Source organism: Dermacentor variabilis, chromosome 5 (assembly GCF_050947875.1).
Source record: "Dermacentor variabilis isolate Ectoservices chromosome 5, ASM5094787v1, whole genome shotgun sequence".
Classification (NCBI taxonomy): domain Eukaryota; kingdom Metazoa; phylum Arthropoda; class Arachnida; order Ixodida; family Ixodidae; genus Dermacentor; species Dermacentor variabilis.
The window spans coordinates 172,381,841-172,453,929 of record NC_134572.1 but is presented as its reverse complement, the minus strand read 5'-3'; positions in this window follow the sequence as shown (position 1 = coordinate 172,453,929).

Sequence of the window (72,089 nt, the reverse complement as noted above, 5' to 3'; positions counted from 1 at the left end):
AGTACTGGTGCACCAAGGTGCGGGGGATCCTGTGTCCTTAGTGCAGCGTGCGTTATTGCGCTCTGCATCCTGCCGGCAGTGTACTATCACTGCAGAGGAAGATGACGAAAAGCATAGGGTGTGTGCGTTGCTGCGATCGTGAAATATTTTTTTTTTCCTTAAAGGGTCGCACGTTATATATGCTACCACATGACAGACCAGAAGCCCGATATGACGACGCCTCACACATTCTGGCTCATACTGAACAAGGTAGTATCATAGCTAAGGCTAGGCAGCATTCAAAACAGCCAGTCTGTCCATTAACTACATGGCTGTAGTGAACGCTAAAATGCAGGGATAACACCCTTTTGGAAGGGTGTTGTCCATGCTACACCCATATTGAAAGGGTGGTGCTTGTGTTACACCCATATAGGAAGGGTGTTGTTTGTTTTACACCCATAGGCAAGGTGACGTCATATTAACACCTTTCCCTTTGCGGGGTGTTAGTTTACACCCCTCTGCTTGGGGTGTAGCAATACACCCAAGAGGGTGTCACACGTGGGACAAGTCATTTACACCCTTAAGGGTGTTAATTTTTTTAGGTTGTACTACGATATGTTCGATCCCCACGAGACGACATGCCTTTTTTGAGTCATGATTTTCTTTCGTTGAGTAGCATACAAAAATCGCGCGTACGGCGCAGTCTGTAGAATTTTAACATCGGCAAGGGCAAATAGCTAGACAGCCAGACAAGACACGTCGTTGTGCTTAACGCGGTAGGGTCGAGTTGCATTTTCTAGTAGTTTCTTTAGCGTGAATTTCTTGATGCATCTTGAAAAGTTATCTTACGTTGCTTACTTACTAAATTTGACATGATAAACTTGCAGGTTATTGTAATGAATGTTCTACGATGGCATTAACTACGTGACTTGAACAAACAGAGTCGTTTATTTGTTTTCGAATATTTGATGCACGTTAATTTGCATCTCTTCTCTGGAAGATTTTGTTTCCTGCACAGAATGTAGTAAGCCTTGAATATATTGCGGAATTTCTATCCTTAGTGCATCTCTATTACCATTTGCTTTGAACGGTAATTAACACCATTGTTAGTAAATTATTGGCTTGCTATAGAAGCATATTGACAATGCGACCTCCTGCACCAACATGTAAAGCGGACAACAATGCGAAAAGCAGGCAGGCAGCGTGTTCTTGTATAGACGAAACTGTAGCAGACGACACGTTAAAGAAAAGTAAATCAAAATGGTGCAGTGAAGTCAGCCAGTTGCATTCCTTCCTGTGAATATTTGTATCCTTAAAATATAAACGGTGCTCGCACGTCCACAGGTAATCAAGGCTGCAGAAACATCCATGCCCTAAACGTTTCTAAAAAGCACTTTCCAAAAAGTTTGTGATCACATATATTAGTGTGTCAACCCACATAACGATATCCTCTTCAATTTCTACCTTTATAAGTAATGAAGTACCTTGCTACTTGCACAAACATAAATCCTTGCAATTTTACCTCAAATTTATTCATTTTAACTTTACACAATATTTAGTTGATTGAATAAAGGATCAGATACAGCTTTTTTGCTATGACGCATCTAACACAAGTTTTACCTACATACAGGCACAAAAGAATGTCTATGCACAACGAAGTAGTCCAATTTATTCGCCTGTCATTTCGGCTATAGCTACTAACACAAGGTGAGGATTGGAATTGCCAGCCATGGCAGTCACATTTTGATAGGAATGATAGGTAAAAAGAAGCTCTTGTGCTTGGATTTAATTCATAATCGTTTATTGAACCCTTAAACTTTAGAAGACAATTGCATAAGGGGGGCATGCATATGGAAATGTTACAAAGAATACTAACAGAAATCAAAAGAAAAGGCCACAATTGTAAAACAAGCGTCTTTCCTGATGCTTCAAATGTGTAAACGTTCATTGCATCAATACATACTGTTCAAGAGCACTGCAACACTAAGCATGATCAGGCATAGTGTGTACTCTATCAGGTAACTGGATCTACAGATGCATGAATGTCAAGACATGACTGCTCATACTACATTATGCACACAGCACAAATAAAAGCTTTTTCAAGAGGTGTCCCTTCTGGCAGGTATGAGTGGGCCACAAGCAGCAGAAACTTTATCAGAGGGCATCGTGTGATAGCGCTTATGAAAGAAAGGAGAGAGTGAAGAGGCTTTTAATGCACTACCTCATGTACCTATAATAGGAGGAACGGTGAGCAAAGAAATTAGTGGCAGAACACGTAAGTTAAATGGTACAATTTTGAAAGACAGAAAATTGTTTATGAGAGTTGGAGGTACATTTGACCAACCCACATCAACAACACAAGCATAATAGCAGTACTACAATTCATTGGAACGCTATATTATACAGAAGTCAAGAATGATGCAACAAACTCTCGACAACATTGCTGGTTTTCTTAGCTCGTCCTGCCTCTCATTTTCAGCTAAATCAGCTTCGTCGACGTCGGATAGAAGACCAGAATCAAGAACTACCCCAGATTGCAGGTTGTGCTTCACATAGCTGGAAATGTATACCTGCTAGTCAACATCTCCAAATCTGAGCTAGTGTAAGACCAAGACGACAGAGCCAGCACATGGGTGAAACAATTATGCCATGCCTGGACCACATATTCTACACCTGGTGAAAATAGTAATCTCAAAATTAAGGGAATGGACAAGCGGACGCTATGAAAAACCGCAGATGCTGTTTTTGTGTCAAAGGTATTGTATGGTACGAATTACCAGCAACGCACGAAAAAGACAACTCATCAAATACAGGCGTCGGGTACTGACCGGTCTTTCCAACCTCTACGACCTCTACGAGAAAGAGCAAACGAACAAGCACCTAGACAGAGTAGAGTTGCAGTCTGCAGCCCGACTTCTTTGCCTGGAATGCCAGGAACCTGGTTACAAGATACTATGCGAGCTAGCAATTGAGATGCAAAGACGACTACTATTCCCTTCAGAAACACAACCTCAGGAGCACCTGAACTTGAAGCACAACAGGACCATACCGTGCATTATGGGGGGAAACAATTGGGCCACGGGATTATATGCAATTGCGAAACACACACAAGTGGTTGCTAATCATGAAGACAGAGACAAACATCAGGCACATAAAGTCTGCTGATGCGGCAATAAGAGTGTAAGAGTAGTATGACACTGCATAAAATATATGTTCTACAAACAGAAAAGCTGAACTGAAAGCAATCAAAGAAACACGTGCAGTACAATTTTGTAGACTACAACATCCTCCATTCCTGCATGTATTCACCATAAACTGTCAGGGCTAACACATCACACAAGATTGTCACGAAACTAAGAGATTAACAGACGCTTACAAGAACATGACGAAGAAATTAAATTACGCGCTACATAGCCATGCAGCTATTCCAGGGAACTAGTAGGCTCACAAGCCCCACATAAGAACTGAAAGCTTGACGAGCTGCCATGTATTCACTGTTAACTAAAGCTCAAAAAATAGATACCAGACAAGATCGAAGCACTCTGTGCTTACCATGTTTTTGTCTATTGTCTTTCTGTTGGGCTGTCATTAATGAATTCATGAGGTTGCACAGGTGAGGAACGGTACCCACTCAAATGTATATGCACGCATGCACATACACACAAATACACAAACACAAATGTAGCAAGGGCGCATACCATTAAGCTGTATCAGCAGCATGACACTGGACATGAATGAGGGTTAACTTCCAATTGGGGCTTTTTGTCAAAATGAGGCAATTGGGACAGTTTACCAGGAAGAAGAAAGAAAGCAAGAAGGCCAGGTAAAAATTGGTGCTTGATGCAACCAAACAAATAAAGAAGTTACGTAAAGAAAATACAAATAAATATTTCAAGTGCAGGAAAAAACTAATAATTAAAATCACTAATTGTGCATGCCAGCACCTTTCAAAAAAGGCGGTTCTTTTTGCAATAGACTGGTTGACTACTTGTTTATGCAAGCACGTTCTTTCAGTTCCATGCCGCTAGAAAAAAAGCTTGCTCCTTGGATTGTAGTCGCATGTGGAGTTGGTGATCACAATGCTTTCTTTCTCTGGACTTCATTATTTATTTGTTTTTTCATTCTTTCCTGTGTTTTAAATGTTTGGTGTTATCAAGCACTGGTTCTTATGAGGCTTTCTTGCTGTATTTTTTCTGCTAACCTTTATACATCACTGCGCTTTCACAACAAAGCTTTTAATTAGATGTTAGCGTACCTTGTTCTTACTGGATCTCACTGTAACCTTGTCCAAGTAGAAGGTATTGTAAGGTATTCAGACACATAGTGAGAGACATTAAAGGGACTTGTTGCAGTCTAAAAAAATGAAGAATAGCTTGGCTGAAAATGTCACAATGGAACCCATAGGACGAACAAGAAAACCGAGACGATTTAGAAACACAAAGCTTCATGTGCATGACGAGTAAATGGGGGCCGACAAGCAATAAACCAAGCATACAAAAAAGGAATAGCAAGAACTAATCTGTGTATCCTGACAGGAAATGTATTCATCTCTAACGGAGGGCATGCTGACACTATTCGGGTGGAGCATCGAACACAGCTCTGACCGTTTTTTCTTGCCTCTAGGCCCATTCATACGTCTTCGCACCTGCCATCGACTAGGTGCCTGCGGCGTGTTGTCCGGTTGATTTATGCTATCAACGTGGAAATTCCTTGACGGCAGGCAGCATTCTTCGCATCTTTTGGGCGCAAAAATGAACAGATACTGGAGATGGCGCCTGTAAACTGGGTGTGGCGTGACATCGCGGATTGGGCCCCTACAAGCCTACAAAAGGACGCGGCAAAGGATTTCACCCTGCAGTCCGGTGGAGCATCGTACGCAGCTCTGACAGTTTTTTCTCTACGTAAGATTAATTTAGGATATACCGGAGGTTAACTCTATGCTCCACTGGACTGCACATTTCGTGGCCATTTTGGGGTTAGTGTGTGTTAACGATGTCGAGAAACCAATGCACGTCATGTACCAAACTCCTTGAAAAGGATGCGCAATGCATTTTATGTAAACAATGTAAAAGTTCGTATCATGCCGGGAAGTGCTCGAGAATTGCTAAAAAACATTGAGATCATCGCTAGCTGGGAGTGTAAAATTTGTGTGGCAGTAAAACAAGACAACCAGTCTTGGGAATCTGAAAGCAGCAATGAAAATGAACGTTAGCTTACAGTTGAAAAAAATTCAGATGGGTAAAAGTTGCTAAACGAGCAGAGTGCCATCACGAACCAAATGCTTGCCACAGTTTTAGGACGCCTCGAAGGCCTTGCAAAGAAACTAGATCGCTAATGTGCAGCAACAGAGGCAATAGAAAAGTCAGAAGGCACGGTCGCACCGACAGGATGATATGTTCACACTTGTGTTTCTTGACACTGCAGGTTAGTTACGTTTCCAAACTACCACTTTGTTTTAAATTTCGTAATCGCCTCATTGTCTTCATTGACCAAGACTACTGTGGGGCAATGCGAAATATAAGAAGTAAATTAACGGAATATGCACTCTAAGGACTTCGGTACAAAAGACTAATCGTGGGAGAAACGTGCTACGGCTACGACCTGCGTATCGATGCTCTCTACAAAACAACACCGCAAAGCAGAACTTCGCAGCCTCGATGTCTTGACTGTGGTCGTGTTTTACAGAACTGCAATAGCGAAATATCAAGTGAGATGCTTCCACTTCATCAAAACATGTCATCTCGGTTGTACTCGCTAATATTCTCAGTTTATTTCGTAAAAGGGGCGAATTGTTCTATCAACTTAGTGAGGTTGATACTGACATAATAGCGATAACTGAACCTTGGTGCATAAATAATAGTAGAGGGATTGTGCTATTGCCGTAAAAAGTTCGCTATGTATCGTAACGACCCTACTGACAGAATTCGGGGTGGTGAATTGCTTGCTATTAGTGAAAACGTTGAGTGTTTTAATAAAGCCACAAGACTGCCCCAATTTCATAAAGATGGCATTGGCAACTTCGCGGAAGAAAACAATTGAAAATATTATCTTTCCGCATTCTTGGCAGTGCTGCAGATCGCTGTGAATAGTTTGTAAATCAATTTTCATTCATAGCTTTTTTCGTGGCAATCTACCTGTAATCGCTGAAACTGAATCTGTGTCGTATTGTTTGACCAATAATTTCAACATAATTATCTGAGGCGTCTGCTACCAGCCACGTTCAAATACTTCATTTTGTGATCATGACTGCGTAAATAGATTAACAATAAGATTTCCCGGAGTAAAGGTAATTTTTGTGGGTGACTTTAAGTTTCCTAATATAAACGGTTCCAGCACGTTTCGCTTTTGTAAACGATCATTCAATGACATAAAGAGTGAGAGAGAATAAGCGTTTAATAACCAAATCAGGGAGAAAGAGTACCTTCTGGCTTTTGCTCTGTCCTGGCCTGGTTCGCCAGATCGCACGAGTCGTCCATGTCTGGGACCGCGGCGTGAATCATTCAGTGAGGCTAATTATTTTATCGCTGTTTGTTCTCACTTCACTCCAATGAAACGATTGCTCTTCCAACGCGTTTAACAGGCACTACGCCATCATTACTCGATCTTGTGCTGACATCATCAGCTGATATTATATCCCTTATAACGCACTCACCTGGCCTAAGCGACCCCGATATATTACACTCTACAATCGCTATGTGACTACCGCTGACAAATATACGATTTAAACAGATAAAAGATTATAAAAAAGGCAAACTTCTTGGCAATAAACACCTAACGTGCATCCTTTCTTGAGATGTATTCACTAGCTACGATTCTGTCGAAACAAATTGGCGCCTCTTCAAAGAAAACATTTCCTGTTTCATAAATCGTTATATTCGAGAGCGACGTATATACTGTAATAGCAAAGCATCATGATATTTCATATACTTAACAGACTAAGGAACGAAAAGAAGCACCTGTTTCGTATCGCTAAGCGGCTACTAGAGCCTGCAGACTGGTTCTCGCACAAAACCGCCGTCGTTACGTAATTCTCTACCTCAGGATCTGCGAAGTTTTCCTACTTGCCACGTAGCCCTTCCCAAGAGCTTGAAAACTAATAGTAAGACATTCTGAAGTTCTATTAGGCGGGATAACGCAACAAAGCTAACTCTTCTGTCACCAACTGAAAACGCAATCCCCGACCACGTATGCGCTAAAGTGCTAAATATACCGCTCATTCACGCCTTTTCGTCCTCGCATGTTACTCCGCCTCCCAAAATACGACATAACAATACTCCAAGATAAATTCCATAGTATTTATAGCAACGGTATTAAAACAGTCATGACTAAATTCGAATTAAAATCTTCATGTTGTACAGATAGAATTACCATCAAGTTTTTACAAGGTACTAGTGAGTATTGCTCTATAATTTCGGGATTAATTTTTCGCAGTCGCTTCACAACGGTACCCTGCCTCTAGATTGGAGAACGGCTAAGATTCTTCCGATTTATAAATTTTGGGATCCACATAACTCTTCTAATTATTGACCCATTAGTTTGACTCCAGTTCCCTGTAACATAATCGCGCATGTAGCTGCCTCTCAGGTTATCCAGTATATTGAATCTAACAATTTCTTTATACCTAGCCAACATGACTTTTATAAAGCATTCTCCTGTGATAACTTGCTCCGTTTCTTCACTAAGGACTTGCATTCCAACTTAGAAGCAAGATTTCTTACGGACTGTATTTTTCTCGATTTCGCTAAAGCGGTTGACAAAGTACGCTACGCATTACAGCTAACTGAACTCAGAGCACGAAACATTGATACTAATGTACTTAATTGACTAAAGACTTTCCTAACAGATCGCATGGAATCCTTAAATGCTAATGAAATTATTTCAACTCTAACAGCCCTAAAATCTGGGGATTCACAGGGGTCAGCACTTGGGCCACTCTTATTATCGACCTACGCTAATGACCTACCTCATAACATCTCAGATAAACATTGTCTCTTTTCAGATGATTGCGTGGAAATGTCCTTTCTTCAGGACTATTTAAAAAGATTCCTTAACTAGACTAAATACGGCGCACGCAACGCAACGTCAAGAAATGTAGATCACTGCGAAAATCCTGTACTAATAAAGCTTGTTCGGCCTATTTACTTGATAACATTCTTGTAGAGAGCGTAAAATACTACAAATATATCAGCGTCGCAGTTGTCGCAATCAAGGACAAGTCAAAGTTTCGTTCGGCCTTATAAGACATCATTACTCCCGAATACAATTAACTAGTCAAATTTGTCGTTTATTGCTGCTTTGTTTATTTACTTGTGCATGTTTTTTAACCACTCCTCTCTGTAATACTTCGGTCTTAAGGGTACAATAAAATAAAAAAACATAAAAAATATAATCTATAACTTAGCTTCGAAGAATCAATTCAATTTTATAAACAACAAATCTAATGGCACACATGGATATGTTAGCAGAGACTTCTCGCTCGCCCATTTTACATTTATACGGTTGTTAAACACCACGTACGTTCGTACACAGTTGGAATAATAATAATCAATATGGGTACCACATCATAATAATGGTCATCATCATCAGCCTATTTTTTATGTCCACTGCAGGGCGAAGGCCTCTCCCTGCAATGTACAGGGAGTGCCCTTCGTCCTGCGTCATGCCATCTCAATTAAATGCCTTGAAAACATCCAGAATCGCTCCGCACTATTTATATTTATAATTACGATCGCACAGCAAGCGTAACACAAATAAAGGTTACACTGAACACCCTCCCTCTCTTAATCTGCAGGAAGCAATCAGGCTCATGTTCATTTCATAAGATTTATTACGAGAACGCAGCGCTTTCGTGGGCATTGATTAATCCACCGCCAACCATCTCCTCACGTAGGGATAACACACATAAGTTATATTTGCCTCACTATGACACATTAACACATTCACAATCATTTTTTCCTAAAACAAGCTATCAATAGAACGACCTGCCAACATCTATTTGCAAAAGTATTCCTGCTCAATCAAAAGCTGATTCAGTCAACTACATCAAATCAAGAAACTTGTGATTAATAGCTCGTATAAACATGATGTTTGCGAATTAGGTATGCATGGACTCATCTATGATTCGTAACTTTTGCATGGATATGTGTATCGTGAGATTTCTCTAATAAACTAACATTATTTTGTTCTACTATTATTCAATGTGTTTTGTGAAAGTGTTCATTATGATATGTAATTAAAGAGCTTATATATATTTTCTTTTTTACTTTTAATGTTCCTGTTCTATAAAACCTTATTTTGGACTTCCTTTATGCAGGCTCTCCCCTCTATAATGGATACTTACTCTAAGGTTACTGCAAATAAAAATTTAATTCAATTGCCATTGCTGGCATCTCACGGAATCTAACGCTTCTCGACAATTTGCTGAGGCTCTTCAACAACTTTTAGCATCGAACAAATGATGCCGCTGGACACAGCAATATCCATTCACGGCCACCACTTTTAATTGTTTGTTGAAAATTGCCATACGTAGGGGTTCTGCATTTGACTTACCTTAGTCGTATCTTTGAAGTTACCTTGAAGAAGCATGTGAGCATGGTCAATAACAGTTAGGCTTGCAAGTATATTTTCTGCAAAGAGGCCACAAGAGTGAAGATTGAGAGAGGCAGCACAAAAAGTACGATTTGAAAATATTGTTTTGTCTTTCAATAAGACGCCATGGTTTTTTCACCGAAAGTACACAAAGTTTAGCAGGGACTTCTACAGCCTGTAAAGTTAGACTGCGTATGTAAATCGCAAGTACGTAATAGTGGGTTCATTAGTTTCACCATAAAAGCATACTTGGAAAGGCTACGAATTCTCAAAGAGGAAACATGGATGGAGGCTCCGCACTCAAGTTCGCACAACAGGTGGCGATGACATCATAAATTTTGACAGCATTACTATGGATCTAACGAATCGCTTTTCTGTACGGGAAGACTGAATTGCGCACTCAAAAGAACAAGGCATGGGCCCTATAACGCAAAACTATTCCAAAGTATGTTTATTCTATCAGCTGACGTCAAATTTGCGTAACCGCCGACACAAGCATCGGGCGGTCCCCCGCAAGGCTGTATGAACAGACCAATCAAACGCCCTCCTCGTTCATAGGAGGTCACTTTGTTTGCTTCAAAAACAAACACCATTGCCTACGCTGAAGGGCTTGTCCTATTTAATTGGCTGACAAATAGTGAGGAGCACGCTCAAGTGGAATGGGATTTGATGCGGCGGAGCCACTTCACTGAATATCGATAACCGGACGAAGAGGGTAGTGCCGGCGTCTGTGATTGACCCGCTTTCCTTAATTTAACTCGCGGTAGCTGGTCGAAAATCACGGCGGCCTGAAACGGAAGGTTAAGAATGCTGCAAAAATGGATCCTCAGCAAAGAAAAGACGGCAGAACGAGGTCGTAAACATGCCGAAATCCTGTCGCCTTGTCCTTGTCGCCTTGTCCTTGTCTTGTCGTCCTTGTCCTTGTCGCCTTGTCCTGGCGCCTTGTCCTGTCGCCTTTTCTTGTGTCCGTTGTTTTGCGCTAAACGAAGTATTTATAGATCCGCACCAGCTAGCTACCCAAAATGTTTTATCATACGCAGATAAACCCATGCTTTCCGGTAGGTGCGAGAAGCCAGTGCCTGGGCGATCGGCGGCAGTCATCTTTTCTTCCTTTCGGAACAGAGCAGCCTGCAGCTACTCAGAAGAAAACTCAATTTTGTTCGGCATACTAATGCATCTTTAGCGCGTACACGTCACTTTGACGCGGTGTGACGTCGTGTGACAGGAAAGTGAAGTGGGTGCAGCCCGAAAGCCTTTGATCAACAGACCAGGACTAACGGTAAAAAGGCGTCGAATCAGAAATAACTATTTTGCCATTGTTCGGTCAAATCACGCATAACCAGTTTGCACACGTCATATCATGTGGGGAGCTAGCGCGGTTTTTGTGAAGTCCCGTGACAGCCAGGCCAAGTGGGGTGGTCCAAAAAAGTTTGGAACACCCAATCCAATCCAAACGATTGCTCCAAACAGAGCAATGGTTTAGGGCTGATTGCATAATTGAAATAGAATATTTCGGAATAGTTTTACGTTATAGCGCCCATAGCGTCGTGATTTTCGCGAACTTTTCATGAGCTAGAATAGATCAAATACAAGAAAAAACATCGAAACATTGACCTACGAAGTCGCGCCTGGTGGTTTTAACAATAAGAGTAATGCCCTTGCACAAGCTGAAATTCTCAACGTAGTGCGTCACTCGACGTGGTGGCTTGTCAACTAAGGTGCTACGCTGCTAAGCACGAAGTTACGGGATGAAATCCGGGCCGCGGCGGCTCCATTTGGTCCGGACCGCGTGAGTCATGCATTGGGTGCATGTTGAATACACACAGGTGGTCAAAATAATTAAGGCCGTCTCACTCAAAGTAACAAGAAGAAAGCCGTTTTGCATTGCACTGTTGGCTCAGAGCGCAGCGAGTCAACAGCGGTGGCATACTTTTCTCATTCTCTCTAATCACATCTTGCACGTATCTGCAACGAACCAAACGCGTTGGATTTAGACAAGCAGAGACACCAGCTAAGATTTTGTGAAAGTTGAGCACAAAAATTATTCACACATATGAAAGAATGCCATGTCCTAAAAGTAGTTCACGGGAAAACACAACCAAGCTAAACCCATCCCCACAATAATCAGAAACAGCATCAAAGTGGCGTCGATACCCAGAAATATGGACCCAACTCTACATGCAGGCAGAAGGGAAGCCAGAGTTGCATACATTGAGAAAACGCACGGCGACAAACCAAACTCCCGCTTCGTGGATGCGGCAAGATACCCAGGTAGGTAGAAAGGAACGGTAGCTGCTGCCACTGACTATTTGGGCAGAGAACTCATTAGCGCCTCCACTCGCAACAACACTATCGTGGAAGCAGAAGAAATCGCAGTAGCCCTTGCTATCAAAGCGACGGAACCACACCAACAACAAATAACCATCCTATCAGACTCTCAAGCGGCTTGCAGAAGCTACCTCAGGGGACGAGTATCCACCGCAGCCTATTGGATTATACGAGATATAAAACCCCGAGCCAGATTTCACCATCATGAGGGAATCAAGGGAAACGAAGAGGCTGACAGAGTAGCTCGTGCGCATGCTACACACCACGGGTGCTCACAGGACGCCTCTGAAGACCTGATCCCGATTGACCAGAACTGCTCTGCAATTTTAAACTACCACAGAGGAAATAGAATGAAACTACCACCCCCAGATAAGAACCTCAGTAAGGAAGAACAGGTTATATGGAGAAAGCTGCAAACGTATACATATAACAACCTGCACATTCTCCATAAAATTCACCCGGAAAGATATGCGGACACATGCCCATGGTGCGGAGCCACGCCAACCTTAGACCACACCTAATGGGCATGCACGGCATATGCACAAAAGACAAACACAGAAATTACGGATCATACACGATGGGAGGCGGCGCTGTCCAGCTCACAGGAAGAGGTCCAAAGGGCCATCATCCGACAAGCAAGACGGCGTGCGGAAGCCAGTGGGGCCCTTGTCTATGGGCTCCAACCATTGAGCGTTTTATTCTTCAATAAAGTTGTTCTATCTATGTATCACGGGAATACATTTGGAAAAATCTACTGCAGCAGCGAACTTCGAAGCACAGTCAGATGCCGGCCCTTATCGGCGAAGAATCTTCATGCCTATCTCTAAAAGGCTTCATTATGCAAAAAGGTGAGTCATGCAGACAGGACACAAGAGAAGTGGAAAACACGAACGCAGATAATAAACTGAAGGGAGCACTGAGGCGAAAAGAAAAAAGACACAAAAGTAATCTGCGCAAGCTATGGAATGGTATCACCATGTGTCAGTCGAGTACACGTACCCGCCTACGGGAGAGATAGCTGTAAAAGCATTTAATCTCTTCCTTATGTAAAGTAATCGAAGGCTGACTCACGCACGCACTTCCACTATTATAGATACGCCATGCCTCTACCATAAGACGCGTATCTTCATTCTTGTGCCTGTACAATATCGCGCATTCATCTAACTCTGGGGTGCAGTTACAATCTTAGCAATGTAGGGAAAGATTAGAAGGCGATCCACCCGTTAACGACCTTTTATGTTCCATTAGCCTCTGATTGATAAATCGCGCCGTTTGTCCTACGTAGAACTGGCCACAGCGAAAGGGAACTTCACGAACCACACCCACTCGACAGTCAGTAAAAATGTTGTTCTTATTGCGCTTCACAGGACAAATATCTGTTCTTTTTTTGCCTTTTACCTGCTCCTTTTTCCTATGCAGGGCAGCTCATATCTTACCTAGCTTATTGGAAGCAGTGAAAGCAACATTAACATCATATCTACTTGCAACTTTTTTAAGCCTGTGCGATACGAAATGAATGTACGGAATAGCCACTATTATTTTTTGCTATTACTGCTTTCTGTAATCACGTCCGTCCCCCTCGAAATCGACTCGTTTAGGCGTTAAGCCACAGTGGCTACTGCTACGCTAAGATAACCTCCTTCTAATAGGCGCCGGACCTGTGCATTATAACTGGCGCTCATTTTGTGCATGCAGGATCTGGTGAGAGAAGACTTAAGGCACGACATGGCAATTCTGTTTTTTACTACTTTGGAATGCCTGGATTGAAAATTTTACGCCTGCGAAGATCTTGAGGAGTACTGCTAACAAACGCGATTTTGTTCGAAGACCAAGGAAATGTCTTGAAACTGATCTAAGCGTCGCTGAGGAAATTCCTTGGTAAACATTATTCCTCCTCCATAAAGTTGAAATTGCTCAGTTACTGAGGTGGCAGCGGAATCTAATTCTTCCCTCTTGCGGAAAATCAGGTAATCATTAACCTAATGAATCTTGATAACGCAACCACCTAAGGCTTTCTCTAAGCAGCGGTCAACCTTCCTCAGGTAAATATCGCTAAGAATAGGGGCAACTTTTGAGCCAATACAAATTCATGATTTCTGGAGAAACACGCCCTCTCTCCACCCAATGACCGTCGATATTAAGTACATTGACATAATTTCTAGAAAACCTCCCGTGGAAGCACCGCACCTGTCAAAAAAAAGTCGACTCTTGCACTTGTTCTTTAATGCACTGATTTACAGAATTTAGAAACAAAGTAATACAGGTCTTCGTTATCTATACGAAAAGCTGTACAATCACCAGGAATTTTCTCTCTCAAATACTGAACTATATATATATATATATATATATATATATATATATATATATATAGTGGCTGAGAATTACACAAGCGAAAGGGGTCTGAAAAGCTAGTGAAGCTAAGCAGTTATGTAGGTAACTAGCGACACAGACCTGCCACATGCCTTTGTCTAACACTATAGCACGAAAAGGAATTTCTTGCTTATGGGGCTTCGCCGAGAAAAAATAGTTCTAAGGTGAGGGGAGTACTCACGTAGAAACAGGTTATCCTAGCGTAGCAGCGGCCACTGTGGCTGAACGCTCAAATAAGTCAATTTTGAGGGGTACGGACGTTATTACAGAAAACAGCAATAGCAAAAAAAGAGTAGTGCCTATCCGGTAGATTGATTTACTATCGCACAGGCTTTAAAAAGTTGCAAGTAGATATGATGTTAATGTTGCTTTCACTGCTCCCAATAAGATAGGTAACATATGCGCTTCCGTGCAGAGGAAAAAGGAGCAGGGAAAAGGCAAGAAAAGAACAGATATTAGTCCTGTGAAGCACAATAAGCACAACAGTTTTACTGACTGTCGTATGGGTGTGGTTTATAAGGTGCCCTTTAGCTGTGGCCAGTTCTACGTAGGACAAACGGGGCGATGTATCAATGAGAGGCTAATTGAACATAAAATATCGTTAACCGGTGGATCGCCTTCTAATCTTTCCTTACATTGCCAATATTGTAACTGCACGCCAGAGTTAGATGAATGCGCCATATTGTACAGACACAAGAATAAAGATACGCGTCTTATGGTAGAGGCATGGCATATCTATAATGGTGGAAGTGCGTGCGTGAGTCATCCTTCAATTACATTACATAAGGAAGAGATTAAGTGTTTTAACAGCTATCTCTCACGTAGACTGATAAGTGTACCCGACTGACACGTGGTGATATCATTGCAGAGCTTGCGCAGATGACGTTTTTGTCTTCTTTCTTCTTTTCGCCTGAGTGCTCCCTTCAGTTGATAGTCGGCGTTCGTATTGTCCACTTCTCTTGTGTCCTGTGTGCACGCCTCACCTTTTTGCATAATGAATCCTTACCAACTAGCTCAGCTTTCTGTCTCTAAAAGGCTTGCCTGGCATTAGACCATATTGTGCGGACGTAAGTACCCACCTCTGATAGGTGTCATGGCTGAGTGTGGTGTAGGGTTCTTGGTTTCTCGAGGATATCATGCATCTTGTACAGCACTCCTTCTGGAAACTCTAAATCTGACGGAACAAAGACCACGAGATTGTAGGTGAGGCTGCCGGTGGAAATCTCATGGCTGGTGTTAGCTTGAAACTCAATGCAAATCGTGTGTTTTACGGCATGCTTGTACGTATGATGCTTAAGTAAGCTGCTTATTCTACTTCGACAGCCAGTTACCATAGAGGCTACGTCCTCAAATGGTACAGGTCCATGATAATGTAGTGGATCAGCCGTTTTCTCTGCAAAAAAAGAGAAATGTCAGGAATGTGAGAAAATACAGTATCCTGAACGTCAGCAGAAGTCGCACACAAAAAGAAGTGAACCTGTTTTAACTAAGTCATCTACAGCTAGTAGCCATTAGTAAGCATGGGCACTCTGATGAGGGCCTACCCTCGCCTCACATTTGGTGTGGTGAGCGTGAGGTGAGAATTGCCATCGGGAAGACTGATGAGGAAGAAGTAAGGGAGGGTCGACGTCGTCAGGTCAAGGCGAGTAAGGGAGGACGCGATGATGATGCGAGGTTAAATAAAGAAAGAGCGGTTCATATTCTTGAAGTACAAAAAACTCACCGACGTTTACGAGACTCCCTGTTGCGAAGTTTCAACACAGCTCCTTCCTTGTTTTAATTCGCTCTATATAGGCTCGCGCGGGCAATCTGTCTCGTGCGACAAGTTGCAAACAGGATGAATTGTGGCGGAACTACCACCGTAATGGAGAAATTGTGAGAGGCAGCGCGTAGGTGACGCGTAATCGCAATTCACTGCAGCCACCGCACACAGACCTCGGCTCATACAGCGCTTCGTTTCCGCACAGTCTGTGCTCGGTAATTTGGCGCCACCTCGTCGACGCAGAGGCCGTCTTGCATGGCACTACATTTTCTTCTCACGCCCCTTTTCGCCTTGCCGTCCTCATCCGCTTTCCGCCTTATGGTTCCGCTGCCCCCTCTTCCTGCGCTTTTCTCCTCGTACTGTCTTCGATATTGCCGTCTTTATCTCCGGCCGTGCTCCGCGTTCGCTTTTTTAGCTCTCGCTGCGCCCGTTCGCTCGGTTATGCCGACGCCGACGGTCGCCGCAGGAACGGACACCGAAAGCTGCACTCTAAAAGGCAACTCAGAGTGTATGCGTCCTGGAATTCAAGTCTAAATTGTTGACGCAAGCTGGAAGAACGTTTGTTTGCACATCTCCGTAAAAGCCCACTTTTAACTGACTATAGTTATAACTAGTTGTTGGTGTTAGCTGCAGCTAAAGGCATTACGAGTTGTAGGCAATGAAAGTGGCAATAACAGAGTGGGAAGCCTTAACACCCACTTGAAGAATGACGGCGACATTTTGGCATCACTTCGGCATTATTTTTTTTTCACTGACCATCACGGGTCAGCGCACTCCTTTATGCTTAGTGAACACCCTCGAAGGCGTGTTTTTTGCCGCAATTGAACACTCAAAAAAGGAAGACACATAAAGACAACACAGGCAGCACTTCCAACTGATTTATTTTGGGCTGTGACCCAAGAATATATGTATATGTATATATATATATATATATATATATATATATATATATATATATATATATGTATATATATATATATATATATATATATATATATATATATATATATATATATACGAACTAAATCTTATCAAAGATGGCGTGGCACATTTGCCTGCGCACTGCAAGGCCTGTATGTGCAAACCACGGTTTTCTGAGATTAGGATTGTTGGCAGAAGTAGATTTCAAACAGCACGTGAGCTGATGGAAGGCTACTATATAAAAAAGAAAGGAAGAAATTGCATTAGTGATACATCTATCGTGGTCTATAAATCAGAAACTACAATGTTTGACCGCTGGGTAACGTAAATCTGTGAACAGCCAGCACATCATCATCATCATCATCAGCCTGGTTACGCCCACTGCAGGGCAAAAGCCTCTCCCATATTTCTCCAACAACGCCGGTCATGTACTAATTGTGGCCATGCCGTTCCTGCAAACTTCTTAATCTGATCCGCCCACCTAACTTTCTGCCGCCCCCTGCTACGCTTCCCTTCCCTTGGGATCCAGTCCGTAACCCTTAATGACCATCGGTTATCTTCCCTCCTCATTACATGTCCTGCCCATGCCCATTTCTTTTTCTTGATTTCAACTAAGATGTCATTAACTCGCGTTTGTTCCCTCACCGAATCTGCTCTTTTCTTATCCCTTAACGTTACACCTATCATTCTTCTTTCCATAGCTCGTTGTGTCGTCCTCAATTTGAGTAGAACCCTTTTCGTAAGCCTCCAGGTTTCTGCCCCATAGGTGAGTACTGGTAAGACACAGCTATTATATACTTTTCTCTTGAAGGATAACGGCAACCTGCTGTTGATGATTTGGGAATGCCTGCCAAACGCACTCCAGCCCATTCTTATTCTTCTGACTATTTCCGTCTCATGATCCGGATCCGCCGTCACTACCTGCCCTAAGTAGATGTATTCCCTTACGACTTCCAGTGCCTCGCTGCCTATTGTAAATTGCTGTTCTCTCCCGAGACTGTTAAGCATTACTTTAGTTTTCTGCATATTAATATTCTGCAATTAATTATTAAGCACATGCGTGTATGTATATATATATTCTTGGGTCACAGCCCAAGATAAATCAGTTGGAAGTGCCGCCTGTGTTGTCTTTATCTGTCTTCCTTTTGTAAGTGTTCAATTGCGGCAAAAACATGTCTTTTAGCAAGCACCAACTAGGCCAACAAGCAGTTCTGTGTGAACACCCTAGAATTTATCTTTTGTTGCTTTAATGAAATAGACAAAAATTAATTATGACAATAATGGCGCACTTGTAGCGCTTACTGGCTTATTCATCATCGGGATCATTATCATCAGCTATTTTCTGTTCACTGCAATAGGCGAAGGCCTCTCCCTGCGATTTCCAATTACCCCTGTTCTGTGCCAACCAATGCCCGTTAGTGTCTGGGAATTTCTTAGTTTCATCCCTCTACACCTAGACTTCTGCGGTCCTCCACTACGCTTCCATTCTCTTGGCACCCATTATGTAACTCTATTGGCCCACCGGTTATCCAGCCTACGAATGACACGACCTGCACAACTCCATTTTTTCCCTCAGTGTCAATTAGAATATCGTCTATCCCCGTTTACTGTCTTATACACACCGCTCTCTTCTTGCTTCTTAACATTACGCCTAACATTCTTCGTTCCATCGCTCTTCGGCGGTCCTTAATTTGCTCTCGTGCTTCCTTGTCGGTCTCCAAGTCTCTACGCCATATATTAGCGCCGGTTGGATGCACTGATTGTACACCTTTCTTTTTAATGATAAAGGCAAGTTTTAGTCAGGATCTGACAATGGGGTCTGCTGTGAGCGCTCCAACCCATTTTTATTCCTGTGTAAATTTCCTTCTCATGATCAGGGTACACTGTGAGTTATTGATCTAGGTAAACGTACTCCTTCACATACTCTAGAGGCTGACTGGCGATGCTCAACTCTTGTTTCCTTGCGAGACTATCGATAATTATTTTTGTTGTTTTTGCATATCAATATTGAACTCCACTATTTCTCAATAATATGGTACTTCATCACTTGTTGCAACTCGTCCCCAGTATTGCCGAGCAGGACAATGTCATCTGCAAATCGACGGTTGATGAGATATTCGCCGTTGATTCTTGCGCCTTCGCCTTCCCAGATTACTAGCTTGAATACTTCTTCCAAGCATGCAATGAACAGGATTAGAGAGATTGTGTCTCATTGGCTGACCCCTTCCTTCATAGGTGTCTTTCTACTTCTCTTGTGGAAGACTGAGGCAGCTGTAAAATCTCTGTAGATATTTTCCAAGACATTTACGCAAGCTTTATGTGCTGCTTGATTACGCAATTACTCTGTGACTGCTGGTATCTCGACTAATCAAATGAATTTTCGTAATCTATGAAAGCTATATAGGAAGGCGGATTCTACTCTGCGTATTTCTCGATTACCTCATTCATGACCAGGATGCCCCCTATTGTAGAGTATCTCTTCCTTGAACCATCCTGCTGTCTTGGTTTACTGAATTACAGTATTGCCCTCATTCTATTGGAAATTGTCTTGGTGAATACTTTATAAAATACCGGAAGTAAGCTAATAGGTATATAATTGTTTATTTCTTTAGCGTCACCGTTCTTGGGGATGAGCATAATGTTGGCATTCTTCCAGTTCTCTGGTATCCTTGAAGTCGTGATACAGATCGTATAAAGGGCTGCCAGCCATGCAAGCATTATGTCTCCTCAATACTTGATTAAATCTAGTTGAATGCAAAAGGATAGAGAGAAATCGAGTGTTTTAGCATCTCTTGCAGCTTTTCCCCGCTTCATGTCTTTCAAAGTCCTTCTAACTTCATCCCTAGTTATAGTAGGATCCTCTGTAACCTGTTCATTACTACTTTGAATGCAGGTATCCTGGCTGGTCTAGGTACTGTACAGACCAGTATAAAGTTCTTCCGCTGCTTTTACTATATCTTCGAAATTGCTGACATTTACCCTGCTCACCTTTCAGTGCATACATCTTCGCTTGTCCTAGGCAATGTTTCCTTCTCACTGATTTCATGTTGCCTCCATTTTTGCTACTCCTTTAGTGTTTCTCAACGCTGCAATTTCGAATATCCCTTATTTTCTTCTTGATGATCAGTTTTGAGAGTTCCGCGATTTTTATCTGATCGCGTTACTTGGACACTTTCATTTTTTTTCGTTACTTTATTAGGTCTTTTGTTGCTTGGAAGACCTTACCTGCTGGTTGCCTTGGTGCCTTACCTGCTACTTGAATTGCTGCTTCTGAAGCCATCCTAGGTATGGTTTCATTCATTACACCTATCTCTTCTTCGTCTCACTGTTCTAGGGCTGCATATTAGTTTGCAATTACCAGCCTGAGTTGGTCTGGTTTGCCTGTGTCTAGGTTGCCATGTGTGCCATGTGTCTAGGTTGGCCTGTTTCTTCTTGACGAATTATACGCTTCTCTTCTAATTGAGGTGAATCCTAGACCTCACTAACATATGATCACTGCATTTTGCCCCACCCAACACTTCTACACCCGCTACAAAGCTGAAATTTTCAGAAAGTATGAAATCAACTTCATTTCTTGTTTCACCATTGGGCCTTTCCCAGATCCACTTTCTGTTTCTACGCTTCCTGAAGAAGATGGTCATTATTCGAAGCTTATTCCTTTAGGTGAATTCTACCAACATCTCTCTTCTAGTAATCCTAGAATAGACGCCGTAGTTGCCAATTTCTCGTACACCAGCTTGCTTTTCCCCCACTTTTGCAGTGAAAGAGCCTTCAAGCATACTGAATTTGCAATTTTCTCATCGGTGATTCAACATGTCCATAAAGCTGATCTTTTCCGTCATCTTCATGAGTAGAGGTCGGCGGTAGGTTTCTAGTACTTTTATTGTATACTTCATATTCAACTTTATTGCGACTACGACTGCCGCTACCCTCTCATTATTGCTGTAGAATTCGTAAATGTTGCCCATTATGTCCTTAGCGATTAGGAATCCTACTCCGTGCTGCTTCTTATCTGGGTATCGACTACAGCAGAGGTCGTGGCCATTAGGCACCACTGTAAAAGCCTCACCAGCTCTTCTATTCTCACCATGGCCAGTGGTATCCCTAAGAATGCCTGATATTTCCTCAAAACGTCCCACTTAGCTTGGTTCACTCGAGAGAGTTCGCCCGTTAAACGTCGCGAGGGTCACTTTCCAGTGGTGGCCTGTCTGGGTAAAAAAATTCTTAGCACCTTCTGCTGCGTTGCAGGCCTGACCACTGCCTTTGGCAGGTACTCTGCAGCTGCTAAGGACTGAGGGCTATTGGTTGATCGAATGGGTCATTTGGGATGAGTGGCCGACTACTGTACCAGGGAAGCCAATTCATGTTCTGGTGGGGAAGTGTCCTTTATTGAAGGTTATTGGGTCTTCCTAATTTAGTTGCACCTGGATTATCAATCAATCAATCAATTAACTTTATTTCCCTTGGAATAGGAGGAGTACGGGACTAACAGCTTGAGCAGCTTGACGAGGTCCCGACATCCTTACAGTTGGCAAAGCAGCAGGATGACGGTCTGTCAAGCACAGAGTTCAAATAAATCAACAAATATTGCATACCATCTAGCAACAAAAAATTTTGTAACAAAGCGCAAGAACAATACAATCCATTTGCATAGGCTTGAAACTGCAGAACATGAAAAGCAGCGATCGACAAGTAGAGGGACAAAAATATACGAAAGGATGTACTATTCCTGAAAATGAATGGACTGGGCGCCACGTTTAATCAGACAATTTTGATTACACGAAGGACCAAAATCTTAATGGTTTATAAGGTTTAGAAGGGAAGATAGCTTGCAGGACAAGTGTTGTTCATCTTAAGAAGTTCTAGGGGTGGGTACAGTCCACGTTTCTTTGTGCCTGGTTGAATGAACATTCGTGTTTGTTCAACCGAAGCACAGGCCAACTGCCTCTCGGCATTTTTGCCCGTGTCAGGCACCACTCAAAGCCTCGAAATGCAGTGTACCTGAGGGGGTGAATTCAAGCTTACCCACATTGAGTTCTTTCAAAAAAAAATTCGTGGACTCGAAGATGCGACTAGGAAACCGAACACTCAAAATAGCTCAGTCAGATAACCATGCAGGCTCTGAGGCCACGTTACGGCGGAGAGGTCCAGGCCAGAGGATGCAACAGGTCTTAAAACATGCTTAAACTATACAGGATAAAAGCGTCTCCGATCAGTCAGTATAATTCGCACATTTCGCAGAGGGAAGTAACTGACGCCTCTTTCACCGCCGTACTACCAATACAGTAGTTGCGAATACATGCACGAGATCTACGGGGACACAAAATAATATAAGTGAAAGCGAATGTCAATGCTGAAGAAAGAAATCCATGCACAGTACGACCTTTCCCGACGTGGTGAAAATCTGTATGTGAACTTTGCAATCGCTGTCGTTAGCTTATTTTTCCCTGTTATTCGAGTGAAAATTTCAGAGCCTTCTCATCATTTTCCCTTCTTCCTCTCGCGGGAAGATTTTGCATCCTCTAAGCAAGCACGTTTCGGAAGCGTGCCTCGGAAATTGCTCCAGATATATTCTGATACCTTGATTATACCACTCAGTTCACAGTGCCAACATCCACACATGCATCAAGTGCCCCGAATACGTCTGCAAGATAGGTATATGCAAACTCCCAGGTATGTAGGCTTACAACGGGGGAATCTCCTCCCCCCTTTTATTTTACAACTGCGTCATCTCGGCATGTGTATCGCATGGATGAATACCTAGAAAGATGTCAAGGATTTCTCCGCTTCGTAATATTTTTTTCGGATCTCAATAGAAAGTCAGCATAAGGTATGCAAGTAGTGTTAGTCAAGGACCCTCTCGTAAGTTTGACATGCTTTAATACTCCCGTGATCTAAGTGCGATATACTGCAAGTTTTGCTTGTCGCGACAGGTAGAATATTGTCAAAGTCGGTAATGTGGGAAGAACAGGACGCTGATGGTGGCCTCTGAGACGACGAAGAAGGGTTCGCTATTCTACGCTGGTTGGCTCAGCCATTAAAAGTCATCTGTGAATAGACGCACGCTTCTTCCTTCCCCTAACATCATTGATGGAAGTGCGGGGTAATCACTTGCGCAAGACGGAGCTCCGCAATGGACGTAACCTGGCCGCCATGTCATCCGAAGGAGAGACTTCAACCTTGGCCCCGTCCTCGCCACCGACGGTCATCCTGGCCCAGCCTCGCGACCCTCGCATGTTTTCCGGGATTAACAGCGTTGACGTCTATGGCTGGTTGCAGAATTACGAACGGGTCAGCGCACACAACAGGTGGAATAACACGCTTATGCTGGCTAATATAATGTTATACCTCAAGAAAATCGCACAGGTATGGTTGGAAAGACACAAAGAAAAAATGACGAGTTGGAACCAGTGCAAACAGAAGCTTACAGACTCGTTAGGCAAGCCCGTCGGCCGCCAACGTCCTGCGAAGAAGGACCTTGGGACTCGTGCACAGACGTCAACTGAATCTTACGTGGCATATATCCAGGACGTCCTCGCTCTTTGCCGCAAAGTAGATAACAATATGGCAGAGGCAGACAAGGTGAGCCACTTTTAAAAGGCATCGCGGCAACGCGTTTAACCTTCTTTTCTACAAGAACATAACAACGCTCAATGAGATCGTTAACGAATGTCGCGGCTTTATAGAAGCGAAGAGTCGCCGCATAGTTCAACAGTTTACTCGTCTACGTGGCATATATCCAGGACGTCCTCGCTCTTTGCCGCAAAGTAGATAACAATATGGCAGAGGCAGACAAGGTGAGCCACGTTTTAAAAGGCGTCGCGGCAACGCGTTTAACCTGCTTGTCTACAAGAACATAACAACGGTCAATGAGATCGTTAACGAATGTCGCCGCTTTATAGAAGCGAAGAGTCGCCGCATAGTTCAACAGTTTACTCGTCTACCCAATACGGCAGCCTCATCGACGTGCGAAGACATTTGCCCAGCGCGTGAGCCCACCTCCTGTGAGAACGCCGTACGTATCGCTCAGCGAGAAATCGAGGCAGCGATACTATACAGTTATATCCAAATGGCTAACCTTTCGTGCCAAACGCAACTATAGAGCTTCTCTCATTCTTCCGTGCCACACAACTAAAGATATTCTCGCATTAAATCGTGCTACACGCAACTATAAAGTTTCTCTCATTCTTTCGTGCAAAGCACAACTATAGAGTTTCTCTCATTCTTTCGCACCACGCATAACTATAATTTTTCTCTTATTCTTTCGAACATGGACAACTATAGAGTTTCTCTCATTCATTCGTGCCACGCACAACTATAGAGTTTATCTCATTCTTTCGTGCCACGCGCAACAATAGAGTTCCTCTCATGCTTTCGTGCCTCGCACAACTATAGAGTTTCTCTCATACTTTCGTTCCACGCACAACTATAGAGCTTCTCTCATTCTTTTGTACGACGCAAAACTATGGAGTTTTTCCCATTCTATCGTGCCATGTTTAACTATAGCGTTTCTCTCATGCTTTCGTGCAACGTAAAACTATAGAGTTTCTCTCATTCTTTCGTGTCACGCATAACGATCGATTTTCTCTCATTCATTCGTGCCACGCACAACTATAATGTTTATCTCATGCTTTCGCTCCATGCACAACTATAGAGTTTCATTCCTTCGTGTCACGCACAACGATGGAGTTTCCCCGATTCTATTGTTCCACGCACAACTATAGAGTTTCATTCTATTGTGCTACATGCAACCATAGAGTATCTCTCATACTTACGTGCCACGCACAATTATAGAGTTTTTCCCATTAAATCTTGCTATACGCAACCTTAGAGTTTATCTCCTTCTTTCGTTTCACGCACAACTATAGAATTTCTCTCATTCTTTCGTGCCAAGCCCAACTATAGCGTTTCTCTCATGCTTTCGTTCCACACACAACTACAGAGTTTCTCTCATTCTTTCGTGTCACGCACCACGATGGATTTTCCCCCATTCATTCGTGCCACGCACAACTATAGAGTTTATCTCATGTTTTCGTTCCACGCACAACTATAGAGTTTCTCTCATTCTTTCGTGCTACCCACAACTATAGAGTTTCTCTATATCTATCGTGCGACACACAAATATAGTTTATCGCATTCTTTCCGGCCACACACAACTATAGAGTTTCTCTCATGCTTTCGTGCCATGCACAACTATAGAGTTTCTCTCAATCTTTCGTGTCATGCACAACGATGGATTTTCCCCACATTCTATCGTTCCACGCACAACTATAGAGTTTCTCTCATTCTATTGTGCTACATGCAACCATAAAGGTTCTCACATTCTTTCGTGCCACGCACAAATATACAGTTTCCCTCATTAAATTGTGGTATACGCAAATATAGAGTTTCTCTCGTTCTTTTGTGCCACAGACAACTATAGAGTTTCTCTCATTTATTTGTACGACCCACAACTATGCAGTTTACCCCATTCTATCGTCCCACACACAAGAACAGAGTTTCTCTCATTCTATCGTGCTAGACGCAACCATAGAGTTTCTCTCATGCTTTCGTGCCGCGCACAACTGTAAGGTATCTCTCATTCTTTCGCGCCAGGCACAACTATAGTGTTCCTCTCATGCTTTCGTGCCACGCACAGCTCTAGAGCTTCGCTCATCCATTTCCACCACGTACAATTATAGAGTTTCTCTCATGCTTTCGTTCCACGCACAACTATAGAGTTTCTCTCATTCTTTAGTACTACGCACAACTATGGACTTTACCCCATTTTATTGTGCCACGCACAAGTATAGAGTTTCTCTCATTCTTTCGTGCCACATGCAACTATAGAGTTTCTCTCATTTTTCTGTGCCACGCACAACTACAGAGTTTCTGTTATTCTTTCGTGATATGCACAACTGTACAGTTTCTCTCATTCTTTCGTGCCACGCAGAACTATGGAGTTTCTCTCAAACTTTCGTGTCACGCGCAACTACAAAGTTTCTCTCAGGGTTTCGTGCCTCGCAAAACTATAGAGTTTGTCTCATGCTTTCGTTCCACGCACAACTATAGAGCTTCTCTCATGCTTTCGTACCTCGCACAACTATAGAGTTTCTCTCATACTTTCGTTCCACGCAAAACTATACAGTTTCTCTCATTATTTTGTACGACGCACAACTATGGAGTTTTCACCATTCTATCGTGCCACGCACAAGAATAGAGTTTCTCTATTTCTATCGTGCGACACGCAAATATAGAGTTTCTCTAATTCTTTCCTGCCACGCGCCACTATAGTGTTTCTCTCATGCTTTCGTGTCACGCACAACAATAGAGTTTCTCTCAACCTTTCGTCTCACGCAAAACGATGGATTTTCCCCCATTCTATCGTTCCATGCACAACTATGTAATTTTCCGTATTTTATTGTGCCACGCACAAGTAGAGAGTTTCTCTCTTTCTATCGTGGTACACGTAACTATGGAGTTTCTCTCACTCTTTCGTGCCAAACGCAACTATAGAGTTTCTCTCATTCTTCCGTGGCACGCACAACTATAGATATTACCGCTTTAAATCGTGCTACACGCAACTGTAAAGTTTCTCTCATACTTTCGTTCCACACACTAATATAGAGCTTCTCACATTCTTTAGTACGACGCACAACTATGGAGTTTACCCCATTTTATTGTGCCACACACAAGTATAGAGTTTCTCTCTTTGTATCGTGGTACACGTAACTATGGAGTTTCTCTCACGCTTTCGTGCCAAACACAACTATAGAATGTCTCTCATTCTTCCGTGCCACGCACAACTATAGATATTCTCACATTAAATCGTGCTACACGCAACTATAAAGTTTCTCTCATTCTTTCGTGCCAATCACAACTATAGAGTTTCTCTCATTCTTTCGCACCACACACAACTATAGAGTTTCTCTTATTCTTTCGTGATATGCACAACTATAGAGTTTCTCTTATTCCTTCGTGCCCATCACAACTATAGAGTTTCTCTCATTCTTTCGTGCCACGCGCAACAATGGAGTTTCTCTCATGCTTTCGTGCCTCGCACAACTATAGAGTTTCTCCCATACTTTCGTTCCACGCACAACTATAGAGTTTCTCTTATTCTTTCTTGATCTGCACAACTTTAGAGTTTCTTTCATTCATTCGTGCCACGCACAACTATAGAGTTTCTCTCATTCTATCATGCCACGCGCAAGAATAGAGTTTCTCTCATGCTTTCGTGCCTCGCACAACTATACAGGTTCTCTCATTCTATTGTGCTACATGCAACCATAGAGGTTCTCTCATTCTTTCGTGCCAAGCACAATAATAGAGTTTCTCTCGTTAAATTGTGCTATACGCACAAAGAAAGTTTCTCTCGTTCTTTCGTTCCACGCGCAACTACAGAGTTTCTCTCATCTTTTTTTGTGCCACGCACAATAGTGTTTCTCTCATGCTTTCGTGCCACGCACAACTATAGAGTTTCCCTCATCCATTCGTGTCACGCACAACTATAGAGTTTGTCTCATGCTTTCGTTCCGCGCAATATTATAGAGTTTCTCTCATTCTTTCATGCCACGCAAAACTATAGAGCTTCTCTCATGCTTTCGTGTCCCGCACAACTAGAGTTTCTCTCATGCTTTCGTTCCACGCACAACTATAGAATTTCTCTCATTCTTTTGTACAACCCACAACCATGTAGTTTACCCCATTCTATCGTGCCACGCACAAGTATAGAGTTTCTCTCATTCTATCGTTTCCCACGCAACTATAGAGTTTCTCTCATGCTTTCGTGCCACGCACAACTGTAGGGTATCTCTGATTCGTTCGTGCCAGGCACAACTTTAGAGTTTCTCTCATGCTCTCGTGCCATGCACAACTATAGAGCTTCGCTCATTCCTTCGTGCCACGTACATTATGTAGTTTCTCTCATGCTTTCGTTCCACGCACAACTATAGAGTTTCTCTTATACTTTCGTTCCACGCACCACTATAGAGTTTATCTCATTCTTTCGTGCCAGGCACAACTATAGAGTTTCTCTCAATCTTTCCTGTCTCGCACAACGATGGATTTTCCCCCATTCTATCGTTCCACGCACAACTATATAGTTTCTCTCATTCTATTGTGCTACATGCAACCATAGAGTTTCTCTCATTCTTTCGTGCCACACACAATAATAGAGTTTCTCTCATTAAATTGTGCTATACGCACATAGAAAGTTTCCCTCGTTCTTTCGTGCCACGCGCAACTATAGAGTTTCTCTCATTTCTTTTTGTGCCACGCACAACAATAGTGTTTCTCTCATGCTTTCGTGCCACGCACAACTATAGAGTTTCCCTCATCCATTTGTGCCACGCACAACTATAGAGTTTCTCTCACGCTCTCGTGCCACGCACAGCTATAGACCTTCACTCATTCATTCGTACCACGTACAAATATAAAATTTCTCTCATGCTTTCGTTCCACACACAACTATAGTGTTTCTCTCATACTTTTGTACGATGCACAACTATGGAGTTTACCCCATTTTATTGTGCCACGCACAAGTATAGAGTTTCTCTCATTCTATCGTGGTACACGTAACTATGGAGTTTCTCTCACTCTTTCGTGCCAAACGCAACTATAGAGTTTCTCTCATTCTTCCGTGGCACGCACAACTATAGATATTCCCGCTTTAAATCGTGCTACACGCAACTATAAAGTTTCTCTCATTCCTTCGTGCCAAGCACAACTATAGAGCTTCTCTCATTCTTTCGCGCCACGCACAACTATAGAGTTCCTCTTATTCTTTCGTGATATGCACAACTATAGAGTTTCTCTCATTCATTCGTGCCACGCAGAACTACAGAGTTTCTCTCATTCTTTCGTGCCACGCGCAACAATAGAGTTTCTCTCATACTTTCGTGCCTCGCACAACTATAGAGTTTCTCTAATACTTTCGTTCCACGCATAACTATAGAGGTTCTCTGATTCTTTCGTGCCACGCGCAACAATGGAGTTTCTCTCATGCTTTCGTGCCTCGCACAACTATAGAGTTTCTCCCATACTTTCGTTCCACGCACAACTATAGAGTTTCTCTTATTCTTTCTTGATCTGCACAACTTTAGAGTTTCTTTCATTCATTCGTGCCACGCACAACTATAGAGTTTCTCTCATTCTTTCGTGCCACGCGCAAGAATAGAGTTTCTCTCATGCTTTCGTGCCTCGCACAACTATACAGGTTCTCTCATTCTATTGTGCTACATGCAACCATAGAGGTTCTCTCATTCTTTCGTGCCAAGCACAATAATAGAGTTTCTCTCGTTAAATTGTGCTATACGCACAAGAAAGTTTCTCTCGTTCTTTCGTGCCACGCACAACTACAGAGTTTCTCTCATCTTTTTTTGTGCCACGCACAATAGTGTTTCTCTCATGCTTTCGTGCCACGCACAACTATAGAGTTTCCCTCATCCATTCGTGTCACGCACAACTATAGAGTTTGTCTCATGCTTTCGTTCCGCGCAATATTATAGAGTTTCTCTCATTCTTTCATGCCACGCAAAACTATAGAGCTTCTCTCATGCTTTCGTGTCCCGCACAACTACAGTTTCTCTCATGCTTTCGTTCCACGCACAACTATAGAATTTCTCTCATTCTTTTGTACAACCCACAACCATGTAGTTTACCCCATTCTATCGTGCCACGCACAAGTATAGAGTTTCTCTCATTCTATCGTTTCCCACGCAACTATAGAGTTTCTCTCATGCTTTCGTGCCACGCACAACTGTAGGGTATCTCTGATTCGTTCGTGCCAGGCACAACTTTAGAGTTTCTCTCATGCTCTCGTGCCATGCACAACTATAGAGCTTCGCTCATTCCTTCGTGCCACGTACATTATGTAGTTTCTCTCATGCTTTCGTTCCACGCACAACTATAGAGTTTCTCTTATACTTTCGTTCCACGCACAACTATAGAGTTTATCTCATTCTTTCGTGCCAGGCACAACTATAGAGTTTCTCTCAATCTTTCCTGTCTCGCACAACGACGGATTTTCCCCCATTCTATCGTTCCACGCACAACTATATAGTTTCTCTCATTCTATTGTGCTACATGCAACCATAGAGTTTCTCTCATTCTTTCGTGCCACACACAATAATAGAGTTTCTCTCATTAAATTGTGCTATACGCACATAGAAAGTTTCCCTCGTTCTTTCGTGCCACGCGCAACTATAGAGTTTCTCTCATTTCTTTTTGTGCCATGCACAACAATAGTGTTTCTCTCATGCTTTCGTGCCACGCACAACTATAGAGTTTCCCTCATCCATTTGTGCCACGCACAACTATAGAGTTTCTCTCACGCTCTCGTGCCACGCACAGCTATAGAGCTTCACTCATTCATTCGTACCACGTACAAATATAAAATTTCTCTCATGCTTTCGTTCCACACACAACTATAGTGTTTCTCTCATTCTTTTGTACGATGCACAACTATGGAGTTTACCCCATTTTATTGTGCCACGCACAAGTATAGAGTTTCTCTCATTCTATCGTGGTACACGTAACTATGGAGTTTCTCTCACTCTTTCGTGCCAAACGCAACTATAGAGTTTCTCTCATTCTTCCGTGGCACGCACAACTATAGATATTCCCGCTTTAAATCGTGCTACACGCAACTATAAAGTTTCTCTCATTCTTTCGTGCCAAGCACAACTATAGAGCTTCTCTCATTCTTTCGCGCCACGCACAACTATAGAGTTCCTCTTATTCTTTCGTGATATGCACAACTATAGAGTTTCTCTCATTCATTCGTGCCACGCAGAACTACAGAGTTTCTCTCATTCTTTCGTGCCACGCGCAACAATAGAGTTTCTCTCATGCTTTCGTGCCTCGCACAACTATAGAGTTTCTCTAATACTTTCGTTCCACGCACAACTATAGAGGTTCTCTCATTCTTTCGTGCCACGCGCAACAATAGAGTTCCTCTCATGCTTTCGTGCCTCGCACAACTATAGAGTTTCTCTCATACTTTCGTTCCACGCACAACTATAGAGCTTCTCTCATTCTTTTGTACGACGCACAACTATGGAGCTTTTCCCATTCTATCGTGCCATGTTTAACTATAGCGTTTCTCTCATGCTTTCGTGCAACGTAAAACTATAGAGTTTCTCTCATTCTTTCGTGTCACGCATAACGATCGATTTTCTCTCATTCATTCGTGCCACGCACAACTATAATGTTTATCTCATGCTTTCGCTCCATGCACAACTATAGAGTTTCATTCCTTCGTGTCACGCACAACGATGGAGTTTCCCCGATTCTATTGTTCCACGCACAACTATAGAGTTTCATTCTATTGTGCTACATGCAACCATAGAGTATCTCTCATACTTACGTGCCACGCACAATTATAGAGTTTCTCCCAATAAATCTTGCTATACGCAACCTTAGAGTTTATCTCCTTCTTTCGTTTCACGCACAACTATAGAATTTCTCTCATTCTTTCGTGCCAAGCCCAACTATAGCGTTTCTCTCATGCTTTCGTTCCACACACAACTACAGAGTTTCTCTCATTCTTTCGTGTCACGCACCACGATGGATTTTCCCCCATTCATTCGTGCCACGCACAACTATAGAGTTTATCTCATGTTTTCGTTCCACGCACAACTATAGAGTTTCTCTCATTCTTTCGTGCTACCCACAACTATAGAGTTTCTCTATATCTATCGTGCGACACACAAATATAGTTTATCGCATTCTTTCCGGCCACACACAACTATAGAGTTTCTCTCATGCTTTCGTGCCAGGAGCAACTATAGAGTTTCTCTCATGCTCTCGTGCCTCGCACAGCTATAGAGCTTCACTCAGTCATTCGTACCACGTACAAATATAAAATTTCTCTCATGCTTTCGTTCCACGCACAACTATAGTGTTTCTCTCATTCTTTTGTACGATGCACAACTATGAAGTTTACCCCATTTTATTGTGCCACGCACAAGTATAGAGTTTCTCTCATTCTATCGTGGTACACGTAACTATGGAGTTTCTATCACTCTTTCGTGCCAAACGCAACTATAGAGTTTCTCTCATTCTTCCGTGACACGCACAACTATAGATATTCTCGCATTAGACCGTGCTACACGCAACTATAAAGTTTCTCTCATTCTTTCTTGCCAAGCACAACTATAGAGTTTCTCTCATTCTTTCGCGCCAGCAACAACTATAGAGTTTCTCTTATTATTTCGTGATATGCACAACTAGAGAGTTTCTCTCATTCATTCGTGCCACGCAGAACTATAGAGTTTCTCTCATTCTTTCGTGCCACGCGCAACAATAGAGTTTCTCTCATGCTTTTGTGCCTCGCACAACTATAGAGTTTCTCTCATACTTTCGTTCCACGCACAACTATAGAGTTTCTCTCATTTTTTGTACGAAGCACAACAATGGAGTTTACCCCATTTTATTGTGCCACGCACAAGTATAGAGTTTCTCTCATTCTATCGTGGTACTAGTAAGTAAGAGTTTCTCTCGCTGTTTCGTGCCAAACGCAACTATGGAGTTTTTCCCATTCTATCGTGCCACGCGCAAATATGCAGTTTCTCTCATTCTATCATGCTACACGCAACTATAGAGTTTCTCTCATGCTTTCGTGCCACGCACAACTGTAGGGTATCTCTCATTCGTTCATGCCACGCACAACTATAGAGCATCGCTCATTCTTTTGTACAATGCACAACTATGGAGTTTACCCCATTTTATTGTGCCACGCACACGTATAGAGTTTCTCTCATTCTATTGTGGTACACGTAACTATGGAGTTTCTCTCACTCTTTCATGCCAAATGCAATTATAGAGTTTCCCTCATTCTTTCGCGCCACGCACAACTATAGAGTTTCTCTTGTTCTTTCGTGATATGCACAACTATAGAGTTTGTCTCATTTTTTGTGCAACGCACAACAATAATGTTTCTCTGATGCTTTCGTTTTACGCACAACTACAGAGTTTCTCTCATTCTTTCGTGCCACGCACAACAATAGAGTTTATCTTATTCTTTCGGGCCAAGCGCAATTATAGAGTTTCTCTCATTCTTTCGCGCCAAGCACAACTATAGAGTTTCTCTTATTCTTCCATGATATGCACCACTATAGAGTTTCTGTCATTCTTTCGTGCCACGCAGAACTATGGAGTTTCTCTCATTCTTTCGTGACACCCGCAACTCTAAAGTTTCTCCCAGGCTTTCGTGCCTCGCACAACTATAGAGTTTCCTTCATTTCATTCGTGCCACGAACAACTATAGAGTTTCTCTCATGCATTCGTTCCGCGCACAATTATAGAGTTCCTCTCATTCTTTCGTGTCACGCACAACTATAGAGCTTCTCTCATGCTTTCGTGTCCCGCAAAACTATAGAGTTTCTCTTATTCTTTCGTGATATGCACAACTATAGAGTTTCTCTCATTCATTCGTGCCACGCAGAACTACAGAGTTTCTCTCATTCTTTCGTGCCACGCGCAACAATAGAGTTTCTCTCATTCTTTTGTACGACCCACAACTATGTAGTTTACCCCATTCTGTCGTGCCAAGCACAAGTATAGAGTTTCTCTCATTCTTTTGTACGACGCACAACTATGGAGTTTCTCTCATTCTATTGTGGTACACGTAACAATTTAGTTTCTCTCACAGTTTCGTGCCAAACGCAACTATAGAGTTTCTCTCATATTTCCGTGCCACGCACAACTATATATCTTCACGCATTAAATCCTGCTACACGCAACTAAAAAGTTTCTCTCATTCTTTTGTGCCAAGCACAACCATATAGTTTCTCTCATTCTTTCACGCCACGTACTATAGAATTTCTCTTATTTTTTCATGATATGCGTAACTATAGAGTTTCTCTCATTCATTCTTGCCACGCACAACTATAGAGTTTCTCTCATTCTTTCGTGCCACGCGCAACAATAGATTTTCTCTCATGCTTTCGTGCCTCGCACAACTATAGAGTTTCTCTTATACATTCGTTCCACGCAAAACTATAGAGTTTCTCTCATTCATTTGCACGACGCACAACTATGGAGTTCTTCCCATTCAATCGTGCCACGCACAAGTAAAGAGTTTCTCTCATTCTATCTTGCTACACGCCACAATAGAGTTTCTCTCATGCTTTTGTGCCACGCACAACTGTAGGGTATCTCTCATTCTTTCGTGCCAGGAGCAACTATAGAGTTTCTCTCATGCTCTCGTGCCACGCACAACTATAGAGCTTCACTCATTCATTCGTGCCACGTACAAATATAAAATTTCTCTCATGCTTTCGTTCCACCCACAACTATAGAGTTTCTCTCATTCTTTTGTACGACGCACAACTATGGAGTTTACCCCATTTTATTGTGCCACGCACAAGTATAGAGTTTCTCTCATTCTATCGTGGTACACGTAACTATGGAGTTTCTCTCACTCTTTCGTGCCAAACGCAACTATAGAGTTTCTCTCATTCTTCCGTGGCACGCACAACTATAGATATTCTCGCATTAAATCGTGCTACACGCAACTATAAAGTTTCTCTCATTCTTTCGTGCCAAGCACAACTATAGAGCTTCTCTCATTCTTTCGCGCCACGCACAACTATAGAGTTTCTCTTATTCTTTCGTGATATGCACAACTATAGAGTTTCTCTCATTCATTCGTGCCACGCAGAACTACAGAGTTTCTCTCATTCTTTCGTGCCACGCGCAACAATAGAGTTTCTCTCATGCTTTCGTGCCTCGCACAACTATAGAGTTTCTCTCATACTTTCGTTCCACGCACAACTATAGAGTTTCTCTAATTTTTGTACGAAGCACAACTATGGAGTTTACCCCATTTCATTGTGTCACGCAGAAGTATAGAGTTTCTCTCATTCTATCTTGGTACACGTAACTAAGAGTTTCTCTCGCTGTTTCGTGCCAAACGTAACTATGGAGTTTCTCCCATACTATCGTGCCACGCACAAGTATACAGTTTCTCTCATTCTATCATGCTACATGCAACTATAGAGTTTCTCTCATGCTTTCATGCCACGCATAACTGCAGGGTATCACTCATTCGTTTATGCCAGGCACAACTATAGAGTTTCTCTCACGCTCTCGTGCCACGCACAACTATAGAGCTTCGCTCCTTCTTTTGTACACCGCACAACTATGGAGTTTACCCCATTTTATTGTACCACGCACAACCATAGAGTTTCTCTCATTCTTTCGTGCCACGAGCAACAATAGAGTTTCTCTCATGCTTTCGTGCCTCGCACAACTATACAGTTTCTCTTATACTTTCGTTCCACGCACAACTATAGAATTTCTCTCATTTTTTGTACGACGCACAACTATGCAGTTTTTCCCATTCTATCGGCCACGCACAAGTATAGACTTTCTCTCATTCTATCGTGCTACACGTCACTATAGAGTTTCTCTCATGCTTTCGTGCCACGCACAACTGTAGGGTATCTCATTCTGTCGTGCCAGGAGGAACTATAGAGTTTCTCTCATGCTCTCGTGCCACGCACAACTATAGAGCTTCACTCATTCATTCGTGCCATGTACAAATATAAAATTTCTCTCATGCTTTCGTTCCACCCACAACTATAGAGTTTCTCTCATACTTTCGTTCCACACACTAATATAGAGCTTCTCACATTCTTTAGTACGACGCACAACTATGGAGTTTACCCCATTTTATTGTGCCACACACAAGTATAGAGTTTCTCTCTTTGTATCGTGGTACACGTAACTATGGAGTTTCTCTCACGCTTTCGTGCCAAACACAACTATAGAATGTCTCTCATTCTTCCGTGCCACGCACAACTATAGATATTCTCACATTAAATCGTGCTACACGACACTATAAAGTTTCTCTCATTCTTTCGTGCCAATCACAACTATAGAGTTTCTCTCATTCTTTCGCACCACACACAACTATAGAGTTTCTCTTATTCTTTCGTGATATGCACAACTATAGAGTTTCTCTTATTCCTTCGTGCCCATCACAACTATAGAGTTTCTCTCATTCTTTCGTGCCACGCGCAACAATGGAGTTTCTCTCATACTTTCGTGCCTCGCACAACTATAGAGTTTCTCCCATACTTTCGTTCCACGCACAACTATAGAGTTTCTCTTATTCTTTCTTGATCTGCACAACTTTAGAGTTTCTTTCATTCATTCTTGCCACGCACAACTATAGGGTTTCTCTCATTCTTTCGTGCCACGCGCAAGAATAGAGTTTCTCTCATGCTTTCGGGCCTCGCACAACTATACAGGTTCTCTCATTCTATTGTGCTACATGCAACCATAGAGGTTCTCTCATTCTTTCGTGCCAAGCACAATAATAGAGTTTCTCTCGTTAAATTGTGCTATACGCACAAAGAAAGTTTCTCTCGTTCTTTCGTGCCACGCGCAACTACAGAGTTTCTCTCATCTTTTTTTGTGCCACGCACAATAGTGTTTCTCTCATGCTTTCGTGCCACGCACAACTATAGAGTTTCCCTCATCCATTCGTGTCACGCACAACTATAGAGTTTGTCTCATGCTTTCGTGTCCCGCACAACTAGAGTTTCTCTCATGCTTTCGTTCCACGCACAACTATAGAATTTCTCTCATTCTTTTGTACAACCCACAACCATGTAGTTTACCCCATTCTATCGTGCCACACACAAGTATAGAGTTTCTCTCATTCTATCGTTTCCCACGCAACTATAGAGTTTCTCTCATGCTTTTGTGCCACGCACAACTGTAGGGTATCTCTGATTCGTTCGTGCCAGGCACAACTTTAGAGTTTCTCTCATGCTCTCGTGCCATGCACAACTATAGAGCTTCGCTCATTCCTTCGTGCCACGTACATTATGTAGTTTCTCTCATGCTTTCGTTCCACGCACAACTATAGAGTTTCTCTTATACTTTCGTTCCACGCACAACTATAGAGTTTATCTCATTCTTTCGTGCCAGGCACAACTATAGAGTTTCTCTCAATCTTTCCTGTCTCGCACAACGATGGATTTTCCCCCATTCTATCGTTCCACGCACAACTATATAGTTTCTCTCATTCTATTGTGCTACATGCAACCATAGTGCTTCTCTCATTCTTTCGTGCCACACACAATAATAGAGTTTCTCTCATTAAATTGTGCTATACGCACATAGAAAGTTTCCCTCGTTCTTTCGTGCCACGCGCAACTATAGAGTTTCTCTCATTTCTTTTTGTGCCATGCACAACAATAGTGTTTCTCTCATGCTTTCGTGCCACGCAAAACTATAGAGTTTCCCTCATCCATTTGTGCCACGCACAACTATAGAGTTTCTCTCACGCTCTCGTGCCATGCACAGCTATAGAGCTTCACTCATTCATTCGTACCACGTACAAATATAAAATTTCTCTCATGCTTTCGTTCCACACACAACTATAGTGTTTCTCTCATTCTTTTGTACGATGCACAACTATGGAGTTTACCCCATTTTATTGTGCCACGCACAAGTATAGAGTTTCTCTCATTCTATCGTGGTACACGTAACTAAGAGTTTCTCTCACTGTTTGGTGCCAAACGCAACTATGGAGTTTTTCCCATTCTATCGTGCCACGCACAAGTATACAGTTTCTCTCATTCTATCGTGCTACACGCAACTATAGAATTCCTTCCATGCTTTCGTGCCACGCACAACTGTAGGGTAGCTGTCATTCGTTCATGCCAGGCACAACTATTGAGTTTCTCTCACGCTCTCGTGCCACGCACAACTTTAGAGCTTCGCTCCTTCTTTTGTGAAACGCACAACTATAGAGTTTACCCCATTTTATTGTACCACGCTCAAGTATAGAGTTTCTGTCATTCTATCGTTGAAAACGTAACTATGGAGTATCTCTCACGCTTTCGTGCCAAACGCAACTATAGAATGTCTCTCATTCTTCCGTGCCACGCACAACTATAGATATTCTCAAATTAAATCGTGCTACACGCTACTATAAAGTTTCTCTCATTCTTTCGTGCCACGCACAACTGTAGAGTTTCCCTCATTCTTTCGCGCCACGCACAACTATAGAGTTTCTCTCATACTTTCGTTCCACGCACAACTATAGAGTTTCTCTCATTCTTTGTACGACGCACAACTATGGAGTTTTTCCCATTCTATCGTGCCACGCACAAGTATAGAGTTTCTCATTCTATCATGCTACACGCCACTATAGAGTTTGTCTCATGGTTTTGTGCCATGCACAACTGTAGGGTATCTCTTATTCTTTCGTGAAACGCACAACAACAGAGTTTTTCTCATGATCTCGTGCCACGCACAACTATAGAGCTTCGCTCATTCATTCGTGCCACGTACAACTAAAGATTTCTTTCATGCTTTCGTTCAACGCACAACTATAGAGTTTCTCTCATTTTTTTGTACGACGCACAACTATGGAGTTTACCCCATTTTAGTGTGCCACGCACAAGTATAGAGTTTCTCTCATTCTATCGTGGTACACGTAACTATGGAGTTTCTCTCACTCTTTCGTGCCAAACGCAACTATAGAGTTTCTCTCATTCTTCCGTGCCACACAGAACTATAGATATTCTCGCATTAAATCGTGCTACACCCAACCATAAGGTTTCTCTCATTCTTTCGTGCCAAGCTCAGCTATAGAGTTTCTCTCATTCTTTCGCGCCAGGCACAACTATAGAGTTTCCCTCATTCTTTCGCGCCACGCACAACTATAGAGTTTCTCTTATTCTTTCGTGATATGCACAACTATAGAGTTTCTCTCATTCATTCGTGCGACGCACAACTATAGAGTTTCTCTCATTCTTTCGTTCCACGCGCAACAATAGAGTTTCTCTTATGCTTTCGCGCCACGCGCAGCAATAGAGTTTCTCTCATGCTTTCGTGCATCGCACAACTATAGAGTTTCTCTCATACTTTCGTTCCACGCACAACTATAGAGTTTCTGTCATTCTTTTGTACGACGTACAACTATGGAGTTTTTCCCATTCTATCGTGCCACGCACAAGTATAGAGTTTCTCTCATTCTATCGTGCTACACGCCACTACAGAGTTTCTCACATGCTTTCGTGCCACGCACAACTGTAGGGTATCTCTCATTCTTTCACGCCAGGCACAACTATAGAGTTTCTCTCATGCTCTCGTGCCACGCACAACTATAGAGCTTCCCTCATTTATTCGTGCCACGAACAACTGTAGAGTTTCTTTCATGCTTTCGTTGCACGCACAACTATAGAGCTTCGCTCATCCTTTGTACAACGCACAACAATGGAGTTTACCCCATTTTATTGTGCCACACACAAGTATAGAGTTTCTCTCATTCTATCGTGGTACACGTAACTATGGTGTTTCTCTCACTCTTTCGTGCCAAACGCAACTATAGAGTTTCTCTCATTTTTCCGTGCCGCGCACAGCCATAGATATTCTCGCATTAATTCGTGGTACACGCAACTATAAAGTTTCTCTCATTCTTTCGTGCCAAGCACAACTATAGAGTTTCCCTCATTCTTTCGTGCCACAGGCAACAATAGAGTTTCTCTCATGCTTTCGTGCCTCCCACAACTATAGAGTTTCTCTCATACTTTCGTTCCACGCACAACTATAGAGTTTCTGTCATTCTTTTGTACGACGTACAACTATGGAGTTTTTCCCATTCTATCGTGCCACGCACAAGTATAGAGTTTCTCTCATTCTATCGTGCTACACGCCACTACAGAGTTTCTCTCATGCTTTCGTGCCACGCACAACTGTAGGGTATCTCTCATTCTTTCACGCCAGGCACAACTATAGAGTTTCTCTCATGCTCTCGTGCCACGCAAAACTATAGAGCTTCCCTCATTTATTCGTGCCACGAACAACTGTAGAGTTTCTTTCATGCTTTCATTGCACGCACAACTATAGAGCTTCGCTCATCCTTTGTACAACGCACAACAATGGAGTTTACCCCATTTTATTGTGCCACACACAAGTATAGAGTTTCTCTCATTCTATCGTGGTACACGTAACTATGGAGTTTCTCTCACTCTATCGTGCCAAACGCAACTATAGAGTTTCTCTCATTTTTCCGTGCCGCGCACAGCCATAGATATTCTCGCATTAATTCGTGGTACACGCAACTATAAAGTTTCTCTCATTCTTTCGTGCCAAGCACAACTATAGAGTTTCCCTCATTCTTTCGTGCCACAGGCAACAATAGAGTTTCTCTCATGCTTTCGTGCCTCCCACAACTATAGAGTTTCTCTCATACTTTCGTTCCACGCACAACTATACAGTTTCTCTCATTCTTTTGTACGGCGCACAACTATGGAGTTTTTCCCATTCTATCGTGCCACGCACAAGTGTAGAGTTTCTCTCATTCTATCGTGCTACACGCCACTATAGAGTTTGTCTCATGGTTTCGTGCCACGCACAACTGTAGGGTATCTCTTATTCTTTCGTGCCAGGCACAACTACAGAGTTTTTCTCATGCTCTCGTGCCACGCACAACTATAGAGCTTCGCTCATTCATTCGTGCCACGTACAACTAAAGATTACTTTCATGCTTTCGTTCAACGCACAACTATCGAGTTTCTCTCATTCTTTTGTACGACGCACAACTATGGAGTTTACCCCATTTTATTGTGCCACGCACAAGTATAGAGTTTCTCTCATTCTATCGTGGTACACGTAACTATGGAGTTTCTCTCACTCTTTCGTGCCAAACGCAACTATAGAGTTTCTCTCATTCTTCCGTGCCACACAGAACTATAGATATTCTCGCATTAAATCGTGCTACAACCAACCATAAGGTTTCTCTCATTCTTTCGTGCCAAGCTCAGCTATAGAGTTTCCCTCATTCTTTCGCGTCACGCACAACTATAGAGTTTCTCTTATTCTTCCGTGATATGCACAACTATAGAGTTTCTCTCATTCAATCGTGCCACGCACAACTATAGAGTTTCTCTCATTCTTTCGTGCCACGCGCAATAATAGATTTTCTCTCATGCTTTCGTGCCTTGCACAACTATAGAGTTTCTCTCATGCTTTCGTGCCACGCACAACTGTAGGGTATCTCTCATTCTTTCGTGCCAGGCACAACTATAGATATTCTCGCATTAAATCGTGCTACACGCAACTATAAAGTTTCCCTCATTCTTTCGCGCCACGCACAACTATAGAGCTTCTCTTATTCTTTCGTTATATGCACAACTATAGGGTTTCATTCATTTGTGCCACGCACAACTATAGAGTTTCTCTCATTCTTTCGTTCCACGCGCAGCAATAGACTTTCTCTCATGCTTTCGTGCCTCGCACAACTATAGAGTTTCTCTCATACTTTCGTTCCACGCACAACTATAGAGTTTCTGTCATTCTTTTGTACGACGTACAACTATGGAGTTTTTGCCATTCTATCGTGCCACGCACAAGTATAGAGTTTCTCTCATTCTATCGTGCTACACGCCACTATAGAGTTTCTCTCATGCTTTCGTGCCACGCACAACTGTAGGGTATCTCTCATTCTTTCACGCCAGGCACAACTATAGAGTTTCTCTCATGCTCTCGTGCCACTCACAACTATAGAGCTTCCCTCATTTATTCGTGCCACGTACAACTGTAGAGTTTCTTTCATGCTTTCGCTGCACGCACAACTATAGAGCTTCGCTCATCCTTTGTACAACGCACAACAATGGAGTTTACCCCATTTTATTGTGCCACACACAAGTATAGAGTTTCTCTCATTCTATCGTGATACACGTAACTATGGAGTTTCTCTCACTCTTTCGTGCCAAACGCAACTATAGAGTTTCTCTCATTCTTCCGTGCCGCGCACAACTATAGATATTCTCGCATTAATTCGTGCTACACTCAACTATAAAGTTTCTCTCATTCTTTCGTGCCAAGCACAACTATAGAGTTTCCCTCATTCTTTCGCGCCACGCACAACTATAGAGTTTCTCTTATTCTTTCGGGATATGCACAACTATAGAGTTTCTCTCATTCTTTCGCGCCACGCAGAACTAATTGAGTTTCTCTCATTCTTTCGTGCCTCGCGCAACCATAAAGTTTCTCCCAGGCTTTCGTGCCTCGCACTACTATAGAGTTTCCTTCCTTCATTCGTGCCACGCACAACTATAGAGTTTCTCTCATGCTTTCGTTCCGCGCACAATTATGGAGTTTCTCTCATTCATTCGTGCCACGCACAACTATAGAGTTTCTCTCATTCTATCGTGCTACACGCCACTACAGAGTTTCTCTCATGCTTTCGTGCCACGCACAACTGTAGGGTATCTCTCATTCTTTCACGCCAGGCACAACTATAGAGTTTCTCTCATGCTCTCGTGCCACGCAAAACTATAGAGCTTCCCTCATTTATTCGTGCCACGAACAACTGTAGAGTTTCTTTCATGCTTTCATTGCACGCACAACTATAGAGCTTCGCTCATCCTTTGTACAACGCACAACAATGGAGTTTACCCCATTTTATTGTGCCACACACAAGTATAGAGTTTCTCTCATTCTATCGTGGTACACGTAACTATGGAGTTTCTCTCACTCTATCGTGCCAAACGCAACTATAGAGTTTCTCTCATTTTTCCGTGCCGCGCACAGCCATAGATATTCTCGCATTAATTCGTGGTACACGCAACTATAAAGTTTCTCTCATTCTTTCGTGCCAAGCACAACTATAGAGTTTCCCTCATTCTTTCGTGCCACAGGCAACAATAGAGTTTCTCTCATGCTTTCGTGCCTCCCACAACTATAGAGTTTCTCTCATACTTTCGTTCCACGCACAACTATACAGTTTCTCTCATTCTTTTGTACGGCGCACAACTATGGAGTTTTTCCCATTCTATCGTGCCACGCACAAGTGTAGAGTTTCTCTCATTCTATCGTGCTACACGCCACTATAGAGTTTGTCTCATGGTTTCGTGCCACGCACAACTGTAGGGTATCTCTTATTCTTTCGTGCCAGGCACAACTACAGAGTTTTTCTCATGCTCTCGTGCCACGCACAACTATAGAGCTTCGCTCATTCATTCGTGCCACGTACAACTAAAGATTACTTTCATGCTTTCGTTCAACGCACAACTATCGAGTTTCTCTCATTCTTTTGTACGACGCACAACTATGGAGTTTACCCCATTTTATTGTGCCACGCACAAGTATAGAGTTTCTCTCATTCTATCGTGGTACACGTAACTATGGAGTTTCTCTCACTCTTTCGTGCCAAACGCAACTATAGAGTTTCTCTCATTCTTCCGTGCCACACAGAACTATAGATATTCTCGCATTAAATCGTGCTACAACCAACCATAAGGTTTCTCTCATTCTTTCGTGCCAAGCTCAGCTATAGAGTTTCCCTCATTCTTTCGCGTCACGCACAACTATAGAGTTTCTCTTATTCTTCCGTGATATGCACAACTATAGAGTTTCTCTCATTCAATCGTGCCACGCACAACTATAGAGTTTCTCTCATTCTTTCGTGCCACGCGCAATAATAGATTTTCTCTCATGCTTTCGTGCCTTGCACAACTATAGAGTTTCTCTCATGCTTTCGTGCCACGCACAACTGTAGGGTATCTCTCATTCTTTCGTGCCAGGCACAACTATAGATATTCTCGCATTAAATCGTGCTACACGCAACTATAAAGTTTCCCTCATTCTTTCGCGCCACGCACAACTATAGAGCTTCTCTTATTCTTTCGTTATATGCACAACTATAGGGTTTCATTCATTTGTGCCACGCACAACTATAGAGTTTCTCTCATTCTTTCGTTCCACGCGCAGCAATAGACTTTCTCTCATGCTTTCGTGCCTCGCACAACTATAGAGTTTCTCTCATACTTTCGTTCCACGCACAACTATAGAGTTTCTGTCATTCTTTTGTACGACGTACAACTATGGAGTTTTTGCCATTCTATCGTGCCACGCACAAGTATAGAGTTTCTCTCATTCTATCGTGCTACACGCCACTATAGAGTTTCTCTCATGCTTTCGTGCCACGCACAACTGTAGGGTATCTCTCATTCTTTCACGCCAGGCACAACTATAGAGTTTCTCTCATGCTCTCGTGCCACTCACAACTATAGAGCTTCCCTCATTTATTCGTGCCACGTACAACTGTAGAGTTTCTTTCATGCTTTCGCTGCACGCACAACTATAGAGCTTCGCTCATCCTTTGTACAACGCACAACAATGGAGTTTACCCCATTTTATTGTGCCACACACAAGTATAGAGTTTCTCTCATTCTATCGTGATACACGTAACTATGGAGTTTCTCTCACTCTTTCGTGCCAAACGCAACTATAGAGTTTCTCTCATTCTTCCGTGCCGCGCACAACTATAGATATTCTCGCATTAATTCGTGCTACACTCAACTATAAAGTTTCTCTCATTCTTTCGTGCCAAGCACAACTATAGAGTTTCCCTCATTCTTTCGCGCCACGCACAACTATAGAGTTTCTCTTATTCTTTCGGGATATGCACAACTATAGAGTTTCTCTCATTCTTTCGCGCCACGCAGAACTAATTGAGTTTCTCTCATTCTTTCGTGCCTCGCGCAACCATAAAGTTTCTCCCAGGCTTTCGTGCCTCGCACTACTATAGAGTTTCCTTCCTTCATTCGTGCCACGCACAACTATAGAGTTTCTCTCATGCTTTCGTTCCGCGCACAATTATGGAGTTTCTCTCATTCATTCGTGCCACGCACAACTATAGAGTTTCTCTCATTCTTTCATGCCACGCGCAACAATAGAGTTTCTCTCATGCTGTCGTGCCTCGCACAACTATAGAGTTTCTCTCATACTTTCGTTCCACGCACAACTATAGAGTTTCTCTCATGCTCTCGTGCCACGCACAACTATATAGCTTCGCTCATTCAATCGTGCCACGTACAACTATAGAGTTTCTCTCATGGTTTCCTTCCAAGCACCACTATAGAGTTTCTCTCATTCTTTTGCACGATGCACAACTGTGGAGTTTACCCCATTTTATTGTGCCACTCACAAGTATAGAGTTTCTCTCATTCTATCCTGGTACACGTAACTATGGAGTTTCTCTCACTCTTTCGTGCCAAACGCAACTATAGAGTTTCTCTCATTTTTCCGTGCCGCGCACAGCCATAGATATTCTCGCATTAATTCGTGGTACACGCAACTATAAAGTTTCTCTCATTCTTTCGTGCCAAGCACAACTATAGAGTTTCCCTCATTCTTTCGTGCCACAGGCAACAATAGAGTTTCTCTCATGCTTTCGTGCCTCCCACAACTATAGAGTTTCTCTCATACTTTCGTTCCACGCACAACTATACAGTTTCTCTCATTCTTTTGTACGGCGCACAACTATGGAGTTTTTCCCATTCTATCGTGCCACGCACAAGTGTAGAGTTTCTCTCATTCTATCGTGCTACACGCCACTATAGAGTTTGTCTCATGGTTTCGTGCCACGCACAACTGTAGGGTATCTCTTATTCTTTCGTGCCAGGCACAACTACAGAGTTTTTCTCATGCTCTCGTGCCACGCACAACTATAGAGCTTCGCTCATTCATTCGTGCCACGTACAACTAAAGATTACTTTCATGCTTTCGTTCAACGCACAACTATCGAGTTTCTCTCATTCTTTTGTACGACGCACAACTATGGAGTTTACCCCATTTTATTGTGCCACGCACAAGTATAGAGTTTCTCTCATTCTATCGTGGTACACGTAACTATGGAGTTTCTCTCACTCTTTCGTGCCAAACGCAACTATAGAGTTTCTCTCATTCTTCCGTGCCACACAGAACTATAGATATTCTCGCATTAAATCGTGCTACAACCAACCATAAGGTTTCTCTCATTCTTTCGTGCCAAGCTCAGCTATAGAGTTTCCCTCATTCTTTCGCGCCACGCACAACTATAGAGTTTCTCTTATTCTTTCGTGATATGCACAACTATAGAGTTTCTCTCATTCAATCGTGCCACGCACAACTATAGATATTCTCGCATTAAATCGTGCTACACGCCAACTATAAAGTTTCCCTCATTCTTTCGCGCCACGCACAACTATAGAGCTTCTCTTATTCTTTCGTTATATGCACAACTATAGGGTTTCATTCATTTGTGCCACGCACAACTATAGAGTTTCTCTCATTCTTTCGTTCCACGCGCAGCAATAGACTTTCTCTCATGCTTTCGTGCCTCGCACAACTATAGAGTTTCTCTCATACTTTCGTTCCACGCACAACTATAGAGTTTCTGTCATTCTTTTGTACGACGTACAACTATGGAGTTTTTGCCATTCTATCGTGCCACGCACAAGTATAGAGTTTCTCTCATTCTATCGTGCTACACGCCACTATAGAGTTTCTCTCATGCTTTCGTGCCACGCACAACTGTAGGGTATCTCTCATTCTTTCAGGCCACGCACAACTATAGAGTTTCTCTCATGCTCTCGTGCCACTCACAACTATAGAGCTTCCCTCATTTATTCGTGCCACGTACAACTGTAGAGTTTCTTTCATGCTTTCGCTGCACGCACAACTATAGAGCTTCGCTCATCCTTTGTACAACGCACAACAATGGAGTTTACCCCATTTTATTGTGCCACACACAAGTATAAAGTTTCTCTCATTCTATCGTGATACACGTAACTATGGAGTTTCTCTCACTCTTTCGTGCCAAACGCAACTATAGAGTTTCTCTCATTCTTCCGTGCCGCGCACAACTATAGATATTCTCGCATTAATTCGTGCTACACGCAACTATAAAGTTTCTCTCATTCTTTCGTGCCAAGCACAACTATAGAGTTTCCCTCATTCTTTCGCGCCACGCACAACTATAGAGTTTCTCTTATTCTTTCGGGATATGCACAACTATAGAGTTTCTCTCATTCTTTCGCGCCACGCAGAACTAATTGAGTTTCTCTCATTCTTTCGTGCCTCGCGCAACCATAAAGTTTCTCCCAGGCTTTCGTGCCTCGCACTACTATAGAGTTTCCTTCCTTCATTCGTGCCACGCACAACTATAGAGTTTCTCTCATGCTTTCGTTCCGCGCACAATTATGGAGTTTCTCTCATTCATTCGTGCCACGCACAACTATAGAGTTTCTCTCATTCTTTCATGCCACACGCAACAATAGAGTTTCTCTCATGCTCTCGTGCCACGCACAACTATATAGCTTCGCTCATTCAATCGTGCCACGTACAACTATAGAGTTTCTCTCATGCTTTCCTTCCAAGCACCACTATAGAGTTTCTCTCATTCTTTTGCACGATGCACAACTGTGGAGTTTACCCCATTTTATTGCGCCACTCACAAGTATAGAGTTTCTCTCATTCTATCCTGGTACACATAACTATGGAGTTTCTCTCACTCGTTCATGCCAAACGCAACTATAGAGTTTCTCTCATTCTTCCGTGCCACGCACAACTATAGATATTCTCGCATTAAATCGTGCTACACGCAACTATAAAGTTTCTCTCATTCTTTCGTGCCAAGCACAACTGTAGAGTTCCCCTCATTCTTTCGCGCCACGCACAACTATAGAGTTTCTCTTATTCTTTCGTGCCACGCACAACTATAGAATTTCTCTCATTATTTCGTGGCACACGCAACAATAGAGTTTCTCTCATGCTTTCGTGCCTACTACAACTATAGACTTTCTCTCATACTTTCGTTCCACGCACAACTATAGAGTTTCTCTCATTCTTTTGTACGACGTACAACTATGGAGTTTTTCCCATTCTATCGTGCCACGCACAAGTATAGAGTTTCTCTCATTCTATCGTTCTACGCGCAACTATAGAGTTTCTCTCATGCTTTCGTTCCACGCACAACTGTAGGTCATCTCTCATACGTTCGTGCTAGGAACAACTATAGAGTTTCTCTCATGCGCTCGTGCCACGCACAACTACAGACCTTCGCTCATTCCTTCGTGCCACGTACAACTATAGAGTTTCCCTCATTCTTTCGCGCCACGCACAACTATAGAGTTTCTCTTATTCTTTCGGGATATGCACAACTATAGAGTTTCTCTCATTCCTTCGCGCCACGCAGAACTATGGAGTTTCTCTCATTCTTTCGTGCCTCGCGCAACCATAAAGTTTCTCCCAGGCTTTCGTGCCTCGCACTTCTATAGAGTTTCCTTCCTTCATTCGCGCCACGCACAACTAGAGTTTCTCTCTTGCTTTCGTTCCGCGCACAATTATGGAGTTTCTCTCATTCATTCGTGCCACGCACAACTATAGACTTGCTCTAATTCTTTCGTTCCACGCACAACTATAGAGTTTCTCTCATTCTTTTGTACGACGTACAACTATAGAGTTTTTCCCATTCTATCGTGCCACGCACAAGTATAGAGTTTCTCTCATTCTATCGTGCTACACGCCACTATAGAGTTTCTCTCATGCTTTCGTGCCACGCACAACTGTAGGGTATCTCTCATTCTTTCACGCCAGGCACAACTATAGAGTTTCTCTCATGCTCTCGTGCCACGCACAACTATAGAGCTTCACTCATTCATTCGTGCCACGTACAAATATAAAATTTCTCTCATGCTTTCGTTCCACCCACAACTATAGAGTTTCTCTCATTCTTTTGTACGACGCACAACTATGGAGTTTACCCCATTTTATTGTGCCACGCACAAGTATAGAGTTTCTCTCATTCTATCGTGGTACACGTAACTATGGAGTTTCTCTCACTCTTTCGTGCCAAACGCAACTATAGAGTTTCTCTCATTCTTCCGTGCCGCGCACAACTATAGATATTCTCGCATTAATTCGTGCTACACGCAACTATAAAGTTTCTCTCATTCTTTCGTGCCAAGCACAACTATAGAGTTTCCCTCATTCTTTCGCGCCACGCACAACTATAGAGTTTATCTTATTCTTTCGGGATATGCACAACTATAGAGTTTCTCTCATTCTTTCGCGCCACGCAGAACGATGGAGTTTCTCTCATTCTTTCGTGCCTCGCGCAACCATAAAGTTTCTCCCAGGCTTTCGTGCCTCGCACTACTATAGAGTTTCCTTCCTTCATTCGTGCCACGCACAACTATAGAGTTTCTCTCATGCTTTCGTTCCGCGCACAATTATGGAGTTTCTCTCATTCATTCGTGCCACGCACAACTATAGAGTTTCTCTCATTCTTTCGTGCCACGCGCAACAATAGAGTTTCTCTCATGCTGTCGTGCCTCGCACAACTATAGAGTTTCTCTCATACTTTCGTTCCACGCACAACTATAGAGTTTCTCTCATGCTCTCGTGCCACGCACAACTATAGAGCTTCGCTCATTCAATCGTGCCACGTACAACTATAGAGTTTCTCTCATGCTTTCCTTCCAAGCACCACTATAGAGTTTCTCTCATTCTTTTGTACGATGCACAACTGGGGAGTTAACCCCATTTTATTGTGCCACTCACAAGTATAGAGTTTCTCTCATTCTATCCTGGTACACATAACTATGCAGTTTCTCTCACTCGTTCGTGCCAAATGCAACTATAGAGTCTCTCATTCTTCCGTGCCACGCACAACTATAGATATTCTCGCATTAAATCGTGCTACACGCAACTATAAAGTTTCTCTCATTCTTTCGTGCCAAGCACAACTGTAGAGTTTCCCTCATTCTTTCGCGCCACGCACAACTATAGAATTTCTCTGATTCTTTCGTGCCACACGCAACACTAGAGTTTCTCTCATGCTTTCGTGCCTACTACAACTATAGACTTTCTCTCATACTTTCGTTCCACGTATAACTATAGAGTTTCTCTCATTCTTTTGTACGACGTACAACTATGGAGTTTTTTCCATCCTATCGTGCCATGCACAAGTATAGAGTTTCTCTCATTCTATCGTTCCACGCACAACTGTAGGGCATCTCTCATACGTTCGTGCTAGGAACAACTATAGAGTTTCTCTCATGCGCTCGTGCCACGCACAACTACAGAGCTTCGCTCATTCCTTCGTGCCACGTACAACTTTAGAGTTTCCCTCATTCTTTCGCGCCACGCACAACTATTGAGTTTCTCTTATTCTTTCGGGATATGCACAACTATAGAGTTTCTCTCATTCCTTCGCGCCACGCAGGACTGTGGAGTTTCTCTCATTCTTTCGTGCCTCGCGCAACCATGAAGATTCTCCCAGGCTTTCGTGCCTCGCACTACTATAGAGTTTCCTTCCTTTATTCGTGCCACGCACAACTAGAATTTCTCTCATGCTTTCGTTCCGCGCACAATTATGGAGTTTCTCTCATTCATTCGTGCCACGCACAACGATAGACTTTCTCTAATTCTTTCGTGCCACGCGCAATAATAGAGTTTCTCTCATGCTGTCGTGCCTCGCACAACTATGGAGTTTCTCACATACTTTCGTTCCACGCACAACTATAGAGTTTCTCTCATTCTTTTGTACGACGCACAACTATGGAGTTTTTCCCATTCTATCGTACCACGCACAAGTATAGAGTTTCTCTCATTCTATCGTGCTACACGCAACTATAGAGTTTCTGTCATGCTTTCGTTCCACGCACAACTGTAGCGCATCTCTCATACCTTCGTGCTAGGCACAACTATAGAGTTTCTCTCATGCGCTCGTGCCACGCACAACTACAGAGCTTCGCTCATTCCTTCGTGCCACGTACAACTATATAGTTTCTCTCATTCTTTCGTGCCACGCGCAACAATAGAGTTTCTCTCATGCTTTCGTGCCCCGCACAACTATAGACTTTCTCTCATACTTTCGTTCCACGCACAACTATAGGGTTTCTCTCATTCTTTTCTACGACGCACTACTATGGAGTTTACCCCATTTTATTGTGCCATGCACAAGTATGGAATTTCTCTCATTCTATCGCGGTACACGTAACTATAGAGTTTCTCTCACTGTATCGTGCCAAACACAACTATGGAGTTTCTCTCATTCTTCCGTGCCACGCACAACTATAGAGTTTCTCTCATTAAATCGCGCAACACGCAACATAGAGATTCTATCATTCTTTCATGCCAAACACTGTTATTGAGTTTCTCTCATTCTTTCGTGCCACGCAGAACTATGGAGTTTCTCTCATTCTTTCGTGCCTCGCGCAGCCATAAAGTTTCTCCCATGCTTTCGTGCCTCGCACTACTATAAAGTTTCCTTCCTTCATTCGTGCCACGCACAACTATAGAAATTCTCTCATGCTCTCGTTCCGCACACAATTACGGAGTTTCTCTCATTCTTTCGTGCCACGCACAACTGTAGAGCTTCTCTCATGCTTTCGTGCGCCGCACAACTATAGAGTTTCTCTAATTCTTTTGTACGACTCACAACTAAGTAGTTTACCCCATTCTATCATGCCACGCCCAAGTATAGAGTTTCTCTCATTCTATCCTGGTACATGTAACTATGGAGTTTCTCTCACTCTTTCGTGCCAAACGCAACTATAGAGTTTCTCTCATTCTTCCGTGCCACACACAACTATAGATATTCTCGCATTAAATCGTGCTACACACAAATATAAAGTTTCTCTCATTCTTTCGTGATATGCACAACTATAGGGTTTCTCTCATTCATTCCTGCCTTGCCCAACTATAGAGTTTCTCTCATTCTTTCGTGCCACGTGCAACAATAGAGTTTCTCTCATGCTTTCGTGCCACGCGCAGCAATAGAGTTTCTCTCATGCTTTCGTGCCTCGCACAACTATAGAGTTTCTCTCATACTTTCGTTCCACGCACAACTGTAGAGTTTCTCTCATTCTTTTGTAAGACGTACAACTATGGAGTTATTCCCATTCTATCGTACCACGCACAAGTATAGAGTTTCTCTCATTCTATCCTGGTACACGTAACTATGGAGTTTCTCTCACTCTTTCGTACCAAACGCAACTATAGAGTTTCTCTCATTCTCCCGTGCCATGCACAACTATAGAAATTCTCGCATTAAATCGTGTTACACGCAACTATAAAGTTTCTCTCATTCTTTTGTGCCAAGCACAACTATAGAGTTTCTCTCATTCTTTCGCGCCACGCACAACTATAGAGTTTCTCTTATTCTTTCGTGATATGCAGAACTATAGAGTTTCCCTCATTCTTTCGCGCCACCAACAACTATAGAGTTTCTCTTATTCTTTCGTGCCACGCACAACTATAGAATTTCTCTCATTCTTTCGTGCCACACGCAACAATAGAGTTTCTCTCATACTTTCGTGCCTACTACAACTATAGACTTTCTCTCATACTTTCGTTCCACACACAACTATAGAGTTTCTCTCATTCTTTTGTACGACGTACAACTATGGAGTTTTTCCCATTCTATCGTGCCACGCACAAGTATAGAGTTTCTCTCATTCTATCGTGCTACACGCAACTATAGAGTTTCTCTCTTGCTTTCGTTCCACGCACAACTGTAGGGCATCTCTCATACGTTCGTGCTAGGCACAACTATTGAGTTTCTCTCATGTGCTCGTGCCATGCACCACTACAGAGCTTCGCTCATTCCTTCGTGCCACGTACAACTATAGAGTTTCCCTCATTCATTCGCGCCACACACAACTATAGAGTTTCTCTTATTCTTTCGGGATATGCACAACTATAGAGTTTCTCTCATTCTTTCGCGCCACGCAGAACTATGGAGTTTCACTCATTCTTTCGTGCCTCGCGCAACCATAAAGTTTCTCCCAGGCTTTCGTGCCTCGCACTACTATAGAGTTTCCTTCCTTCATTCGTGCCACGCACAACTACAGTTTCTCTCATGCTTTCGTTCCGCGCACAATTATGGAGTTTCTCTCATTCATTCGTGCCACGCACAACTATAGAGTTTCTCTCATTCTTTCGTGCCACGCGCAACAATAGAGTTTCTGTCATGCTGTCGTGCCTCACACAACTATAGAGTTTCTCACATACTTTCGTTCCACGCACAACTATAGAGTTTCTCTCATTCTTTTGTACGACGCACAACTATGGAGTTTTTCCCATTCTATCGTGCCACGCACAAGTATAGAGTTTCTCTCATTCTATCGTGCTACACGACACTATAGAGTTTCTCTCATGCTTTCGTGCCACGCACAACTGTAGGGTATCTCTCATTCTTTCGTGCCAGACACAACTATAGAGTTTCTCTCATGCTCTCGTGCCACGCACAAGTATAGAGCTTCGCTCATTCATTCGTGCCACGTACAACTATAGAGTTTCCCTCATTCATTCGCGCCACGCACAACTATAGAGTTTCTCTGATTCTTTCGTGCCACGCGCAACAATACAGTTTCTCTCATGCTGTCGTGCCTCGCACAACTATAGAGTTTCTCACATACTTTCGTTCCACGCACAACTATAGAGTTTCTCTCATTCTTTTGTACGACGCACAACTATGGAGTTTTTCCCATTCTATCGTGCCACGCACAAGTATAGAGTTTCTCTCATTCTATCGTGCTACACGACACTATAGAGTTTCTCTTTGCTTTCGTGCCACGCACAACTGTAGGGTATCTCTCATTCTTTCGTGCCAGGCACAACTATAGAGTTTCTCTCATTCTCTCGTGCCACGCACAACTATAGAGCTTCGCTCATTCATTCGTGCCACGTACAACTATATAGTTTCTCTCATGCTTTCCTTCAAAGCAGCACTATAGAGTTTCTCTCATTCTTTTGTACGATGCACAACTGTGGAGTTTACCCCATTTTATTGTGCCACTCACAAGTATAGAGTTTCTCTCATTCTATCCTGGTACACGTTACTATGGAGTTTCTCTCACTCGTTCGTGCCAAACGCAACTATAGAGTTTCTCTCATTCTTCCGTGCCACGCACAACTATAGATATTCTCGCATTAAATCGTGCTACACGCAACTATAAAGTTTCTCTCATTCTTTCGTGCCAAGCACAACTGTAGAATTTCCCTCATTCTTCCGCGCCACGCACAACTATAGAGTTTCTCTTATTCTTTCGTGCCACGCACAACTATTGAATTTCTCTCATTCATTCGTGCCACACGCAACAATACAGTTTCTCTCATGCTTTAGTGCCTACTACACCTATAGACTTTCTCTCATACTTTCGTTCCACGCACAACTATAGAGTTTCTCTCATTCTTTTGTACGACGTACAACTATGGAGTTTTTCCCATTCTATCGTGCCACGCACAACTATAGAGTTTCTCTCATTCTATCGTGCTACACGCAACTATAGAGTTTCTCTCATGCTTTCGTTCCACGCACAACTGTAGGGCATCTCTCATACGTTCGTGCTAGGCACAACTATAGAGTTTCTCTCATGCGCTCGTGCCACGCACAACTATAGAGTCTCTCTTATTCTTTCGTGCCAAGCACAACTATAGAATTTCTCTCATTCATTCGTGCCACATGCAACAATACAGTTTTTCTCATGCTTTCGTGCCTACTACAACTATAGACTTTCTCTCATACTTTCGTTCCACGCACAACTATAGAGTTTCTCTCATTCTTTTGTACGATGCACAACTGTGGAGTTTACCCCATTTTATTGTGCCACTCACAAGTACAGAGTTTCTCTCATTCTATCCTGGTACACGTAAGTATGGAGTTTCTCTCACTCGTTCATGCCAAACACAACTATAGAGTTTCTGTCATTCTTCCGTGCCACGCACAACTATAGATATTCTCGGATTAAATCGTGCTACACGCAACTATAAAGTTTCTCTCATTCTTTCGTGGAACGCGCAACAATAGAGTTTCTCTCATGCTGTCGTGCCTCGCACAAGTATAGAGTTTCTCTCATACTTTCGTTCCACGCACAACGATAGAGTTTCTCTCATTCTCTCGTGCCACGCACAACTATAGAGCTTCGCTCATTCAATCGTGCCACGTACAACTATAGAGTTTCTCTCATGCTTTCCTTCCAAGCACCACTATAGAGTTTCTCTCATTCTTTTGTACGATGCACAACTGTGGAGTTTACCCCATTTTATTGTGCCACTCACAAGTATAGAGTTTCTCTCATTCTATCCTGGTACACATAACTATGGAGTTTCTCTCACTCGTTCGTGCCAAACGCAACTATAGAGTTTCTCTCATTCTTCCGTGCCACGCACAACTATAGATATTCTCGCATTAAATCGTGCTACATGCAACTATAAAGTTTCTCTCATTCTTTCGTGCCAAGCACAACTGTAGAGTTTCCTTCATTCTTTCGCGCCACGCACAACTATAGAGTTTCTCTTATTCTCTCGTGCCACGCACAACTATAGAATTTCTCTCATTCTTTCGTGCCACACGCAACAATAGAGTTTCTCTCATACTTTCGTGCCTACTACAACTATAGACTTTCTCTCATACTTTCGTTCCACGCACAACTATAGAGTTTCTCTCATTCTTTTGTACGACGTACAACTATGGAGTTTTTCCCATTTTATCGTGCCACGCACAAGTATACAGTTTCTCTCATTCTATCGTGCTACACGCAACTATAGAGTTTCTCTCATGCTTTCGTTCCAACCACAACTGTAGGGCATCTCTCATACGTTCGTGCTAGGCACAACTATAGAGTTCCTCTCATGCGCTCATGCCACGCACAACTACAGAGCTTCGCTCATTCCTTCGTGCCACGTACAACTATAGAGTTTCCCTCATTCATTCGCGCCACGCACAACTATAGAGTTTCTCTTATTCTTTCGGGATATGCACAACTATAGAGTTTCTCTCATTCTTTCGCGCCATGCAGAACTATGGAGTTTCACTCATTCTTTCGTGCCTCGCGCAACCATAAAGTTTCTCCCAGGCTTTCGTGCCTCGCACTACTATAGAGTTTCCTTCCTTCATTCGTGCCACGCACAACTAGAGTTTCTCTCATGCTTTCGTTCCGCGCACAATAATGGAGTTTCTCTCATTCATTCGTGCCACGCACAACTATAGAGTTTCTCACATACTTTCGTGCCACGCGCAACAATAGAGTTTCTCTCATGCTGTCGTGCCTCGCACAACTATAGAGTTTCTCACATACTTTCGTTCCACGCACAACTATAGAGTTTCTCTCATTCTTTTGTACGACGCACAACTATGGAGTTTTTCCCATTCTATCGTGCCACGCACAAGTATAGAGTTTCTCTCATTCTATCGTGCTACACGACACTATAGAGTTTCTCTTTGCTTTCGTGCCACGCACAACTGTAGGGTATCTCTCATTCTTTCGTGCCAGGCACAACTATAGAGTTTCTCTCATTCTCTCGTGCCACGCACAAGTATAGAGCTTCGCTCATTCATTCGTGCCACGTACAACTATATAGTTTCTCTCATGCTTTCCTTCAAAGCACCACTATAGAGTTTCTCTCATTATTTTGTACGATGCACAACTGCGGAGTTTACCCCATTTTATTGTGCCACTCACAAGTATAGAGTTTCTCTCATTCTATCCTGGTACACGTTACTATGGAGTTTCTCTCACTCGTTCGTGCCAAACGCAACTATAGAGTTTCTCTCATTCTTCCGTGCCACGCACAACTATAGATATTCTCGCATTAAATCGTGCTACACGCAACTATAAAGTTTCTCTCATTCTTTCGTGCCAAGCACAACTGTAGAGTTTCCTTCATTCTTCCGCGCCAGGCACAACTATAGAGTTTCTCTTATTCTTTCGTGCCACGCACAACTATTGAATTTCTCTCATTCATTCGTGCCACACGCAACAATACAGTTTCTCTCATGCTTTCGTGCCTACTACAACTATAGACTTTCTCTCATACTTTCGTTCCACGCACAACTATAGAGTTTCTCTCATTCTTTTGTACGACATACAACTATGGAGTTTTTCCCATTTTATCGTGCCACGCACAAGTATAGAGTTTCTCTCATTCTATCGTGCTACACGCAACTATAGAGTTTCTCTCATGCTTTCGTTCCACGCACAACTGTAGGGCATCTCTCATACGTTCGTGCTAGGCACAACTATAGAGTTCCTCTCATGCGCTCGTGCCACGCACAACTACAGAGCTTCGCTCATTCCTTCGTGCCGCGTACAACTATAGAGTTTCCCTCATTCATTCGCGCCACGCACAACTATAGAGTTTCTCTGATTCTTTCGTGCCACGCGCAACAATACAGTTTCTCTCATGCTGTCGTGCCTCGCACAACTATAGAGTTTCTCACATACTTTCGTTCCACGCACAACTATAGAGTTTCTCTCATTCTTTTGTACGACGCACAACTATGGAGTTTTTCCCATTCTATCGTGCCACGCACAAGTATAGAGTTTCTCTCATTCTATCGTGCTACACGACACTATAGAGTTTCTCTTTGCTTTCGTGCCACGCACAACTGTAGGGTATCTCTCATTCTTTCGTGCCAGGCACAACTATAGAGTTTCTCTCATTCTCTCGTGCCACGCACAACTATAGAGCTTCGCTCATTCATTCGTGCCACGTACAACTATATAGTTTCTCTCATGCTTTCCTTCAAAGCAGCACTATAGAGTTTCTCTCATTCTTTTGTACGATGCACAACTGTGGAGTTTACCCCATTTTATTGTGCCACTCACAAGTATAGAGTTTCTCTCATTCTATCCTGGTACACGTTACTATGGAGTTTCTCTCACTCGTTCGTGCCAAACGCAACTATAGAGTTTCTCTCATTCTTCCGTGCCACGCACAACTATAGATATTCTCGCATTAAATCGTGCTACACGCAACTATAAAGTTTCTCTCATTCTTTCGTGCCAAGCACAACTGTAGAATTTCCCTCATTCTTCCGCGCCACGCACAACTATAGAGTTTCTCTTATTCTTTCGTGCCACGCACAACTATTGAATTTCTCTCATTCATTCGTGCCACACGCAACAATACAGTTTCTCTCATGCTTTAGTGCCTACTACACCTATAGACTTTCTCTCATACTTTCATTCCACGCACAACTATAGAGTTTCTCTCATTCTTTTGTACGACGTACAACTATGGAGTTTTTCCCATTCTATCGTGCCACGCACAAGTATAGAGTTTCTCTCATTCTATCGTGCTACACGCAACTATAGAGTTTCTCTCATGCTTTCGTTCCACGCACAACTGTAGGGCATCTCTCATATGTTCGTGCTAGGCACAACTATAGAGTTTCTCTCATGCGCTCGTGCCACGCACAACTATAGAGTCTCTCTTATTCTTTCGTGCCAAGCACAACTATAGAATTTCTCTCATTCATTCGTGCCACATGCAACAGTACAGTTTTTCTCATGCTTTCGTACCTACTACAACTATAGACTTTCTCTCATACTTTCGTTCCACGCACAACTATAGAGTTTCTCTCATTCTTTTGTACGATGCACAACTGTGGAGTTTACCCCATTTTATTGTGCCACTCACAAGTACAGAGTTTCTCTCATTCTATCCTGGTACACGTAAGTATGGAGTTTCTCTCACTCGTTCATGCCAAACACAACTATAGAGTTTCTGTCATTCTTCCGTGCCACGCACAACTATAGATATTCTCGGATTAAATCGTGCTACACGCAACTATAAAGTTTCTCTCATTCTTTCGTGGAACGCGCAACAATAGAGTTTCTCTCATGCTGTCGTGCCTCGCACAAGTATAGAGTTTCTCTCATACTTTCGTTCCACGCACAACGATAGAGTTTCTCTCATTCTCTCGTGCCACGCACAACTATAGAGCTTCGCTCATTCAATCGTGCCACGTACAACTATAGAGTTTCTCTCATGCTTTCCTTCCAAGCACCACTATAGAGTTTCTCTCATTCTTTTGTACGATGCACAACTGTGGAGTTTACCCCATTTTATTGTGCCACTCACAAGTATAGAGTTTCTCTCATTCTATCCTGGTACACATAACTATGGAGTTTCTCTCACTCGTTCGTGCCAAACGCAACTATAGAGTTTCTCTCATTCTTCCGTGCCACGCACAACTATAGATATTCTCGCATTAAATCGTGCTACATGCAACTATAAAGTTTCTCTCATTCTTTCGTGCCAAGCACAACTGTAGAGTTTCCCTCATTCTTTCGCGCCACGCACAACTATAGAGTTTCTCTTATTCTTTCGTGCCACGCACAACTATAGAATTTCTCTCATTCTTTCGTGCCACACGCAACAATAGAGTTTCTCTCATACTTTCGTGCCTACTACAACTATAGACTTTCTCTCATACTTTCGTTCCACGCACAACTATAGAGTTTCTCTCATTCTTTTGTACGACGTACAACTATGGAGTTTTTCCCATTTTATCGTGCCACGCACAAGTATACAGTTTCTCTCATTCTATCGTGCTACACGCAACTATAGAGTTTCTCTCATGCTTTCGTTCCAACCACAACTGTAGGGCATCTCTCATACGTTCGTGCTAGGCACAACTATAGAGTTCCTCTCATGCGCTCATGCCACGCACAACTACAGAGCTTCGCTCATTCCTTCGTGCCACGTACAACTATAGAGTTTCCCTCATTCATTCGCGCCACGCACAACTATAGAGTTTCTCTTATTCTTTCGGGATATGCACAACTATAGAGTTTCTCTCATTCTTTCGCGCCATGCAGAACTATGGAGTTTCACTCATTCTTTCGTGCCTCGCGCAACCATAAAGTTTCTCCCAGGCTTTCGTGCCTCGCACTACTATAGAGTTTCCTTCCTTCATTCGTGCCACGCACAACTAGAGTTTCTCTCATGCTTTCGTTCCGCGCACAATAATGGAGTTTCTCTCATTCATTCGTGCCACGCACAACTATAGAGTTTCTCACATACTTTCGTGCCACGCGCAACAATAGAGTTTCTCTCATGCTGTCGTGCCTCGCACAACTATAGAGTTTCTCACATACTTTCGTTCCACGCACAACTATAGAGTTTCTCTCATTCTTTTGTACGACGCACAACTATGGAGTTTTTCCCATTCTATCGTGCCACGCACAAGTATAGAGTTTCTCTCATTCTATCGTGCTACACGACACTATAGAGTTTCTCTTTGCTTTCGTGCCACGCACAACTGTAGGGTATCTCTCATTCTTTCGTGCCAGGCACAACTATAGAGTTTCTCTCATTCTCTCGTGCAACGCACAACTATAGAGCTTCGCTCATTCATTCGTGCCACGTACAACTATATAGTTTCTCTCATGCTTTCCTTCAAAGCAGCACTATAGAGTTTCTCTCATTCTTTTGTACGATGCACAACTGTGGAGTTTACCCCATTTTATTGTGCCACTCACAAGTATAGAGTTTCTCTCATTCTATCCTGGTACACGTTACTATGGAGTTTCTCTCACTCGTTCGTGCCAAACGCAACTATAGAGTTTCTCTCATTCTCCCGTGCCATGCACAACTATAGATATTCTCGCATTAAATCGTGTTACACGCAACTATAAAGTTTCTCTCATTCTTTTGTGCCAAGCACAACTATAGAGTTTCTCTTATTCTTTCGTGATATGCAGAACTATAGAGTTTCCCTCATTCTTTCGCGCCACCAACAACTATAGAGTTTCTCTTATTCTTTCGTGCCACGCACAACTATAGAATTTCTCTCATTCTTTCGTGCCACACGCAACAATAGAGTTTCTCTCATACTTTCGTGCCTACTACAACTATAGACTTTCTCTCATACTTTCGTTCCACACACAACTATAGAGTTTCTCTCATTCTTTTGTACGACGTACAACTATGGAGTTTTTCCCATTCTATCGTGCCACGCACAAGTATAGAGCTTCTCTCATTCTATCGTGCTACACGCAACTATAGAGTTTCTCTCATGCTTTCGTTCCACGCACAACTGTAGGGCATCTCTCATACGTTCGTGCTAGGCACAACTATAGAGTTTCTCTCATGTGCTCGTGCCACGCACAACTACAGAGCTTCGCTCATTCCTTCGTGCCACGTACAACTATAGAGTTTCCCTCATTCATTCGCGCCACGCACAACTATAGAATTTCTCTTATTCTTTCGGGATATGCACAACTATAGAGTTTCTCTCATTCTTTCGCGCCATGCAGAACTATGGAGTTTCACTCATTCTTTCGTGCCTCGCGCAACCATAAAGTTTCTCCCAGGCTTTCGTGCCTCGCATTACTATAGAGTTTCCTTCCTTCATTCCTGCCACGCACAACTAGAGTTTCTCTCATGCTTTCGTTCCGCGCACAATAATGGAGTTTCTCTCATTCATTCGTGCCACGCACAACTATAGAGTTTCTCTGATTCTTTCGTGCCACGCGCAACAATAGAGTTTCTCTCATGCTGTCGTGCCTCGCACAACTATAGAGTTTCTCACATACTTTCGTTCCACGCACAACTATAGAGTTTCTCTCATTCTTTTGTACGACGCACAACTATGGAGTTTTTCCCATTCTATCGTGCCACGCACAAGTATAGAGTTCCTCTCATTCTATCGTGCTACACGACACTATAGAGTTTCTCTTTGCTTTCGTGCCACGCACAACTGTAGGGTATCTCTCATTCTTTCGTGCCAGGCACAACTATAGAGTTTCTCTCATTCTCTCGTGCCACGCACAACTATAGAGCTTCGCTCATTCATTCGTGCCACGTATAACTATATAGTTTCTCTCATGCTTTCCTTCAAAGCAGCACTATAGAGTTTCTCTCATTCTTTTGTACGATGCACAACTGTGGAGTTTACCCCATTTTATTGTGCCACTCACAAGTATAGAGTTTCTCTCATTCTATCCTGGTACACGTTACTATGGAGTTTCTCTCACTCGTTCGTGCCAAACGCAACTATAGAGTTTCTCTCATTCTTCCGTGCCACGCACAACATTAGATATTCTCGCATTAAATCGTGCTACACGCAACTATAAAGTTTCTCTCATTCTTTCGTGCCAAGCACAACTGTAGAGTTTCCCTCATTCTTCCGCGCCACGCACAACTATAGAGTTTCTCTTATTCTTTCGTGCCACGCACAACTATTGAATTTCTCTCATTCATTCGTGCCACACGCAACAATACAGTTTCTCTCATGCTTTCGTGCCTACTACACCTGTAGACTTTCTCTCATACTTTCGTTCCACGCACAACTATAGAGTTTCGCTCATTCTTTTGTACGACGTACAACTATGGAGTTTTTCCCATTCTATCGTGCCACGCACAAGTATAGAGTTTCTCTCATTCTATCGTGCTACACGCAACTATAGAGTTTCTCTCATGCTTTCGTTCCACGCACAACTGTAGGGCATCTCTCATACGTTCGTGCTAGGCACAACTATAGAGTTTCTCTCATGCGCTCGTGCCACGCACAACTATAGAGTCTCTCTTATTCTTTCGTGCCAAGCACAACTATAGAATTTCTCTCATTCATTCGTGCCACATGCAACAATACAGTTTTTCTCATGCTTTCGTGCCTACTACAACTATAGACTTTCTCTCATACTTTCGTTCCATGCACAACTATAGAGTTTCTCTCATTCTTTGGTACGATGCACACCTGTGGAGTTTACCCCATTTTATTGTGCCACTCACAAGTACAGAGTTTCTCTCATTCTATCCTGGTACACATAACTATGGGGTTTCTCTCACTCGTTCGTGCCAAACGCAACTATAGAGTTTCTCTCATTCTTCCGTGCCAAGCACAACTCTAGATATTCTCGCATTAAATCGTGCTACACGCAACTATAAAGTTTCTCTCATTCTTTCGTGCCAAGCACAACTGTAGAGTTTCCCTTATGCTTTCGCGCCACGCACAACTATAGAGTTTCTCTCATTCTTTCGTGCCACGCACAACTATAGAATTTCTCTCATTCTTTCGTGCCACACGCAACAATAGAGTTTCTCTCATACTTTCGTGCCTACTACAACTATAGACTTTCTCTCATACTTTCGTTCCACGCACAAATATAGAGTTTCTCTCATTCTTTTGTACGACGTACAACTATGGAGTTTTCCCATTTTATCGTGCCACGCACAAGTATAGAGTTTCTCTCATTCTATCGTGCTACACGCAACTATAGAGTTTCTCTCATGCTTTCGTTCCACGCACAACTGTAGGGCATCTCTCATACGTTCGTGCTAGGCACAACTATAGAGTTCCTCTCATGCGCTCGTGCCACGCACAACTACAGAGCTTCGCTCATTCCTTCGTGCCACGTACAAATATAGAGTTTCCCTCATTCATTCGCGCCACGCACAACTATAGAATTTCTCTTATTCTTTCGGGATATGCACAACTATAGAGTTTCTCTCATTCTTTCGCGCCATGCAGAACTATGGAGTTTCACTCATTCTTTCGTGCCTCGCGCAACCATAAAGTTTCTCCCAGGCTTTCGTGCCTCGCATTACTATAGAGTTTCCTTCCTTCATTCGTGCCACGCACAACTAGAGTTTCTCTCATGCTTTCGTTCTGCGCACAATAATGGAGTTTCTCTCATTCATTCGTGCCACGCACAACTATAGAGTTTCTCTGATTCTTTCGTGCCACGCGCAACAATAGAGTTTCTCTCATGCTGTCGTGCCTCGCACAACTATAGAGTTTCTCACATACTTTCGTTCCACGCACAACTATAGAGCTTCTCTCATTCTTTTGTACGACGCACAACTATGGAGTTTTTCCCATTCTATCGTGCCACGCACAAGTATAGAGTTTCTCTCATTCTATCGTGCTACACGACACTATAGAGTTTCTCTTTGCTTTCGTGCCATGCACAACTGTAGGGTATCTCTCATTCTTTTGTGCCAGGCACAACTATAGAGTTTCTCTCATTCTCTCGTGCCACGCACAACTATAGAGCTTCGCTCATTCATTCGTGCCACGTACAACTATATAGTTTCTCTCATGCTTTCCTTCAAAGCAGCACTATAGAGTTTCTCTCATTCTTTTGTACGATGCACAACTGTGGAGTTTACCCCATTTTATTGTGCCACTCACAAGTATAGAGTTTCTCTCATTCTATCCTGGTACACGTTACTATGGAGTTTCTCTCACTCGTTCGTGCCAAACGCAACTATAGAGTTTCTCTCATTCTTCCGTGCCACGCACAACATTAGATATTCTCGCATTAAATCGTGCTACACGCAACTATAAAGTTTCTCTCATTCTTTCGTGCCAAGCACAACTGTAGAGTTTCCCTCATTCTTCCGCGCCACGCACAACTATAGAGTTTCTCTTATTCTTTCGTGCCACGCACAACTATTGAATTTCTCTCATTCATTCGTGCCACACGCAAAAATACAGTTTCTCTCATGCTTTCGTGCCTACTACACCTGTAGACTTTCTCTCATACTTTCGTTCCACGCACAACTATAGAGTTTCGCTCATTCTTTTGTACGACGTACAACTATGGAGTTTTTCCCATTCTATCGTGCCACGCACAAGTATAGAGTTTCTCTCATTCTATCGTGCTACACGCAACTATAGAGTTTCTCTCATGCTTTCGTTCCACGCACAACTATAGAGTTTCTCTCATGCGCTCGTGCCACGCACAACTATAGAGTCTCTCTTATTCTTTCGTGCCAAGCACAACTATAGAATTTCTTTCATTCATTCGTGCCACATGCAACAATACAGTTTTTCTCATGCTTTCGTGCCACGTACAACTATAGAGTTTCTCTCATGCTTTCCTTCCAAGCACCACTATAGAGTTTCTCTCATTCTTTTGTACGATGCACAACTGTGGAGTTTACCCCATTTTATTGTGCCACTCACAAGTATAGAGTTTCTCTCATTCTATCCTGGTACACATAACTATGGAGTTTCTCTCACTCGTTCGTGCCAAACGCAACTATAGAGTTTCTCTCATTCTTCCGTGCCACGCACAACTATAGATATTCTCGCATTAAATCGTGCTAAAGCACCTATAAAGTTTCTCTCATTCTTTCGTGCCAAGCACAACTGTAGAGTTTCCCTCATTCTTTCGCGCCACGCACAACTATAGAGTTTCCCTTATTCTTTCGTGCCACGCACAACTATAGAATTTCTCTCATTCTTTCGTGCCACACGCAACAATAGAGTTTCTCTCATACTTTCGTGCCTACTACAACTATAGACTTTCTCTCATACTTTCGTTCCACGCACAACTATAGAGTTTCTCTCATTCTTTTGTACGACGTACAACTATGGAGTTTTTCCCATTTTATCGTGCCACGCACAAGTATAGAGTTTCTCTCATTCTATCGTGCTACACGCAACTATAGAGTTTCTCTCATGCTTTCGTTCCACGCACAACTGTAGGGCATCTCTCATACGTTCGTGCTAGGCACAACTATAGAGTTCCTCTCATGCGCTCGTGCCACGCACAACTACAGAGCTTCGCTCATTCCTTCGTGCCACGTACAACTATAGAGTTTCCCTCATTCATTCGCGCCACGCACAACTATAGAGTTTCTCTTATTCTTTCGGGATATGCACAACTATAGAGTTTCTCTCATTCTTTCGCGCCATGCAGAACTATGGAGTTTCACTCATTCTTTCGTGCCTCGCGCAACCATAAAGTTTCTCCCAGGCTTTCGTGCCTCGCACTACTATAGAGTTTCCTTCCTTCATTCGTGCCACGCACAACTAGAGTTTCTCTCATGCTTTCGTTCCGCGCACAATAATGGAGTTTCTCTCATTCATTCGTGCCACGCACAACTATAGAGTTTCTCTGATTCTTTCGTGCCACGCGCAACAATAGAGTTTCTCTCATGCTGTCGTGCCTCGCACAACTATAGAGTTTCTCACATACTTTCGTTCCACGCACAACTATAGAGTTTCTCTCATTCTTTTGTACGACGCACAACTATGGAGTTTTTCCCATTCTATCGTGCCACGCACAAGTATAGAGTTTCTCTCATTCTATCGTGCTACACGACACTATAGAGTTTCTCTTTGCTTTCGTGCCACGCACAACTGTAGGGTATCTCTCATTCTTTCGTGCCAGGCACAACTATAGAGTTTCTCTCATTCTCTCGTGCCACGCACAACTATAGAGCTTCGCTCATTCATTCGTGCCACGTACAACTATATAGTTTCTCTCATGCTTTCCTTCAAAGCAGCACTATAGAGTTTCTCTCGTTCTTTTGTACGATGCACAACTGTGGAGTTTACCCCATTTTATTGTGCCACTCACAAGTATAGAGTTTCTCTCATTCTATCCTGGTACACGCAACTATAAAGTTTCTCTCAATCTTTCGTGCCAAGCACAACTGTAGAGTTTCCCTCATTCTTCCGCGCCACGCACAACTATAGAGTTTCTCTTATTCTTTCGTGCCACGCACAACTATTGAATTTCTCTCATTCATTCGTGCCACACGCAACAATACAGTTTCTCTCATGCTTTCGTGCCTACTACACCTATAGTCTTTCTCTCATACTTTCGTTCCACGCACAACTATAGAGTTTCTCTCATTCTTTTGTACGACGTACAACTATGGAGTTTTTCCCATTCTATCGTGCAACGCACATGTATAGAGTTTCTCTCATTCTATCGTGCTACACGCAACTATAGAGTTTCTCTCATGCTTTCGTTCCACGCACAACTGTAGGGCATCTCTCATACGTTCGTGCTAGGCACAACTATAGAGTTCCTCTCATGCGCTCGTGCCACGCACAACTATAGAGTCTCTCTTATTCTTTCGTGCCAAGCACAACTATAGAATTTCTCTCATTCATTCGTGCCACATGCAACAATACAGTTTTTCTCATGCTTTCGTGCCTACTACAACGATAGACTTTCTCTCATACTTTCGTTCCACGCACAACTATAGAGTTTCTCTCATTCTTTTGTACGATGCATAACTGTGGAGTTTACCGCATTTTATTGTGCCACTCACAAGTATAGAGTTTCTCTCATTCTCTCCTGGTACACGTAAGTATGGAGTTTCTCTCACTCGTTCGTGCCAAACACAACTATAGAGTTTCTGTCATTCTTCCGTGCCAAGCACAACTATAGATATTCTCGGATTAAATCGTGCTACACGCAACTATAAAGTTTCTCTCAATCTTTCGTGCCAAGCACAACTGTAGAGTTTCCCTCATTCTTCCGCGCCACGCACAACTATAGAGTTTCTCTTATTCTTGCGTGCCACGCACAATTATAGAATTTCTCTCATTCATTCGTGCCACACGCTACAATACAGTTTCTCTCATGCTTTCGTGCCTACTACAACTATAGACTTTCTCTCATACTTTCGTTCCACGCACAACTATAGAGTTTCATTCTTTTGTACGACGTACAACTATGGAGTTTTTACCATTCTATCGTACCACGCACAAGTATAGAGTTTCTCTCATTCTATCGTGCTACACGCAACTATAGAGTTTCTCTCATGCTTTCGTTCCACGCACAACTGTAGGGCATCTCTCATACCTTCGTGCTAGGCACAACTATAGAGTTTCTCTCATGCGCTCGTGCCACAGACAACTACAGAGCTTCGCTCATTCCTTCGTGCCACGTACAACTATATAGTTTCTCTCATTCTTTCGTGCCACGCGCAACAATGGGGTTTCTCTCATGCTTTCGTGCCATGCTCAACTGTAGGGCATCTCATACGTTCGTTCCACGCACAACTATAAAGTTTCTCTCATTCTTTTGTACGACGCACTACTATGGAGTTTACCCCATTTTATTGTGCCATGCACAAGTATGGAATTTCTCTCATTCTATCGCGGTACACGTAACTATAGTGTTTCTGTCACTGTATCGTACCAAACACAACTATAGAGTTTCTCTCATTCTTCCGTGCCACGCACAACTATAGAGTTTCTCTCATTAAATCGTGCAACACGCAACATAGAGATTCTCTCATTCTTTCATGCCAAACACAGTTAATGAGTTTCTCTCATTCTTTCGTGCCACGCAGAACTATGGAGTTTCTCTCATTCTTTCGTGCCTCGCGCAGCCATAAAGTTTCTCCCAGGCTTTCGTGCCTCGCACTACTATAAAGTTTCCTTCCTTCATTCGTGCCACGCACAACTATAGAAATTCTCTCATGCTTTCGTTCCGCGCACAAATATGGAGTTTCTCTCATTCTTTCGTGCCACGCACAACTGTAGAGCTTCTCTCATGCTTTCGTGCGCCGCACAACTATAGAGTTTCTCTAATTCTTTTGTACGACTCACAACTAAGTAGTTTACCCCATTCTATCATGCCACGCACAAGTATAGAGTTTCTCTCAATCTATCCTGGTACATGTAACTATGGAGTTTCTCTCACTCTTTCGTGCCAAACGCAAATATAGAGTTTCTCTCATTCTTCCGTGCCACACACACCTATAGATATTCTCGCATTAAATCGTGCTACACACAACTATAAAGTTTCTCTCATTCTTTCGTGATATGCACAACTATAGAGTTTCTCTCATTCATTCCTGCCTCGCACAACTATAGAGTTTCTCTCGTTCTTTCGTGCCACGCGCAACAATAGAGTTTCTCTCATGCTTTCGTGCCACGCGCAGCAATAGAGTTTCTATCATGCTTTCGTGCCTCGCACAACTATAGAGTTTCTCTCATACTTTCGTTCCACGCACAACTGTAGAGTTTCTCTCATTCTTTTGTAAGACGTACAAATATGGAGTTTTCCCATTCTATCGTACCACGCACAAGTATAGAGTTTCTCTCATTCTATCCTGGTACACGTAACTATGGAGTTTCTCTCACTCTTTCGTGCCAAACGCAACTATAGAGTTTCTCTCATTATCCCGTGCCATGCACAACCATAGATATACTCGCATTAAATCGTGTTACACGCAACTATAAAGTTTCTCTCATTCTTTTGTGCCAAGCACAACTATAGAGTTTCTCTCATTCTTTCGCGCCACGCACAACTATAGAGTTTCTCTTATTCTTTCGTGATATGCAGGACTATAGAGTTTCTCTCATTCATTCGTGCCACGCAGAACTATAGAGTTTCTCTCATTCTTTCGTGCCACAAGCAACAATAGAGTTTCTCTCATGCTTTCGTGCCTCGCACAACTATAGAGTTTCTCTCATACTTTAGTAGGATGCACAACTATGGAGTTTACCCCATTTTATTGTACCACGCACAAGTATAAAGTTTCTCTTATTCTATCCTAGTACACGTAACTATGGAGTTTCTCTCACTCTTTCGTGCAAAACGCAACTACAGAGTTTCTCTCATTCTTCCGTGCCATGCACAGGTATAGATATTCTCGCATTAAATCGTGCTACACGCAACTATAAAGTTTCATTCTTTCGTGCCAAGCACAACTATAGAGTTTCTCTCATTCTTTCGCGCCACGCACAACTATAGAGTTTCTCTTATTCTTTCGTGATATGCATAACTATAGGGCTTCTCTCATTCATTCGTGACACGCAGAACTATAGAGTTTCTCTCATTCTTTCGTGCCACGCGCAACAATAGAGTTTCTCTCATGCTTTCGTGCCTCGCACAACTATAGAGTTTCTCTCATACTTGCGTTCCACGGACAACTATAGAGTTTCTCTCATTCTTTTGTATGACGCACAACTATTGAGTTTTTCCCATTCTATCGTGCCACGCACAATTATAGACTTTCTCTCATTCTATCATGCTACACGCAACTATAGAGTTTCTCCCATGCTTTCGTGCCACGCTCAACTCTAGGGTATCTCTCATTCTTTCGTGCCACGCACAACTATAGACCTTCGCTCATTCATTCGTGCCACGTACAACTGTAGAGCTACTTTGATGCTTTCGTTCCACGCACAACTATAGAGTTTCTCTCATTCTTTTGTACGACGCACAACTATGGAGTTTACCCCATTTTTTGTGCCACGCACAAGTATAGAGTTTCTCTCATTCTATCGTGGTACACGTAACTATGGAGTTTCTCTCACTTTTTCCTGCGAAACGCAACTATAGACTTTCTCTCATTCTTCCGTGCCACGCAGAACTATAGAATTTCCCTCATTCTTTCGCGCCACACACACCTATAGAGTTTCATTCATTCGTGCCACGAACAACTATAGAGTTTCTCTCATTCTTTCGTGCCACGCGCAACAATAAAGTTTCTCTCATGCTTTCGTTCCACGAACAACTATAGAGTTTCTCTCATTCTTTTGTACGACGCACTACTATAGAGTTTACCCCATTTTATTGTGCCATGCACAAGTATACAGTTTCTCTCATTCTATCGTGCTACACGTAACTATAGAGTTTCTCTCACTGTCTCGTGCCAAACACAACTATAGAGTTTCTCTCATTCTTCCGCGCCACGCACAACTATATATATTCTCGAATTAAATCGTGCTACACGCAACTATAAAGTTTCTCTCATTCTTTCGTGCCAAGCACAACTATAGAGTTTCTCTCATTCTTTCGCGCCACGCACAACTGTAGAGTTTCTCTCATTCATTCGTGCCACGCAGAACTATAGAGTTTCTCTCTTTATTTCATGCCACGCACAACAATAGAGTTTCTCTCATGCTTTCGTGCCTCGCACAACTTTAGAGTTTCTCTCATACTTTCGTTCCACGCACAACTATAGAGTTTCTCTCATTCTTTTGTACGACGCACACCTATGGAGTTTTTTTCCATTCTATCGTGCCACGCACAAGTATAGAGTTTCTCTCATTCTATCATGCTACACGCCACTATAGATTTTCTCTCATGGTTTCGTGCCACGCACAACTGTAGGGTATCTCTTATTCTTTCGTGCCAGGTACAACTATAGAGTTTCTCTCATGCTTTCGTTCCACGCACAACTATATAGTTTCTCTCATTCTTTTGTACGACGCACAACTATAGAGTTTTTCCCATTCTATCGTGCCACGCGCAAGCATAGAGTTTCTCTCATTCTTCCGTGCCACGCACAACTATAGATATTCTCGCATTAGGTCGTGCTACACGCAACTATAAAGTTTCTCTCATTCTTTCGTGCCAAGCACAACTATAGAGTTTCTCTCATTCTTTCGCGCCACGCACAACTATAGAGTTTCTCTCATTCATCCGTGCCACGCAGAACTATAGAGTTTCTCTCATTATTTCATGCCACGCACAACAATAGAGTTTCTCTCATGCTTTCGTGCCTCGCACAACTTTAGAGTTTCTCTCATACTTTCGTTCCACGCACAACTATAGAGTTTCTCTCATTCTTTTGTACGACGCACACCTATGCAGTTTTTCCCATTCTATCGTGCCACGCACAAGTATAGAGTTTTTCTCATTCTATCATGCTACACGCCACTATAGAGTTTCTCTCATGCTTTCGTGCCACGCACAACTGTAGGGTATCTCTCATTCTTTCGTGCCAGGCACAACTATAGAGTTTCTCTCATGCTCTCGTGGTACACGTAACTATGGAGTTTCCCTCACTCTTTCGTGCCAAACGCAACTATAGAGTTTCCCTCATTCTTTCGCGCCACGCACAACTATAGAGTTTCTATTATTCTTTTGTGATATGCACAACTATAGAGTTTCTCTCATTCATTCGTGCCACACACAACTATAGAGTTTTTCTCATTCTTTCGTGCCACGCGCAACAATAGAGCTTCTCTCATGCTGTCGTGCCTCGCACAACTATAGAGTTTTTCTCATACTGTCGTTTCACGCACAACTTTAGAGTTTCTCTCATTCTTTTGTACGACGTACAACTATGGAGTTTTTCCCATTCTATCGTGACACGCACAAGTATAGATTTTCTCTCATTCTATCGTGCTACACGCAACTATAGAGTTTCTCTCATGCTTTCGTTCCATGCACAACTGTAGGGCATCTATCATACGTTCGTGCTAGGCACAACCATACAGTTTCTGTTATTCTTTCGTGCCACGCGCAACAATAGAGTTTCTCTCATGCTTTCGTGCCACGCGCAGCAGTAGAGTTTCTCTCATGCTTTCGTGCCACGTACAACTATAGAGTTTCTCTCATTCATTTGTTCGACACACTACTATGGAGTTTACCCCATTTTACTGTGCCATGCACAAGTATAGAGTTTCTCTCATTCTATCCTGGTACACGTAACTATGGAGTTTCTCTCACTCTTTCGTGCCAAACGCAACTATAGAGTTTCTCTCATTCTTCCGTGCCATGCACAACTATAGATATTCTCGCATTAAATCGTGTTACACGCAACTATGGAGTTTCTCTCACTCTTTCGTGCCAAACGCAACTATAGAGTTTCTCTCATTTTTCCGTGCCATGCACAACTATAGATATTCTCGCATTAAATCGTGCTACACGCAACTATAAAGTTTCTCTCATTCTTTCGTGCCAAGCACAACTATTGAGTTTCTCTCATTCTTTCGCGCCACGCACAACTATAGAGTTTCTCTCATTCTTCCGTGCCTTTCACAACTATAGATATTCTCGCATTAAATCGTGTTACACGCAGCTATGAAGTTTCTCTCACTCTGTCGTGCCAAACGCAACTATAGAGTTTCTCT